General features: G+C 44.7%; 1 protein-coding gene across 8 annotated transcripts; it reads left to right on the forward strand.

The window, feature by feature from the left end:
- The first annotated feature begins 12,750 nt into the window (after window positions 1-12,750).
- Window positions 12,751-54,526, forward strand: RAD21L1 (RAD21 cohesin complex component like 1). 8 transcript variants are annotated; one of them, XM_073580790.1, is made up of 15 exons: window positions 13,203-13,416; window positions 16,217-16,354; window positions 22,831-23,008; window positions 23,668-23,797; window positions 23,905-24,004; window positions 26,773-26,876; window positions 26,987-27,154; window positions 27,301-27,396; window positions 38,615-38,728; window positions 40,291-40,520; window positions 45,376-45,475; window positions 53,183-53,313; window positions 53,545-53,601; window positions 53,903-53,980; window positions 54,215-54,526. In XM_073580790.1, exons 3-15 carry the CDS (start codon window positions 22,865-22,867, stop codon window positions 54,401-54,403), a joined length of 1,641 nt encoding a protein of 546 aa, XP_073436891.1. In that variant the 5' UTR covers window positions 13,203-13,416; window positions 16,217-16,354; window positions 22,831-22,864; the 3' UTR covers window positions 54,404-54,526. The 8 variants fall into 8 exon arrangements, 7 of the variants coding, with proteins under 7 accessions (XP_073436889.1, XP_073436890.1, XP_073436892.1 ...); XM_073580788.1 differs by lacking the exons at window positions 13,203-13,416; window positions 16,217-16,354 and adding an exon at window positions 12,751-12,878; XM_073580789.1 differs by lacking the exons at window positions 13,203-13,416; window positions 16,217-16,354 and adding an exon at window positions 12,831-12,945.
- Window positions 54,527-72,089: the final 17,563 nt, after the last annotated feature.

The raw sequence follows: 72,089 nt of genomic DNA on the forward strand, positions 1-72,089 counted from the left end.
TCTACCGCCAGCCCTGAGGAAGTTGGTAAGCCATGGAAATCCTACGACGGCAGATCAACTAGGGGATCTGGTTGAACGTTACTCCGTGGCGGAAGGACTCCGAGACGACGCTACCCCACCTCGTTCTTCATCGTCTCCACGTGGAACCGGTAATACTGTTTCAGGGAGTAGGGGAGATGGAAAAATCCCTAAGACAGTGGGGGAGGAAAACGGGACTGCCCGCACTGCGAGGCCGAGAGTAACAAACTATGGTCTAAGCAGGGGGCCCGTTAGGTGTTTCCGCTGCCAAGAGATAGGACACATTGTTGCGAACTGTCTGCTCACTACTGAACCCATGCAGTGCGACGTCACAGACTCTAAAAACCGCATGTCTATGGTTGCACAGGTAGTGAGTGTGAATGCTGGTCAAAAGGAGGTGGAAAAACACTTGTGTGATTTAACTGTTGATGGAAAAAATGTGGTGGCATTGTTAGACTCGGGAAGTGTGGTGACTCTGGTGAAGGCCAGTCTGGTGTCAGCCCCGACTGGACCAGCAGACAAATTTTCTGTAACGTGTGTGCATGGAGACACCTGTTCGTACCTCACCACGGTCATATGCATTACTACTTCCTATGGGTCTGTGCAACATAAAGTGGGATTCGTCCCGGCGTTATTGCATGATGTTATCCTGGGCCGGGATTTTCCCCACTTCTGGCAATTGTGGGAGAATCAGTTGATACCCCAGGGTAATAGTGTACATGATTCTTCTTCCAGGGCGCGTGTGGGTCCCGAACCCCTGGAAGAGGTCTCCCCGGAAGACTCGGGGAAAGAGTCTGCTGGAAATGACCTACAGTTCCCGTTTTCAGTCATGGCTGGTGATACGGAGGAGACCAGGGAAGAGGAGGAGGCCGACAGCCGTCCACCTCCCCGTTTGCCGGATTTAGAAGTTCAGAAAGATGACTTCCAAAGCGAGCAAATAAAGGATCCTACCCTTTCTCAGGCTAGGACAAATGTAAAAGTGATAAATGGGGTACCCGTAGAACCTGGCTCTAGACTGGCATATCCTTACATGGTTCTGGAGAATGATTTACTCTATCAGATAGAGAAAAAGGGGGAAGACACGGTGCAACTATTAGTCGTGCCAAAACCCTACCGGCGGAAGGTGCTGAACCTGTCCCACGGACATGTGATGGGAGGTCACCTGGGAGTCCAGAAAACCACCGAAAGGATATTACACTGTTTTGTTTGGCCAGGCATGCATCACGATATTCGTGTATATTGTGAGTCTTGTCCTGACTGCCAAGCCTCTGCGCCTAAGCCCCGGTTCTGTAGCCCTTTGGTACCCCTACCTATTATTGAGGTCCCGTTTGAGAGGATTGGGATGGATTTAGTTGGGCCCCTTCCACGGTCTGCACGTGGAAACACCAACATATCCTGGTCATCTTGGATTATGCCACTCGTTACCCGGAGGCCATCCCTTTGCGTAACACGGCCACCAAGACGATTGCCAAGGAACTGGTGCATGTGTTTAGTCGGGTCGGTATACCAAAACAGATACTCACCGACCAGGGGACCCCCTTTATGTCCAGGGTAATGAAGGAGCTCTGCCGGTTGTTACAAATCGAACTGTTACGCACATCCGTGTATCACCCTCAAACAGACGGGTTGGTCGAACGGTTCAATAAAACTCTGAAGCAGATGCTGAGAAAGGCGATAGACAAGGATGGGAAGAACTGGGACTATTTACTTCCGTATTTGCTTTTTGCCATCAGGGAAGTCCCCCAGTCTTCCACGGGGTTCTCGCCTTTCGAGTTGTTGTACGCCCGACGTCCTCGCGGACTGTTAGACGTCGCCAAAGAATCCTGGGAGGGTCAGGTCACTCCGTTTAAAGCGGTGATAGATCACGTCACACAAATGCAGGACCGTATTGCGGCTGTTATGCCTATAGTCAAAGAACACATGATGCAGGCTCAAGGAGCCCAAAAAAGAATCTATGATAGGGGCGCCAAGATCCGTACGTTTGCACCCGGAGATAGGGTGTTGATCCTGGTCCCCACGGTGGACAGTAAGTTCCTGGCAAAGTGGCAGGGCCCCTTTGAGATTAAGGAAAGAGTTGGTGAAGTAAACTACAAAGTATACCAGGCAGGTAAACGGAAACCTGAACAGATTTATCATGTAAATCTGATAAAACCCTGGAAAGATCGGTCTGCCTTGTCGGCGGAGCTGGCCCGTCCCGTCTGCTCGCACACCGTACCGGAGGTAAGGGTTGCAGAGACTCTCTCGGAGCGGCAAAAGACTGAGGTCAGGCAGTTTCTACTTCACAACCAAAAGTTTTTCTCAGAAAAACCCGGGCAGACTACGCTAATGAAACATGACATCGTAACGGAACCTGGTGTCAGTGTTCACGTGAAACCCTACAAAATTCCGGAAGCGCGCCGTGAAGCCGTTTCCCGAGAAGTGAAGGCAATGTTAGAGTTAGGTGTCATTGAGGAATCGCACAGTGCTTGGTCCAGCCCGATTGTGTTAATTCCTAAACCGAACGGCACAATCCGGTTCTGCAATGACTTCAGGAAACTGAATGCGGTCTCAAAATTTGATGCCTACCCTATGCCCCGGGTCGACGAGTTAATAGATCGGTTAGGTAAAGCCCGATATATTACGACCCTAGACCTAACAAAGGGGTATTGGCAGATCCCTCTGGCGGAGGCTGCCATAGAAAAGACGGCATTTGCTACGCCGGAAGGTCTATTTCAGTATGTGTATATGCCGTTTGGACTGCACGGAGCACCGGCGACCTTCCAGAGACTGATGGATCGAATCCTGAGGCCACATAGGCAGTACGCTTCGGCCTATTTGGATGACATTGTCATTTACAGCTTGGACTGGGAGACTTATCTCCAGAAAGTACAAGCTGTGATTGACGACCTGTGGGAGGCAGGTCTAACCGCGAACCCCAAGAAATGTCATATCGGGCTAGAAGAAGCCTAGTATCTGGGGTATGTAATTGGGAGGGGTGTTGTTAAACCCCAGGTTGATAAGATTCAGGCGGTTCAGGACTGGCCACAACCTGTCAACAAGAAGCAGGTGCAAGCCTTCCTGGGGATCGCCGGCTATTATCGCCGGTTCATACCCAATTTCGCAGCCATCGCTACCCCCCTGACGGATCTTACAAAAAGGAAAGACTCTGTCATGATAAATGGAGTTTAGCGGCTGAAGAAGCCTTCCATAGCCTAAAACGGGCACTTTGCTCTCAGCCCGTACTGGTGACTCCGGACTTCCGCAGCGAGTTTGTGGTACAAACGGATGCCTCTGATACCGGTATCGGGGCCGTACTCTCACAAGTGAGGGACGGAGTGGAACACCCAGTCCTCTATCTCAGCAGGAAGCTGAATAAACACGAGCAAAGGTATGCAGTCATAGAAAAAGAGTGCCTCACCATTAAGTGGGCTCTAGAGGCCCTCAAATATTACCTGGTGGGCCGAAAGTTCAGGCTGATCACTGACCATGCCCCTCTCAAGTGGATGCACTAGAACAAGGAACGGAATAGCCAGGTGACCCGGTGGTTCCTTGCCCTGCAGGCCTACACTTTTACGGTGGAGCACCGCCCAGGGGTACAGATGGGGAATGCAGATGCCCTGTCCCGAGTGCACTGTTTGGCGGGTGTCATTGCTCGACCGGAGTGGTCTGAGCAGAGGGGGGGATATGTGAGAATCATGTGGGAATAGTGGATGAGGGCAGGTATATCTCGCCCAGATTCCTTTCCTATGTGGCCTAGTCTGGTCAGTGTTGCACCTGCTTACTAATGAATAATGGGAGGTGGATATAAAAGGATGCCAGGTGGTTGTGTGTGTCTCAGCCTGGGAACACAGAGAGCCTGTCTGTGTGAGAGACACACGTGAGTGAAAGCAGTGCCCACCGCAACTGTGGTTTGGCTGGACGGGAGAAGCCCGCCAGTTGGTAGTTAGGTTGTATTTTGTTTAGTTAGTGCCAGACAGGCAAGGATTTGTTTTATGTTTTATTTCTTTAAGCATTGCTTTCACCATTAATAAACCTGACCCAGTGTCAGTTATACCCGAATCCCAGCTCTGCACCTGAGTTTCATGCTGAACGCATGTGACCTTTGACCCCAGCAAAGGCGATCCCGGAGTGTTTTATCACAGTATTCTATTTGTATATATCTATTCTTTATTAAACATGTCAGTGTGATTTTACTGTATCGCAACATGAATTGCCGGCTTTTGTTGAATGACACCGGTGCGTATTTCTCGCAAGTCACACGTGTAATCCGTAGTTTTCTCGCCCCTATAGACTTGCATTGGCATATTTTTGGAGGAATACGCTGACAATCGCAGCATGCTGCGATTTTCTCAGCCCGTAAAATACGGCCGAGAAAAAAATCGTCTGATGGGAGCTGCCCCATAGATTAACATTGGTCTGAGTTCACTGCGTTGTTTTTGCGCCTCTCACTTGTCCGTATTTCTCTCTAGTGTGACTCCGGCCTGTGAGGTTATACATGAATCTGTGTGGTGACTGTGAAGTAATACCTGTATCTGTTTGATCACTAAGATCTTGCCTGTCACCGGCTTCATGGCCAAGATGTTTTCCACTTCAAAAGCATCATCTAAGGCATTTGGCACGGGTTTGGTACCGGGATCCTTGAAAAGGGGCTCAGGATGACCGGCTTCAGCAGATACATGGAAAGCATTTGGAATCCGTAATGAAGAAGGCAACTTCAGTTTATAGGAGACCTCATTGATCCGCTTGAGCACCTCGAAAGGCCCGATAAAACGAGGACCCAACTTGTACACGGGAACCTTCAGCCGGACGTACCTGGACGAGAGCCACACCTTGAAACCAGGGCGGAAGCACGGAGGATCCAGACGCCTTTTATCTGCATGTCTCCTCATACAGGCGGAGGATGCTTCTAAAGTGGCTTTGGTATCCTTCCACAACTTTACAAAATCTTTGGAAAGGACATCTGCCACAGGGACATCAGAAGGAACCGTCACCGGGAGGGGAACCCCAGGTTGCCGACTGAATACAATGTAGAATGGAGTCTCTCCCGAGGCTTCACCAACGTGATTGTTGCACGAGAACTCAGCCCAGGGAAGTAGTTTCACCCAATCATTATGGTGGGCATTGACGAAGTGTCGCAGGTAGTTGTCCAGGACCTGGTTGACACGCTTCACTTGTCCATTGGACTGAGGGTGATAGGCCGAGGAAAAATCCAAGACGATATCTAGATGTTTACAGAGCGCTAGCCACAATCTGGAAGTGAACTGCAAACCTCAATCGGATACGATGTGGCGAGGAAATCTATGCAGGTGGAAAATATGCTTGATGAAGCTGTCAGCCAATTCAGGAGCAGACAGAAGAGCAAACAATGTGGTATGATGCGCCATTTTGGAGAAGCGATCCACGACTACCCAGATGAAACTGGCAAATCCGCAATGAAGTCCATTGCTATGTGCTGCCATGGACCAGATGGTACGGGTAATGGCAGGAGAGAACTGGAAGGAAGTCGTCTAGGAACTGTATTGCGGGCACAAATCGGACAGGCAGCCACATAAGCATATATCTCCCTTCTCATGGATGGCCACCAGTAGTGATGAGAGGTCAATTGTAATGTCTCCCTTTGTCCCGCGTGACCAGCTACTTTGGACAAGTGGCCCCAAGACAAAACCCGCTCCTTCTCAGATTCACCCACAAGGGTCTTTCCTAGGGGAATTTGCGACAGGCTGACTGGAGCGACAGTAGCCATCTTGGAGGGTCTGATGATAAATTGAGGGTCCTCCTCTTGGTCCCCAAACAGGACAGAGCGAGAGAGGGTATCAGTTCTGACATTCTTGTCGCCGGACTAGAAATGTAAAAGAAAGTTAAAGCAGGCAAAAAACAAAGACCACTTAGCTTGGCAAGGATTAAGTCTCTGGGCAGACTGGAGATACGCCAAGTTATTATGGTATGGGTAGATAACTACTGGATAGACTGCGCCCTCCAGCAGGTATTGCCACTCCTCCAAAGCCATCTTAATGGGCGAGCAACTCCCCCTCCCCAATGGAGTAGTTACACTCTGGAGCGGAGAAGGCCTTGGTGAAGAAACCTCAGGACACACGGTGACCCGAGGAGGACTCCTAACAAGGATGCATCCACCTCAAGGAAGAACAGTTTGTTCAGATCCAGACTATGCAGAACGGGGGCGGTGGAGAATAACCGTTTAAGAGAGTGGAAGGCTTCTTCAGCCTCGGAGGACCAGTTCTTTGGATCGACTCCCTTTTCGGTCATAGCAGAGATGGGAGCATTCATAGTGGAGAAGTGAGGAATAAATTGCCGATAATAATTAGCAAGCCAAGGAATCTTTGGGTTGCTTTGACTCCAATGGGCAGCGGGCATTTAAGGATGGAAGAGACTTTCTCAGGATCCATCCTGAGTCCGGTATCTGAGACAATGTAATCCAAGAATGGAAGAGAGGACTGTTCAAAAACTTATTTCTCATACTTGCCGTAGAGTCGATCCTCCCTAAGATGCTGAAGAACTTGCCGAACTGCTAGTCTGTGGGAGGCCAGATCCGGGGAAAATACCAGAATATCATCTAGGTACACCACAATGCAGGAATAAAGCAGGTCCCGGAAGACATCATTGACAAACTATTGGAAAACGGCTGGTGCATTACTGATACCGAAGGGCATCACAAGGTATTCATAATATCCGTGCCTGGTGTTGAAAGCCGTCTTTCATTCATCTCCCCAGTGAATGCGGATCAGATTGTAGGTGCCTCTCAAATGTAATTTAGTGAAGATCCTGGCACCTCTTAAATGTGATCTGGTTGAGGCCCCGATAGTTTATACAGGGTCGGAGTGATCCGTCCTTCTTCTTAACGAAGAAAAACCTAGCCCCAGCAGGAGAGGAGGACTTCTGAATGAAACCCCGGGCCAAATTCTCCAAAATGTAGTCCGACATGGCTTTAGTCCCAGCTGGGAACAGCATAAATTTGGCCTCTAGAGGGTGTAGATCCAGGAATTAAGTTGATAGGCAAAGTCTCTGCTCTCTTCTTGTCAAAAACAGAAGCAAAGGACCATTATGCAGACGGCAAACCGGTCAGCGATGGTGAAGAAGACAGGACCTTAGCCGGACGTTCTGGAACCAGACATCCCTCATGACAGGAATTTCCCCAGCGGAGCACCTCTCCAGTCACCCAGTCCAACACAGGTTCGTGTTGCCGTAGCTATAGCAAACCTAAGAGAAAGGAGTGATACATGTGCGGAAGAACATAGAAGACTATCTTCTCTGTGTGAAGCATCCCAATACGGACCACAAGTGGTTCAGTAACCAGACAAATCGCCTCCCGAAGAGTTCTCCCATCAACAGAAGTTATGGCCAGAGGGTTTTGAAGTGGACGAACTGGAATTTGGAAGCGATCCACTACAGCCTGGAGGACAAAGTTTCCCGCTGCCCCGGAATCCACATACGCTGTCTCAACAAGCTGGGATTCACCGGGTTTCATGTCCACAGTAAAAGTCAGGGGTTGAGGAGTCTTCCATCTAGGAAGGCCTCTCCTATTGAACCTAGACGCTGGAGTTTTCTGGCCTCACCGGTGAGGCACGAATGAAGTGACCTGTGTCACCACAATACAGGCACTGGCCTTTAGCACGGCGATCCTTCTGTCGCTGACTGGCAAGAGGAAAGCGGTCGACCTGCATGCGTTGTGGTGAGGCTTCGACAAGGGAGGGTGGAGGAACAAGTGGTCTCTGAAAGGATGGGGCCTGACGCCGTGATCTTCTTTCACGTGCCACCTCACAGGTGCGCTCCTGGAAATGAAGGTCTATACGGATAGCCAGGGAGACCAGGTCGTCAAAGGTAGTTGGTAGGTCACGACCTGTTAGGCTAGATTCACACTAGCATTTTGAGACGCAGCGGATGCTTGCTGTGATGCTCCGCCCCCTGCCGCGACTCCTCCGGTCAGCTCCGCCTATGGGCGCATGACGCTGCATGCGACCTGCGTACCCTATCTTTAGCATTGGGTACGCAGGCCGTGCGCAGGTATGCTTTTGCCGGTGCATACATCTTTTTGACGGTGCGCCGGCTGCACCAAAAGGCAACACAATGAGTTTGGCGGAGGTCGGCGCACCGTCAAAAGGACGCATGCACCGGCAAAAGCATACCTGCGCACGGCCTGTGTACCCAATGCTAAAGATAGGGTATGCAGGTCGCATACAGCGTCATGCGCCAATAGGCAGAGCTGACCAGAGGAGGTGCGGCAGGGGGCAGAGCTTCATGGCGACCGTCCGCTGCGCCTCAAAACACTAGTGTGAAACTAGCCTAAGCTTATCCTTTATGTTTCCAGAGAGCACCTCCCAGAATGTTGCCACCAACGCTTCGTTATTCCAACTGAGTTCGGAAGCCAGAGTACGGAAGAGTACCGCGTATTGGCCCACAGATGAGTTGGACTGGCGTAAGCGAAGAAGAGCGGAAGCTGACGAGGTGGCTCGCCTGGGTTCCTCAAATACTTTGCAAAAGACCTCTATGAATACGGAGAAATTGGAGATGATAGGGTCCTCTCTCTCCCATTATGGAATCAACCACGCCAGGGCCTCACCTCCAAGATGTGACATAAGGAATGCTACCTTTGTATGGTCTGACAGGAAGTGATGAGGAAGGAGTTTAAAATGTAGCCGGCACTGATTGATGAACCCACGGCAGTGCTTAGGATTGCCGTCAAAGACTGGTGGAGCTGCGAGTCGGGGACCTGAAGCTTGAACTAAGCAGACTGACTGAGGGGTCTCCGTAGAAGACCCAGCTGCAAGAACGTAAGGACACTCTGGAGAGATGTTTAAGGCCGCCATTTTGGTAGTCAGGAACTGAACTGCATAGACTTCTCTTGTACGCTTTTCTGTCAACAGAGCTCTTGGTACATGCTCTGATCGGACGGGATCTGGGATCCAGTGGGGTCCATGGCCTGAGCAAACTATTACGGACGTGGTTTGTGGAACCACTGTGCCACGGGCCACGGAGAGCCTGGAGGGGCGTGACTAAGCAATCACCTGATTGTTCACTAGAGCCTCTGATGGTGAGGTTAGACTTGGCTCCCGATGAACGCCAGGTGCCACTCCAGGACAGACCAAAGGTCAAGCAGCAACTGGACCCAGAAGGACAGACTGGATGGAGGAGCAGGCAGAGCTTGCATTAGAGTGCAGCTAAGTTCGTATCAGAGTGCAGCAGACAGGGTCTGCATCAGAGTGCAGCAGACAGGGTCTGCATCAGAGTGCAGCAGGCAGGATTTGCGTCAGAGTGCAGCAGGCAGGATTTGCGTCAGAGTGCAGCAGGCAGGATTTGCGTCAGAGTGCAGCAGGCAGGATTTGCGTCAGAGTGTAGCAGGCAGGATTTGCGTCAGAGTGTAGCAGGCAGGATTTGCATCAGAGTGCAGCAGGCAGGATTTGCACTGGTATGCGACCTTACACGACATAGATTGTAAACAGGATGGTTGCTCAGGCACCTCCCCAGTGGGGAGGAAGCAATATAAACATAATGTCCCACAGCCATTGGCTGGGGAGGAAATAGCAAGTGCACGTGCTAACCCTTTGAGAAGGCGGGAGCGCATGCGCGTGTGCCCTGAGGACATGGCTGGAAGCATGCAGAGCATGGGGAAGGGAAGAACTGTATGCAGCATGGGTGAGTGAAGAGATGCCAGAGACCCTGCCTGTCAGAGCAGGGATCCGGCGTGGTGCTATCTATGAGGTAATACCTGTATCTGTGAACCAACTGTGAGGTAATACCTATATTTGTGTGGCAAATGTGAAGTTATATCTGTATGTGTGAGGGGACTGTGAGATAATAGCTGTACCAAGAAATGACTGTGATGTAATACCTGTATCTGTGAGGTAATACGTTTATCAGTGAGGCAATATATGTATCCATGAGGTGACTGTAAGGTAATACCTGTATCTATGAGGCAATATACATATCCATGAGGTGACTGTAAGGTCATACCTTTATATCTGTGAGGTGGCCATGAGGTAATCCCTGTGTCTGTGAGATAATGCCTCTATCTGTGTAATGACTGTGAGCTAATAGCTGTATGAGGTAATGTCTGTATCTATAAGGTGATACCTGTATACATAATGTTATATCTGTGCATGTGTCAGTTAATACCTGTAGCTGTGAGGTAATACCTGTATGTAGCTGTGAGGTAATACAGTACCTGTATGTACAGTAGCTGTGAGGTAATGCCTGTATGTAGCTGTGAGGTAATACCTGTAGGTAGCTGTGAGGTAATACCTGTAGGAAGCTGTGAGGTAACACCTGTATGTAGCTATGAGGTAACGCCTGTATGTAGCTGTGAGGTAACGCCTGTATGTAGCTGTGAGGTAACGCCTGTATGTAGCTGTGAGGTAACGCCTGGATGTAGCTGTGAGGTAACGCATGTATGTAACTGTGAGGTAACGCATGTATGTAACTGTGAGGTAACGCCTGTATGTAGCTGTGAGGTAACGCCTGTATGTAGCTGTGAGGTAACGCCTGTATGTAGCTGTGAGGTAACGCCTGTATGTAGCTGTGAGGTAACGCATGTATGTAACTGTGAGGTAACGCCTGTATGTAGCTGTGAGGTAACGCCTGTATGTAGCTGTGAGGTAACGCCTGTATGTAGCTGTGAGGTAACGCCTGTATGTAGCTGTGAGGTAACGCCTGTATGTAGCTGTGAGGTAATGCCTGTATGTAACTGTGAGGTAATGCCTGCATGTAGCTGTGAGGTAATACCTGCATGTAGCTGTGAGGTAATGCCTGTATGTAGCTGTGAGGTAATGCCTGTATGTAACTGTGAGGTAATGCCTGTATGTAACTGTGAGGTAATGCCTGTATGTAACTGTGAGGTAATGCCTGTATGTAGCTGAGAGGTAATGCCTGTATGTAGCTGTGAGGTAATGCCTGTATGTAACTGTGAGGTAATGCCTGTATGTAGCTGAGAGGTAATGCCTGTATGTAACTGTGAGGTAATGCCTGTATGTAGCTGAGAGGTAATGCCTGTATGTAGCTGTGAGGTAATGCCTGTATGTAACTGTGAGGTAATGCCTGTATGTAGCTGTGAGGTAATGCCTGTAACTGTGAGGTAATGCCTGTATGTAGCTGAGAGGTAATGCCTGTATGTAACTGTGAGGTAATGCCTGTATGTAGCTGTGAGGTAATACCTGCATGTAGCTGTGAGGTAATGCCTGTATGTAACTGTGAGGTAATGCCTGTATGTAACTGTGAGGTAATGCCTGTATGTAGCTGTGAGGTAATGCCTGTATGTAACTGTGAGGTAATGCCTGTATGTAGCTGTGAGGTAATGCCTGTATGTAGCTGTGAGGTAATGCCTGTATGTAACTGTGAGGTAATGCCTGTATGTAACTGTGAGGTAATGCCTGTATGTAACTGTGAGGTAATGCCTGTATGTAGCTGAGAGGTAATGCCTGTATGTAGCTGTGAGGTAATGCCTGTATGTAACTGTGAGGTAATGCCTGTATGTAGCTGAGAGGTAATGCCTGTATGTAACTGTGAGGTAATGCCTGTATGTAGCTGAGAGGTAATGCCTGTATGTAGCTGTGAGGTAATGCCTGTATGTAACTGTGAGGTAATGCCTGTATGTAGCTGTGAGGTAATGCCTGTAACTGTGAGGTAATGCCTGTATGTAGCTGAGAGGTAATGCCTGTATGTAACTGTGAGGTAATGCCTGTATGTAGCTGTGAGGTAATGCCTGTATGTAACTGTGAGGTAATGCCTGTATGTAGCTGTGAGGTAATGCCTGTATGTAGCTGTGAGGTAATGCCTGTATGTAACTGTGAGGTAATGCCTGTATGTAACTGTGAGGTAATGCCTGTATGTAACTGTGAGGTAATGCCTGTATGTAGCTGAGAGGTAATGCCTGTATGTAGCTGTGAGGTAATGCCTGTATGTAACTGTGAGGTAATGCCTGTATGTAGCTGAGAGGTAATGCCTGTATGTAACTGTGAGGTAATGCCTGTATGTAACTGTGAGGTAATGCCTGTATGTAGCTGTGAGGTAATGCCTGTATGTAACTGTGAGGTAATGCCTGTATGTAGCTGTGAGGTAATGCCTGTAACTGTGAGGTAATGCCTGTATGTAGCTGAGAGGTAATGCCTGTATGTAACTGTGAGGTAATGCCTGTAACTGTGAGGTAATGCCTGTATGTAACTGTGAGGTAATGCCTGTATGTAGCTGTGAGGTAATGCCTGTATGTAACTGTGAGGTAATGCCTGTATGTAGCTGTGAGGTAATGCCTGTAACTGTGAGGTAATGCCTGTATGTAGCTGAGAGGTAATGCCTGTATGTAGCTGTGAGGTAATGCCTGTAACTGTGAGGTAATGCCTGTATGTAGCTGTGAGGTAATGCCTGTAACTGTGAGGTAATGCCTGTATGTAGCTGAGAGGTAATGCCTGTATGTAACTGTGAGGTAATGCCTGTATGTAGCTGTGAGGTAATGCCTGTATGTAGCGGAGAGGTAATGCCTGTATAATATATATATATATATATGTGTGTGTGATTGTGAGGCGATACCTGTATATCTGAGGTTATATCTGTGCATGTGTGAGGTAACACCTGTAGCTGTGAGGTAATACCTGTGTGTTAGCTATGAGACAGTGCGTGTGTAAATAAATATATTTATTTAGTTATATATATATATATATATATATATATATATATATATATAGTGACTGTGAGGTGATACCTGTATATGTGCGATTACTATCAAGTAACAGCTGTACACGGTTAGAACCTGTCTGCCTGAAGTGACTGTGAGGCAAGCCCTCTATGTAGTAGGAGGTGACTGTGAGCTTACACCTGTGGACATGATAAGTGTACGGGAGCGGCCATCTCTGTGAGGCGCGTGTGACCGCGACTACCCGGTAACGTGAGGCAGGATGGTAGTTAGATCACGTGACATCACAGTTTGAATCTCCCGCCCCGGCAGCAGTAGGTCTCCGTCCTTCCCTGTTGTTGGATTCATGTAGCTGCCTTTAGTATCGGCAGCCATGGAGGCCTAATGCCGGGATTGTGGTCTTGTAGTGCCGCATACATTGTTATAGTTTGTGCCTTCTGATTCCTGTGTACAATACCGGTAGTTGAGGTGAAGCCAAACAAAGCATGCTGGGAGTTGTAGTACCACACACGGCATTTAACGTTTAGAATAAATACTACTTGTCATTGTAACTTTGGGATCTTTGTTGGGCGTTGTAGAAAAAGTAACATAATTTTGCAATCAATTATTCACATATTTTCCTTTTTGTGAGGAAAAATAATCAGCAACAGAAAACAGATAAATGAGACTGTGCAGCAGTGAAGACACAGACCTGAGCTCTGCTCTCGCTTTGTTTTCTGGGCACATTTTTTGCACTTGCTTGGAAGACCTCCAGCGTTTACGGCATCCTTATCCACGGTATTCCGGTATGTGCTGGCATGTCTTTTTTTTTTTTTTACAGGCGGGTGTAACGGCCACAATTTTCTATACAGATAGGTACAGTAAATATTCCCTTACATTTAGTACGATGGACCCAATTAAAAGTCTGTGGGGGTCTGTTGGCTGCTGTTGGTATCTGTTTTGTGATGACTCTGACATTTTGGCAATGCTGTATTCACACCAGAATTCAGCAATCCGTTTTTCTCTTCCATTATTTCAACAATAAGATGGATCTGTCCTATGACAGACTTAGTTTTCCGCAGACAGACCCCATTCCGTTTGGTTTCTGATCAAGAGGTTATCATTTTAAAGGGGGGGAAAATGAAACCTGTACCTCTGCTGCCCCCACGTGTGGCCTCTACCACATCTGCGGCATGCCTCTCTGCTACTTCCACACCTGCAGCTTGCGCCTCTGCCGCCAATACATCTGCGGTATGCCTCTCTGTCGATACCACACCTGTGGCATGGCATGCGCCTCTACTGCCACTACATCTGCCCACAACCACACCTGTGGCTTGTGTCTCTACCGCCACTACATCTGCGGCATGCCTCTGCTGACACACTAAATCTGCGGCATGCCTCTCTGCTGCTACCACACCTGTAGCCTGCGCCACTACATCTGCAGCATGCCTCTCTGTCGCTACCACACCTGTGGCTTACGCCTCTACTGCCCACTACATCTGCCCACAACCACACCTGTGGCTTGTCTCTACCGCCACTACATCTGTGGCATGCCTCTCTATCGCTACCACACCTGTGGCCTGCGCCTTTGCTAACACACTAAATCTGTGGCATGCCTCTCTGCCGCTACCACACCTGTGGCCTTTGCCTCTGCCGCCACTACATCTGCGACATGTCTCTACCGCTACCACACCTGTGGCCTTCGCCTCTGCCGCCACTACATCTGCGACATGTCTCTAGCGCTACCACACCTGTGGCCTGCGCCTCTGCTGACACACTAAATCTGTGGCATGCCTCTCTGCTGCTACCACACCTGTGGCCTGTGCCTCTGCCGACACTACATCTGCGGCATGCCTCTCTGCCGCTACCACACCTGTGGCTTGTGTCTCTACCGCCACTACATCTGCTGCTACCACACCTGGGGCTTGCGCCTCTGCTGACACTACATCTACAACATGCCTCTCTGACCCTACCACATGTGCGATCTTCACCTCTGGCGCCACTACACCTGAAGCATTTGTCTGCACCTCCGCTGCTACCACACTTGCAGCATGCGCTAGAGCAAAGCGTCTGTTTTCTTCATACCACTGTAAGGGTAGCTGCTGTGCGCTGGATGGCGGTATACCAAAGTAGGGGTGTACTGTAATAAAGCATAACAGCTATGTGCTGGCTGATCATATGCTGCCATGGGGTGCTGTAATAAAATATGGCAGCTGTGCGCAGCTAACTATGCAGACAAGGGAAAGGGCACCTAAGCTGTCATAATGTATGCTAGCTGATGGCTGATTGTAAGCAGAGGTTAGGAGGGAATGACAGTAAATACTTTGCTCTGGGTCTCATTGGACTCTGTATGCCAGTACATAGACCACCACTGATTGCTGAAATTAAAGAGCAGGCACTGAGCGCTATGCTTTTTCATTTATGATCCCCTATTCTAGATCCGTAGAGTGGTTGTATGGGTTCATAGACTGTATCTAGTTTTCATCAGAAGCAAAAGAAGTATACTTAGGCTATGTGCACATCAAAAATTTTTTGAGGAGTCTTTTGAGGTAGTTCTGCTCTGAAAAACGTCTAAAATAATACTTGAAAGACAATTAATTTTTATTGTAAAACAACTTGCTGTTTCTATGTTAAAGCGAATCTGTCAGCAGGATTATGCTCAGTATACTACAGTGTCAGTGTCAGGTCGGCCATTATACTCGGGGGCAGACACTGACAGCTTGGGACCCCTGTGCATGAAATTTGCCTGGGCCCCCCTCCTTTTATGGCGACAAAGCTACATATATAGCCACACACATACATGTGTGTGTGTGTATATATATATATTACATAGTCTCCTTTATTATGTATATTGCCATCCCTTATTACACAGTGCCCACTCTTCTTATGTAGAGCACCATCCCTTACATATCGGATTATGTAGAGCCCTGTTCTTTATTACATTCCGTCCTTTCTTGTTAGATGTATAATGCAATGATGGCTGATGGAGCATGGGAAAGCTTCTTTTCTAATGGAGGAGCTGATGGACTGATCATCTGGTCACAGGCTGCTCCATCAGCAGTCGTTTTATATCTACCAAGAGATTGGACTATGTAATGAAAGAGGGCACTGTGAATAACAAGAATAAACTATCTAAGAGACAGCACTGTACACAACAGCAGAGGAAGCTATGCAATAAGGGACGGCACCATATATAACGAGAAAGGATTATATGTAATAAGGGACTGTGTTTATACATAATAAAAGAGGAAACTATGTAAGGACGTTGTTATTCAAATTAAGTGAGTACACTGTATACTAAGGGACTGTGCTAGATATAATAAGGCTACATCCTTGTATCTGCGTGCAGTGTCGGTGTGCTGCCCGCTTTTACAGGTGCATTGAGCATGTCCTATTCTGATCCTCAAAGTCAGAACAGAACATTCTCTGACCCTCATGGATCTCATTCTCAGATCTGTGATTTTCATGTATGTGTGAATGGACCTATAAAACGCTGAGTCCGTGTGCCATCCGATTAAAAAAAACCTGGAAGCACACGGACATTTCACACAAGTGTGAGAATGTAGAATAAGGTATTTTACAAAAAACTTTATCATTCCACTGCAGATACAGAATAATATCTACATCTAGGAACTTACCGCTGACGTCTAATCTGAATAGAGCCGCTTTCTACTGTTTCATCTCCATCTAGTCAGACCTTCATGTCGACATCGCCCAGCCACGACTCGTCTTGTCACAATTAGGGTATGTGCACACGCTGCGGATTGGGGTGCGGATTTGGCCTCGCTGATTTTGTAAAATCCGCAGCTAAATCCGCAGGTCAAAAGACCTGCGGATTGGCCTGCTGTTTTGCCCTGCGGACATGTCAATTCTTTCTGTGGTTTAGAAACCGCGCGGAAAAATCCGCACCATCTGCACTGCGGTTTTTTATTTCCATAGGATATTATGGTACTGTACACTGCAGCAAAACCCTTAAGCCCCCGGGTTACACATAGCGATATCACTGTAACGTCACTGGTTTTTGTGACGTTATAGCGATATTACTAGCGATATCGCTATGTCTGATACTTACCTCCGACCGCTCCCTCGCTGGTTATCGCTGATCGCGCGAGAAGGTCCTGGACCATTTCTCGTCGGGCGCTTCCTGTGGCGCCGACGAGCGACGCGTGGACGCGGGCAGGAGGAAATCAGGATCGCCGCATCTGACAGGTAAGTAACCACCCCCGACCCCTGCTGTGTCGCTGGTGAGATCTGCCTGTGTGGCAGCTCGCTAGTGACCACTTAGCGATGCACCAGCGATCCATATCGTTGTCGGGATCGCTGGTGCGTCGCTAAGTGTAACGGTACCCTTATCGTCACATCCCTGAAAATGACAAGGTCACATACATTGTGTACATACATGTGTCTCCCCCCTGAATACAGATATGTACCCCACCATTAATATACTATTAGCCACACACCGTTAAACATATAAAGTGAAAAGCAGCAATGTGTCCCCCATTAACTATAATCTCTCACTACCAATAATATAAATTCTTCAGTCTGTGACTTCCCCCAATTAACTGTTCGGCTATGTGCACATGAAAAATGTAAGGTCTTACAGCACACGCAAAGTGAAAGATCACTGAAGTCTCATGCACACGCTGCTTATTTTTTCCTTGCAGATTTGCAGCAGATTAAAATCTGCATAATGTCAATTCTTGCAGCATATTTCATCAGTACTAATGGGTAAAATACCTAACAAAGTCATGGCAAAAATATGTGAAAAAAAGTGGTTTATTCAACTTTCTTCCTGCCAATACATTAGGATATGCAGCAGAATTTTCTCCTGCAAATCCCAAATGTGTGCACATAGCCTTAGTCCCTGTCCAGTGTCCCCCCATTCATTATAAGTACTTGATAGCGTCTTCTCCCACTTCCAAATTCCTTATGATGCTATCAGGTACTGAGCATCCTCCTCAACCTCCCAATCGATTACAAGTCCCTGACAGCGTCTTCTCCCACCTTTCAGTTCATTATAAAGGGTCCTATGCACCTTGTCGCCTCCTCTCTCAATCCCCAATAAATTTTAAGTCCCCGATTGCGTCCTCCCCATCTCGCAATTCAGTATGATGCTATCAGGGTCTTAGCACCCTCCTGCATTACCCAATTTATTTTTACATCCATATCCATATATAAGGTCCTCCCCTCCCCCTGTCAGTAAGTCCCTCTTCCTCTCATCATTGCCCTCTCCGCTACCTCCATCACTGTTCTCCCCCATCATTGCCCTTTCCACCACCTCAATCCTTGCTTTCTCCTCCATCACCCCCATAATTGCCCTCTCCAGGACCTCCATCATTGCCTTCTGTCCCACCACGCCCATCATTGCCTTCTCCTCTACCACCCCCATGAATGCCCTTTCCACCACCTCCATCATTGCTTTCTCCCCCACCACCCCATCATTGCCCTCTCCACCAGCTATGCGCACACAGCACCACACACCTCATCTCATGTTCCCTGCAGCTACACACATACACACACACCCCTCTCCGCTTGTTCCCCGCAGCTTCTTCTTCGCTGGCTTTCCTCTGACACAGCCGCGTGCTGAATGTTGATGTCATCCAGCCACGCGGCTGTGTCAGACAGGAAGCAAGATGGATCCTTGGAGCTCCAATCCGCTGCCTTTTTCACCTGTAGGCAGCAGAGCTGCAGGGTATACTCCCTGCCCGCCGCACATGAGAGCAATCGGGAGCAATCTGACTAGGGGCCCTCCCAAAGCCTTGGGGCCGGATGAACAGGCCAGATTTCCCTCAGTGTTAGCCGCCATGCAGGGGCCCCCCTCCACCTCCGGACCCTGTTACAGTCGCATCGACTGCACATGCAGTATGTCCGCCCCTGGTTATACTGATTAAAATGATACCTTGGTTGTTGATGAAATCAGTCTTGTGGTTGTTTAGCCACTTTGTGACATTTGACGTACCATCCATATGTCCTGGGCCTTAATGACCATGCATAGGATAGTACGTCGGGTGCGATCAGTCCCCCGTGAGCGCAGCCGGGTGTCAGCTGATTCTCACAGCTGACTCCCGACACGCTAACCCCCGGAACACTGCAATCAAACATGATCATAGCTTTCTGGAGCTGGCAGAGCTTCTGACAGCCCCTCTGCCTTTGGATTGGAGACCCCGCGTCATGACACGGGGTCCCGATTGCTGTCATGATGACATCCTGGTCTCCAGAGTTGAGAGACTTCCTGTCATGCGCAGTGCATATTTTTAAAAATAATAAAAAAAATCAATATTTATTCCATCAATAAATAAATATTTAAAAAAAACAAAACAATAAAAGTACACATTTAGTATTGCCATGTTCGTAATCACCCGCCCTATAAAACTGTCCCAATAGTTAACCCCTTTAGTGAACACCATTAAAACAAAAAAAAAAAGCAAAAAACAATGCTTTATCATACCGCCGAACAAAAAGTGAAATAACGCAATCAAATAGATGGATATAAATAAACACGGTACCGCTGAAAACGTCATCTTGTCCCACAAAAACAAACCACCATATAGCTCCACCACCGGAAAAATATAAAAGTTTATAGCTCTCAGAATAAAGCGATGTAAAAATAATTATTTTTTCTATAAAAGTTTTTATTGTATAAAAGTGCCAAAACATAAAAAAATATAAATGAGGTATCGCTGTAATCGTACTGACCCAAAGAATAAAACTGCTTTAACAATTTTACCACACGTGGAACGGTGCAAACGCCCCCCCCCCAAAAAAAAAAAAAGAAATTAATGAATTGCTGGTTTATGTTCATTCTATATCCCGAAAATCAGAATAAAATGCGATCAAAAAATGTCATGTGCCCGAAAATGCTAACAATAAAAACGTCAACTCGTCCCGCAATAAACAAGACCTCACATGACTCTGTGGGCCAAAATACGGAAAAATTATAGCTCTCAAAATGTGGTGATGGAAAAACTATTTTTTTGCAATAAAAAGGGTCTTTTAATTTGTGACAGCTGCCAAACATGAAAACCCGCTCTAAATAGTAAATCAAACCACCCTTTATCACCCCTTTAGTAGTAAAAAAATAATAAAATAAAAACATTTTTTTATTTCCAGTTAGGGTTTGGGTTGGGATTAGGGTTAGGGGTGTGTTAGGGTTGGGATTAGGGGTGTGTTGGAGTTAGAATTTGTTTTTGTTTTTTTTACTGTTTAGGCACATCAGGGGCTCTCCAAACACGACATGGCGTCTGATCTCAATTCCAGCCAATTTTGCATTGAAAAGTCAAACGGCGCTCCTTCCCTTCCGAGCTGTGCCAGGCTCCCAAACAGTGGTTTACCTGCATATATGGGGTATCAGCGTACTCAGGACAAATTGTACAACAACCTTTGCGGTCCAATTTCTCCTGTTACACTTGGTAAAATAAAACAATTTGGATCTGAAGTAAATTTTTTTTGAAAAAAAGTTAAATGTTTATTTTTTTGAAGAGTTAATAAACTTCTTGAATGTGGTTTTGAGCACCTTGAGGGGTGCAGTTTTTAGAATGGTGTAACTTTTGGGTATTTTCTATCATATAGACCCCTCAAAGTGACTTCAAATGTAATGTGATCCCTAAGAAAAAAAATGGTTTTGTAAACTTTGTTGTAAAAATGAGAAATCGCTAGTCAACTTTTAACCCTTATAATTTCCTAACAAAAAAAAATTTGGGTTCCAAAATTGTGCTCATGTAAAGTAAACATGTGAGAAATGTTATTTATTAATTTTTTTTGTGTGCCATAACTCTGTAATTTAAGGGCATGAAAATTCAAAGTTGGAAAATTGCAAAATTTTCGCCAAAATTCTGTTTTTTCTTTTTTCACAAATAAACGCAAGTCATATCAAAAAAATTTAACCACTGTCATGAAGTACAATATGTCACGAGAAAACTTTGTCAGAATCACCGGGATCCATAGAAGCATTCCAGAGTTATATCTCATAAAGGAACAGTGGTCAGAATTGTAAAAATTGGCCGGGTCATTAACATGCAAACCACCCTCGGGGGTAAAGAGGTTAACATACCTTATATGATGCCTAATATGCATATATGCTTTAGTCTTATAGTAATGAAGGGGAAACAAAATATCTTCAAAATGGTGCCTGCACATTAACATCTATCACGGTTTGATAGATGCTACTGCGCAAGTGCCGCAATTTTCCTGGAGAAAAAAATTTGGCTCCAGACAATATGATTTACAGTATGTAAAATGGGGGTAGGTCAGTAAAGGATCAGTGACCTGTCGTAAGCCATACAGATGAATATGTAAGCTGAGCACCACATTCACTACGTTTTGATGGAACTATGCACTTTAAATATATTTCTTATTGATACTGTGTGCAGTGAATGGGGATCTGCTAGCTTACCTTTTTTCTTGTTCTAGTCTGCCTATTACCTTTTCTGTGTGATATATTTTTTTTTTTTTTTTTTTTTGTAAATTCCTTTTGTATTTTTTGATTGGTAATAAAATGTGATATATATTTTACATATTTTTTTTTTAACTTTGACTCTGGGTATTTTGTGTAGAATTAATGATTTTTGGAATGTCCGTATGAATTGATTCTGGTCCGTTTATTAAGGCATATGGCCTTTTCAGCTATTTAGTATGTATCAGTGGATTCTGTTATTAACTTTCCTATATTAGTAGCGAGCGCGTGAGGTTTACACAGACAGGCTGACGCTCTCTATATAATACAATCACTCTTACCCTAACATACGCCTCCTGAGGATTTTGTCAGGAAACATGTCCGCAAGATAAATAGACATGCTGCAGTCTGGAAAGACGCACCGCATGTTCGGTTATGCAGGAAAGCCGGAGGCGTCCCTGCACACATAGTGGAGATGGGATTTCATGAAATCCCCTCCACTATGCTGTAACATCTGGTCGCTGCGGGTTGGACGCTGCGGCTGTACGCAGCTTCCAACCCTTAACATTACTGACCGTGGAAACATACCCTTACTGTCCACGTACTGCATAGACTGCAATGGTCTCCTAACTCAACAACCTCCTTGGCATAAATGGGGCTGATAGTTGATGGTCAAGAGACACAAGGCTGCTTCGGACACCGTAGTCCATGCTTCTACAGTGACTGTCAGATGTGTGACTCGGTGACACTGTGAGCAAACTATTGATTGCAAATATTTTAACCCTATCTCTTGTTTCTAAGCTTTGTTACATGTAGTGTGAGGTGCAATCTCAGAAATGTGGACAGTGTGAATCAAAAATCTAAACTTATTTGGGGCATTACAGGGTTTATTTAAAGGGGTTCCTCAGGAATCCTCTCCCATATTATCTCACATTGGCCTGTACAGCTAAAGGCTATAATATAATGCACATGACCTATTCTAGTTAATCAAACTAGTGAATGATACTCACTTGAGTCAGACAGTTTCCTAAGCAACTATACCTCCCAGTATGCACTAGTGCGTCTCTCTACATGGGAAAGTTTGCCAGGACAATCCCATTTATAATGCCAAAGGTATGGACATTAAATTCCTCCCCAGAGTAAGTGATCTTGCACAGTAATGCTTCCCAGAGCAATAAATGCTTTCTGTTCCAAGTTATAACACATCTTACTCTATCACATGGGAAAACTCTGCTTCATGTCACTTACAGTCCATCTCCTGTAAAGTAGTCAATCTGGGCTCCCATGACAGTTCATAACAACAGAAAGCATTGAATGGGATCCATTTGGGCAGATCTGGTCCATGGGGAGGACATCTCAGTGAAAGAATTGTTAGATAGCGTCTTCAAAATGTAGCTGAAGACTCACCGTGATGACGTTTCTATTAGATTCCTCAATGGGTAATATCATAGTTCATTCAGAAATCATGTAAACTTTTCATTTTTAAGCTTTATGCACGATGTACATTATATAGATGTACCCGGCCGCAGCAGTGGTCCGACATTATGTAGTACTAACATCTTGCATGGACAAGGTATAAAAATGTTTCTCTTCTACATTTAGATTGCAACCACGTGGGAATGATACACTGTGGATTTTCCATCCAGATTTTCCAGGTGTAAAATCCACAGTGTATTATAGAAGCAGCAATTTGTTGGGTAAGGTTTTTACCAAACGGATAGGTTTATAGAGTCTGTACTTACGCCAGTGTTGCTTCAGTTTACTGATCCATTATTTTATTGCTATGCTTAGCCACTTCATTAATAATGATCACTCTGTTTTCTTTCAGCTGTATTTATCGGCACATTTATTTCAGTGTAACTATGTTTTACACTTATCTGCTTCTGGGCAAACGAGGCATCCTGTCCAAGATTTGGATTGCTGCACACTGGGAGAAGAAACTGACCAAGGCTCACATATTCGAGTGCAACCTCGAAACAGCCATTCAAAGCATCATGGCGCCAAAGGTACGTGCCCTTTTTACAGTATCATTAACTGGACAAGCTGCATTGGTTAAAAAAAAAAAAAAGCTTCTAAAGTTGACTGGCACTATAAAATAAGTGCTCATACAAAAAGTATAATTTCACAATAGCTTCTGCCAAGATCACAGTCCTCACTGAGGTTAGCTAGGGCCTCATTCAGACGTCACTTTTCTCGTACAAGGAGGAAAAGAAAAGTTTCGCCACTTTCTCTTTTGTGACTGTCCATGAAAATCACACCCTACTCAAATGTCATTAGAATGTAGTCCGATTTTTTTTTTTTTTTTTGCGGACCCATAGACTTGCGTTGCCAATTTTGATCCGGCTCTCAGATCAAAATCAGACATGTCTCTTCAATTTTCCATGGACCGAGAGGTCCACAAAATAATCACAAACATGTAAATGGCCAAAGATAGCACTCATACGTGAGAATTGGACATCTAAATGAAGCCGAAGGGCGGTAGCGATACTATGGGTTTGATCCAAGCCAGCCCCTCCCTATTCCCCCAGACAGAATTAGTATTTACTTAGTTACATTATAGTCATAGATTCAAGTAACTAAACCCAACGTTCTTTGTTCCCCGATAAACAGTTACAATAGTATTTTTTAATATGAATAGTAAAATCCCCTTTTTTTGACATGACAGGTCATAATCGCCCTCAGAACGTCAGGTCATTTACTTCTTGGAGTTGTCAGGATATACCACCGAAAAGCAAAATATCTTTTAGCCGACTGTAACGAAGCTTTTCTCAATATGAAGATCACATTTCGTCCAGGTGACTTGAACTCTTAGATCTTAGAAAGTGACAATTGTTTTGTTACATTATGGTCAGCAGCATTTTTTTTATAATTTTTTTTATTTTAAAATATATTATTTATACAGGAGCTCTGGATCTTACGGAAAATAACCAGGAAGCAAGTTATAATGCAATCACTCTCCCTGAAGAGTTTCCAGACTTTGACATGCAGTTACCTGATTTAAAGTATTGCATTTAATTTGTTGTTTAATTTGTTTTTTTTTCTCTTGGGAAATTTTAAATTTACAGGTATCTGCCCCATAGCCTGATTATTATCACCTATAGTAATTATAACAACGGCTTCTCCCTTCATAGAGGTCAACATCAAGTTCTCGGGATGATATGGATGCAATTTGAATTTGATACACTGCTCAAAAAAAAAGGAAAACTAAAATACGACATTCTAGATAGCACTAAATTAAATATTTCATTTGCAAATCTTTATTCATTACATAGTGGAATGCTTTGAGAGTAATAAAACATAAAAATGTAAATCAAAATTAATATGCCATGGAGGTCTGGATTTGGAATGATGCTCAAAATCAAAGTGGAAAATCAAATTAAAGGCTTATCCACCTTCAGTGTAAATGCATCAAGACAAGGAAATGATGCTCAGTAGTGCATGTGGCCTCCACGTGCCTGTATGACCTTCCTACAACGCCTGGGCATACTTCTGATGAGGCGGCAGATATTCTCCTGAGGGATCTTCTCCCAGACCTGGATTATAGCATTATTCAAATCCTGGGCTGTCTATGGTACAACGTGACATTCGTGGAAGGAATGAGACATGATGTCCCAGATGTGCTCGATTGGATTCTGGTCTGGGGAACAGGCATGCCAGTCCAAAGCATCAATGTGTTCACCATGCAGGAACTGCTGACACACTAAAGCCGCATGAGGTCTAGCATTGTCATGCATCAAAAGGAACCCAGGGCCCACTGCACTTGCATATGCTCTAAGAATGAGGATCTCCTCCTGGTACCTAATGGCAGTCAGGGTATCTCTGGCTAGCACATGGAGGGCTGTACGGGCCTCCAAAGAAATGCCACCCCACACCATTACTGACCCACTGTCAAATCGTTCATGCTGTAGGATGTTGCAGGCAGCAGAATGTTCTCTGTTAGGAACGGCGGGACGCACTAAATAAATAAATAATAAAGTGCGTTCACCGCTCGGGTTCCACCGTGCAGAAGGTGTTATCACTGCTGCTGAGTAATGGCAGACGTGCTATATGGTGGTATAACACGCACGGGTTAAACGCCACCCGATGTGCGCTGAGCTCACAGAGGTGCTGTAACATAAACGCCAAGCCTGTTAGACTCACAGGTCTCAGCTAAATTGCACGCGCGGTATACGGTCACAGGACTCTGGCCCAAGGCTGAGGTCTGTGTCCGTCTAGACCTACCACGGACGCCGGTAAGTGTTGCTGACTGCAGCGCAGCGGCAAACACAGCCACTATACGATAGTCCTGTGAGGCGTGGCACGATCGGACGCTAGTGTAGAGGTGCGGTGTGCACAGTGGCCTAAGGCTTGCCATTGACTGGCGCTGACTCTTTCTCTATTTCGCTATCCACATGCATAATATCAGAGGGAGGGGAATCTTAATAAGTCAGTCACCAGAAACCTACATCCATCACCATTCACACATCTAGCAAGTAAAGTCTATACTAGCGCATGGCCGCTCGGCCATGCGGGCCTTTTATAGCCGTGCGCTGCCGGAACCATCCAGATCTCTGAGATGGACCAATCGGATCTGGAGAAGGACCTGAGCACGTGACTCCCGACCTCCAATTGGAGATCGTCTCGTGAGCATGCTCAGTGGAGCGGCAGAGGAACTTGGCATCAGGAATGGCTTGCTGCAGAGCAGCATGTGAGGCTCTGGATTCGCCTGACAGTTCTCCATGTTGTCTCCAGAAACTGTCACGTCTGTCACATGTGCTTAGTGTGAACCTGCTGTCATCTGTGAAGAGCACAGGTGCCAAAATTGAATCTGCCAATATTGCTGTTCTCTTGCAAATGCCAATCACCATGCATGGTGTTGGGCTGTAAGCGCAACACCCACTTGTGGATGTCGGGTCCTCATACCACAGTCATGCATTCGGTTTCTGACAGTTTGAGCAGACACATGGATGTTAGTGGCCTGCTGGAGCTCAATTTGCAGGATTCTGGCACTCCTCCTCCTTGCACAAAGGAGGAGGTAACAGTCCTGCTGCTGGGTTATTGCCCTTGTACAGCCCCGTCCATATCTCCGGATGTACTGGCCTGTCTCCTGGTATCTGCTCGATACTCTAGGCACTGTGATAAAAGACACAGCTACCCATCTTGCCACAGCTCGCATTGATTTGCCATCCTGGATGAGCTGCATTTACCTGAGCAATTTCGGTGTCGACACCGCCTCATGCTTCTGTACCTCTAGGGATGAGAGCAATGACAAAATGCAAAAGTGACCAAAACAGCCAAAAAGGATGAGAACAGAAATATAGTCTGTGGTCACCACTTGCAGAATTACTCCTTTATAGGGGTTGTCTTGCTAATTGCCTATCATTTCTACCTGTTGTTTTGTTTCATTTGCACAACAGCAGAAGAAATTGATTCACAATCAGTGTTGCTTCCTAACTGGACAGGTCGATTTCAAACAAGTGTGATTGACTTGGAATTACATTATGTTGTTTAAGTGTTCCCTTTATTTTTTCTTAAGCAGTGTATTTTGTTACCTCCTTTAGAGGGCATCCTAGGCTTGAAAAGAGCGGCCTCTAACCTGCAGCTCCTTAATTTGTCTGCAACTCCCAGCTTGTTGAAAGTTGTAGTTTCATCACAGCTGTAGAAGTACAGATAGCACAGCACTTATATTACCAAAACCAAATGTGTGGTGTTCTCTCCCCTCTTTTTTTTTTTTTTGTTATCTCTATTGGTGACAAATTGGCATTTACCCCTGTACGATATGTTTTTACAGTGTAATTGATGTAGTTGATCATTTCACACTAAACCAAAGCCGAGTGGAGGACATCACAATTCGAGAGGATATTGACAAACCGCTTACTCTTCACAGTGGCTTTGGTGAGCACATAGATCAAAACTCCTTCATGATTTATATGTACTGGGCCTATATTTATGGCTTGTGGCTGTTGATGGTCTCACATCTAGAATGTCATGATTGTTTCCTGCAGGAGACGACCTAGACATATTCAGGCATGGCTCTTCAAGTGATGTCTCCTTTGGAGTTAGCACCAATAGTATTGTACCCGAGCAGAGCTCTACCTTCCTACCTGGTGATACAAAAGATATCTTTGGCGATGACTTATTTGGAGATGAAGGGGCAATCTCAGATTTTTTTGGTAAGAAGAATATTTAGCTAGCCAAACACAGGTTAGTTTGGCAATCTACTCTGAGCTTCTAATTCTTTCTATTACTTAGATAATGGTTGTTAATTGTTTACATCAACAATAAAATGATTATTTTTTATTTTTGTTTTTTAATTTAGATAACAACCAGCTTTTCAATGAATCCTATGAACTGAGCGTAAACAAAGATATAGAACAAGATGTAACGCTTCCACCAGAGACTCAGCCGCCAGAGGGTAAGCGCTCTGCTTTGGATTAGAAAATGGGAACAATTGATGAATCATTCTGGCTACTTTATTGGTATTTTGCATTTGCCTATTAGAATTAATAATTCAGTAACTTGAAGTTATATAACAGCCATTGTGTAATTGCTGAGTTTTCACTTTGCAAAGAGTTCCAACATTACTGTTAGAGTAACGCAAATAGAAAATAATGCAAAGAGGTGGCTCTCATGTATAAGTACAAATGTATATGTGTTAAATTGCTTGCCAGACTGCACTCTCCTACAGTGTTTCTTGCTTTTATGCAATAAAATACTTAGGGTATGTACACACCATTTTTTTTCAAGCTGGACCCCACAGAATTCTCCCAGTAAAATTCAAATTTAGTCCATGTCTTCACCTGAGGCTTAGCAGCAACCTGTCTCTCTGGCCAATCATGCTTGCCCACAGGCTTTCTTCTTGCGCTTCAGCCTGTCCTTCCTCTCTCCCTAGATGTTGCCATTTTTGCTGTGCAGTACGAGCAGCTCCAGTGTTCTTGCGATGGTGGCACAGATAGAGCCTTAGCAATCTCAGCGTGGTGCCATAGGACACAAAGTCTCTAGACTGACACCCTAGGTCACAAAAACCCTCCAGACTGGTGCCCTAGGACACACAGCCATGCCCCCTGAGGAAGGAAGATCATTTCCGAAACGTACGTCGGGGTCAGCTGAGCTTGGGATCCAGTGTCTCTCCCCTCTCCCCTCCTGGTATGTTTACCTTACTTTTGTGTCTTTGTAATTTCACCCCTGATTATATGGCTGTCCAGCTGGGGATTTTACCCCTTATTGCTTTTCACTGGTCTGCCTGTTATATATCGGGTGTATATACTTGAATCTTTACCACCAGGTGTTTACTTATGATAAGGGTCAGAGTGAGGTTTTTGACACTGTATACCCCTTTGCTCTGCTTCTGCTTGTGTCACCCTTTATTTGTCATTGTTTGTGCTTTTCTCCCTGTGTTATCTAATAAAGATTTGTGATTTTATCATACTTTGGACATCTATGCACTGATTTCCTCTTGTTGTATCTTATTGATTACAGTGTGTCCTACACTGATTTTCCATGGGCTGATTGTGTTGGTTTCATCTGCACCCACATGCAATATATGATGTTATACTGTTTCAGCCTTGTGGTCTGTCATTTTTATTTAACTTTGGTATGTCTGCAGTGCTCCCATCTAATAGCATTGGTGTTTCTCCTATTCTTCCTTTCTCTCTGTCCTCTGTCATGTTCGCTCTAAAAGAAGACCGTGCACACTGACCAGCCCAGCTTCCACTAGTCACCCATATTGCCTGTGCATCATGTAATTGCAAATTCCCCTTGGACCAACCTGTCGCAACTTGCGCCGCCTGCTCACACTTGGCTTCCTTGCCTTCTAGACAACATTCATCTTTCTTACCTTAGGTTCAGTCCATACAGACATCAGACCATAATTCCGTTGAGGCTTTCCTTAAAAATGGGAGGCAGTTGCTCTTACCGCCATTAACATCTGAGATAAATGTTTACGCTTGTTGTGCTCCAAGTGGGAATCTTTATTCTGCAGCTCTGCAAGGCTGCCACCTGGCCCTCCATCTACACTTTCTACAAGTTGTACAAAGTTCACATTTCCTCTCAGCGGATGCAATCCTCGTCAGAAATGTACTACAAGCGGTGCTCACTCAAGTCACAGCTTTTTGACATCCCATAGTTTTCTATGTTCCCCAATGAAACGACTGAGAGAAAAAGATTTTTGGTACTAGCTATAAAATCTTTTTTTTTTTTTTTTTGTAACCTCCATTGGGGGACACATTCACCCTTCTAGTTGTGTGCATTTGGATGTGTTTTGTTTTTCTGTTCCCTATGTTGCCTCTTCTATTGCTTTCTCATTAACCAAGGAGTTTTGTGCCAGTAGGCTGCTTAGGAGGAGCCGAGATTTTTTTTTTTTGTGTTTTTCTTAGTGTCAGCCAGTATATGCTAATGGTTTCCAGTGTCTCGCAATGAAGGCTGTAAGAAAGGGATTTTATGGGCATACCAAAAATTCTCTTTTTGTTCTTATGTTGAGTCTTTTTAGCGTCTTTTTAACTAATTTGTGTTTTCACAAACGTCATAAGGTTGAAAGAAGTGAGCTGACAATTCTGGTGTTTTCCACTCTGTATTTTACAATAAAAAAAGATGTCACAAACACTGGTTAAAAAAAAAAAATGCAGACGAACATAAGCTTGACAAACCCCCCCAAAAAAATATTAAAAAAGACAATGGTTGGTTCACTATAAAAGTTCAAGGAGAGCCTGGATAATTTTCTTAAAAAATATATTACAGCTTATGAGCACTAGATTCTGTGATGGGACAATGATCAAGGGACTTAGTCTGATTGCCATATGTTCAAAACCACACGTTTTTCAATCAGGAAACATTCCATTTTGAGAGATGTTTTTGGAGTCCTGAAGCGTTTCCTCAAGTTGTTTTGAAGACTTTTTTGTTTGTTTTTTGCAGCAGGCATTTTTCAAAACCTCTTCAGGGAAACAAAATCGTCATGTGAACAGCAAAATGATTTTCCCATAAAAGTGAATTTGAAGAGTTCTAAGTGTTTTTGGGGTATTTTTGATTCAAAAAATTCTGTATGAACATAATGTATATTCACTTTGAATTTTAAGCAGTTGTTTTTGGCTCAGATTCTAAATAACTCATAAAATTCCCTTCATAACTGTTATCAACAAGCTTTCCATTTATATACCGTAAATGTGAAAAGGCGCCTGTGGTGTACATATTGTGTCGTTTTTCCACTCGCTTATTAACATGCATTAGAAAAAGCATCATGTCAATTCATTAGTGTGTATAAATTACCGCAAAATAAGGTTTTTTTTCTGTAGTTTTTATGGAGGTTTATGGCTTGATTTTTGAAATGAAAATACATAAAATACTCACAATACAGTTAAAGACCTATCAAAAACTACTCAGAAAAAAACAAGCTTTGTTGCAAAAGTGTGTCAAAAACCATGTACCATTTTAGAAGTGCTTTTTATATGTGGATTTTTCTAGCTGAAAAAAAAAACCATTGTGTGAACTTAGCCTAATGGATACCTGTGTTAACTAAGTTCTCACGTTTGTGTTTTTGCTTTGTTTTTTTTCTGCAGGCAAAACCTGTTCTCTTGGCAGTAAAGTAGCTGCTTACAAAAATCAGGTTTTGCTATGTTTTTGCTGCATATTTGCTACGTTGTTTTTTTTCTGCGTTTGTCTTTTGTGCATGCTAATAGCTTAGTGCCCCCCCCCCCAAAAACAAACAAAAAACATGAACCTGATTAAAATTTGCATTTAAAAAAAATGCAGCAAAAACGCAACGTGTTAACATAGCCTTCCTTGGATTTTTACCAGTGTAGCCAAAATGGAGAAGATTTCTATCACCAATAAAAAAAAAAAAAATCAGGAGCAATATGGAAACAATTTCGTTTAGGAATTAATCCAGTAAATGGATATGTCCTTAGCGCAGTACTCTGTGTATCCATCTGGTGAAGGCTCCAGAGTGGAGACGAAACGGTTTTTCATTTTATACAATTAAAGCAATTGTTTCAAAGTATACAGTCATCAGTATACTTGGATAATTCCTAAATGACAGCGCTCCCTTCTGGTTGTGATTATTATTATTTATATAGCACCATTGATTTCATGGTGCTGTACATGAGATTTCCTTCATATTCACAGACCGATAACTACCACAGGTCTGTTGTTGCTCTGTAGAAAAAAAAAATTGTTTCTCCTTCGCCTTATTGGGGGACACAGACGATTGGTGTTATGCTGTGGCCACTAGGAGGCTGACACTAAGTTGAGACAAAAAGAGTTAGCTCCTCCTCCGCAGCATACACCTTCCTGCTGGCCCCAAGTGAACCAGTTCTTGCTTAGTGTCTGTAGGAGGCACACTGGTCTGGTCTTCAGACCATTTGTTATTTTTAATTTTTGAATTTTACTTTTTTCATTTTTTAATCCGGATGAAGGAGCAACGGAGCCTTTCAAGGTTCCGATTTCCCCAAACCAACAACAGGCAAGCACGTGCGAGTGTCACCTCCACGTATCCTCTCCTGCAACGTGGGATGCCATGCCTGAGCTGATTCAAGGGTGACGGGTCTCTTAAAGGGCACCAATCTCTCCGCACCGACTTACGGACGAGCACATGGAGTGTCGCCTTCATGTATCCTCTTCCGCAGCCAGGCCTATGCCGGACAACCTGCCCTGCCCATCCTTTGGGATTCAACCCATAGGATGCTCAGAGGCCTCTACATGGCGTCCGTGCAGCCCTCACTGCTTCACCACTTTTTAAAAGCAGATGATGCAAGGAGGTGGACGGTCCCTCTCCACTTCCCTTCTAAGGGAGGCTGGATTGAGGTATTCACTTACCCCGTACCATCCTGAAGATTACTCATGGCCCCTAAAGCGACCGGATAAGTGACCGAACAGTCCGAGGGTTGCCTGGGAAACATGCGCCTCTGCGCTGAAGTCCCATCGCGGCGGCTCCATGCCGGGACGCGCACCGCGGTGAGTGCCAGGCCATCGGCCATTCTAGGCTGAGCATGACTGCTCTCGTGAAGCCACGCAGCACAAGTTCTGCCACAGCCGGACATAACCCTGTGAAATCCTAGTGGAGCGAACCCTTCGGATACACAGAGACCCCCCACGGCATCCGTGCTGCTCCCTCTGCACCACCACTGATGGAACGGTGGTGCTGCACGGATCTGGACGGTCCCTCTCCACCTCCCCCCTCAGAGGGAATGGTGGATTTAGGGTTCCTGCACCATCCCTGTCACAGCACTGGCCTGTAGGCAAAGGCTCTGCTCTCACTCCCCCTGGCATGACGGTAAGGGGGCTTCGGGGTGCGTCGCGGGCCCGGTCATTCTTCGGCCCTTACTAGGCTGCAGGCAGTTTCTCCGCCCACCAGCCGCGTGTCAAGTCGGAGGTCCCGCCCACCTGCCTGACGTTACTTGCATGTACACTGGGCATGGCAGAGCGAGAGTGTCAGCGCCTCCACCGGCGTGCGCCGGGAAGCGCTTGGTCCATGGAGTCTTTCTCTGGAGCCGCACCAGTCAATAATCTAGGCTTCGGCCTACTTCGGAGGAGCCACCCTCTCCCGGAGTGACGCGGTGGTGGTTCTCACGGGAACGCCCGCCTCCACGCTGAAGTCCCATCGCGGCTCCATGCCGGGACGCGCAGACACCCCACCCCCCGGCCGCCGGTGAGGAGGGGGATCTCATCCCGGCAATCATATTCCTTGCTGGGCTGCTTTAGAACAGTGACGTGTTGGCTGTGGGACCATGCCCCTCGAGGAGTTATGGTCCGTCAGCAGAGGACTGTCGCTCTCATCCTCCACCAGAGTGTGCCGCCGGTCGCTCCGTCCTTCAGGTGGCAGCTGCTAAGCAGCGTGAGGCTGGGCAAGTACCACCGTCCTGCAGACCAAGGTACGGGCACCCTTATATGGCTTAAAGTGACTTAAAGGGTCATACAACACTGAGGTCAAGGATAGATAGCGCCCATTCAGCGCTGACAAGGGTGCTGTTTTCCTGGGGAAGACCACAGTCTACAGGGTGAGACCTTGAAGATACTGTGTGTGTGTATGTAATATATATATATATATATATATATATATATATATATATATATATATATATATATATATATGTATGTATGAGATAGCGATGCAGTTGTGGCCAAAAGTATTGACACCCCTGCAATTCTGTCAGATAATACTGTTTCTTTCTGAAAATGATTGCAAACACAAATTCTTTGGTATTATTATCTTCATTTAATTTGTCTTAAATGAAAAAACACAAAAGAGAATGAAGCAAAACATTGATCATTTCACACAAAACTCCAGAAATGGGCCAGACAAAAGTATTGGCACCCTCAGCCTAACCTTTAGCCAAAATAACTGCGACCAACCGCTTCCGGTAACCATCAATGTGTTTCTTACAATGCTCTGCTGGAATTTTAGACCATTCTTCTTTGGAAAACTGCTCCAGGTCCCTGATATTTGAAAGGTGCCTTCTCCAAACTGCCATTTTTAGATCTCTCCACAGGTGTTCTATGGGATTCAGGTCTGGACTCATTGCTGGCCACCTTAGAAGTCTCCAGTGCTTTCTCTCAAACCATTTTCTAGTGCTTTTTGAAGTGTGTTTTGGGTCATTGTCCTGCTGGAAGACACATGACCTCTGAGGGAGACCCAGCTTTCTCACACAGGGCCCTGCATTATGCTGCAAAATTTGTTGGTAGTCTTCAGACTTCATAATGCCATGCACAAGGTCAAGCAGTCCAGTGCCAGAGGCAGCAAAGCAACCCCAAAACATCAGGGAACTCTGCCATGTTTGACTGTAGGGACCGTGTTCTTTTCTTTGAATACTTCTTTTTTTTCTCCTGTAAACTCTATGTTGATGCCTTTGCCCAAAAAGCTCTACTTTTGTCTCATCTGACCAGAGAACATTCTTCCAAAACGTTTTAGGCTTTTTCAGGTAAGTTTTGGCAAACTCCAGCCTGGCTTTTTTATGTCTCGGGGTAAGAAGTGGGGTCTTCCTGGGTCTCCTACCATACAGTCCCTTTTCATTCAGACGCCGAAGGATAGTACGGGTTGACACTGTTGTACCCTCGGACTGCAGGGCAGCTTGAACTTGTTTGGATGTTAGTTGAGGTTCTTTATCCTACATCCGCACAATCTTGCGTTTAAATCTCTTGTCAATTTTTCTTTTCCATCCACATCTAGGGAGGTTAGCCACAGTGCCATGGGCTTTAAACTTCTTGATGACACTGCGCACGGTAGACACAGGAACATTCTGGTCTTTGGAGATGGACTTGTAGCCTTGAGATTGCTCATGCTTCCTCACAATTTGGTTTCTCAAGTCCCCAGACAGTTCTTTGGTCTTCTTTCTTTTCTCCATGCTCAATGTGGTACACACAAGGACACAGGACAGAGGTTGAGTCAACTTTAATCCATGTCAACTGGCTGCAAGTGTGATTTAGTTATTGCCAACACCTGTTAGGTGCCACAGGTAAGTTACAGGTGCTGTTAATTACACAAATTAGAGAAGCATCACATGATTTTTCGAACAGTGCCAATACTTTTGTCCACCCTCTTTTTTATGTTTGGTGTGGAATTATATCCAATTTGGCTTTAGGGCAATTCTTTGTGTTTTTTCATTTAAGACAAATTAAATGAAGATAATAATCCCAAAGAATTTGTGTTTGCAATCATTTTCAGGAAGAAACTGAGTATTATCTGACAGAATTTCAGGGGTGTCAATACTTTTGGCCACAACTGTAGATAGATGTGTCTGTTCTTTGACCCTCTATATCCCCGGCCAGCCTGCATTCCAGAGGATTAGAATGCTCGTTTTCGGGCCACCGGCCCTTCTAGGCTGAGCGTTACTGCTCTCGTCCGATGTCACCCACTAAGCAGCTTGAGGCTGGGCTGGGACCAGAATGGGAGACCAGCTGGAAATCGCAGGTCACCGGCAGTATTTATTCTGGATTTATACTTTATAAATTTATTCTGGATCCATAGGCCATCTCACCACACCAGTTTTAGACTCCATCAACACTGGGCCTGACTTATGAACTCCCCCTTCGGGCGGGCTTCTCCTCTGGCACAGGTTATCCTCGATCCCTCTGTGCATCAGAACGTTCACAGGATCACAGCAGCTGTCGATTAGCAGCCGCAGGCATTCTACAAATGCATAAAAAAAGGAGCGTTCCAACTAATAAAATTGCTTGCTTTATTGAAGAATTAAAATATATTACAGCGGCTTTCTCCTCATAAGTAAATGGATGTGCAGTGAGGCACTGAGTAACCAGCTACACGTTTCGATCCTACATGCTTAAATGTCCGTATGCTCTGTTTCTCGCTTCCCCTTCACCACAGGTTTACAGAGTACAGGACTCTGTGTATCAGCTTAATGTTTTGCCTTGATTTCGGATTCACTAAGGATAAAAAAAGGAAAGAACTGGAAGATTTGTCTTTTTCATGGCACTCACACAGTTTTCTGAAAGTCAATGCCTGGTCTGTCCCGAATCGTAACGTTTTTCCGGTGAACTATACCCCATAATACAGCATTTACCACACTCCTGGTGGCTTGCTGCATAGTTGACCGGCAAAGGGAGCGATGGGATAACCAAATCAGAAGCCTCCGGAAGGGACGAATCCCCCTTGCTTTCAGCTGGTTAGCGGAAACATTGGGTTGAATCCCTGGGCCATCCAGGCCAGGTGGATAATCAATTAAAGGTCCCACAGACCGACAGAGGAGTCTGATTTGTTCCATTCTGTTAGCCTTGAAACCAGCTCTCTTCTCTTTTTAGCTGGACGCCCTTTTCACATGCGGCCGGCTGCACCACAGCGGCAAATGCCATCACACTCAATAAGGCGTTATGGCTCACGGAATGGAGGGAGTGCTGTACCCACAGAAGGAATTCTGACATCCCTTTCTTACCAGAGTTGGTTTACTTGGGCAGTAGTGGGTTCAGCTTATCTGTAAGGCCATAGAAGGAAGGACAAATGTCTTCCCCAGCAGGGCCGAGAGCATCTTCAGCAACAAATCTGATATTGGTCCTCTCGCGGCATAAGCCGTCGACACACAGCATTACGGATGGCCGCCTATTCCTGGTTCGTGAGGTCTCCTTTTTTGTATGCTGTTCGTATCGAACGAGCCCAAAGCCTGGGTCTTCTAGATACAAGGATTCCTTTTTTTTTTTCTTATCGTCCCTCTACAAGATGTTTTTTCCTTCACGTCTTCCAAAGAACTTAGGCGGTGTAACAAGGGCTTCTTTTTCCGAGCCCTAGATGTAAGGCATCTGGACGGAACCATTATTCGATGCTACAGAATTTAGCGATCGCCTACTCCTATCCAATCTGTCCATGCTTGCTGGATCTTGGCTGAGGTACACCATCCACGGATGGAGTCCCTCCATTCGGTTCTTACCTTGATCGTGAACAGCATCTTTAGTTCAGACACTTTGGCACTCATCTCCTTGTCCTTCCGGATTGCTGTGAGGTACGGGGTGGGGAGAGATTGCAGTAGCAATTGAAGTGATCCTCTTCAATTAATTGTATTATCTTCTGTCAGTCAGCGCCAGAAGACTGCTCTCCTCGGCGGCGGTGCCGCTCCCCCTCCACATGTCAGCCTCACAGGCGGTGGACATTGAGGTTCTCCCTCTATACCAAGGAGAAAAATTTATTTTCTGATCTAATCAGCAGTAGTGGCTATCGATACCAGCCTCCTTGGTTGGAGAGCAGCCTTTTTGTATATCCTTGTAATCCAAGTGATCCAGGTTACCCGGCACCAGCTCCAGTATCTACTCGTGTATCACTCCATTCGAATCAATAATATTTCTCCACGGTTGTGGCATGCACCATGGAGGACGTTTTTAACAGGACTGCCTTTGTTAGGAGAAGCCGAATTGGGATCTTATGGCTTCAAGACTGAAGGCCAAGGTACTCAGCAGTCTGAGCCCGGTCTCGGGATCCAAAACGCCATAGGGGGCATGACTGGTTACTCCGTAGCACCAGTTTCGTCTTCTTTTCCTGGCAACGGTCATCACGTAAACAGAGGTAGTGGCCGTTTCCAGTCTCCCGAGGCATCCAGGATTGGTCTCGCCTGACGTGATATTCAGAGTTACTACAGATCATACACGCCGTCCACAGGTGACTGTTACATCACCCAGACATTCTCTCCTAACGTCCAATGGATCACCAGATCACACGATCTGTTGTTTAACGATCTGGCTTTCAAAGCCTGGGCTCTAATCGATTCTCCTCAGGGGTCTCCACTATGGTTGGTGCCCAGAGGCCGATATTAGGTTGCATCTTTCACCTCTCCTGAACACCTTCTGTCGCATGGTGTTAGGACCATGGTCATTCTCTTCGCGTCTTCACCGCTCCAGTTCTTTTGAGAGTTTTCTCCAGACTGACTTAGGACTCAGGTTCCTGACCCTCGCCTCCCTCAAGGGCCAGATCTTGGCTCTACCTGTCTCTGTTTCCAAGACGTAATTCATGACTTTCATTCTCAGGACTTCTCGGGAGGGTACCCCCCTACAAAAGTCCGTTAGAAGCCTGGATCGTTAATTCAGTCCTGGGTGCGCTTTAAGAGACGCCTTTCAAACCGTTCCAGGATGTCTCGCGGGCAGTTCTGTCTTGGGAAATCGCCCTTCTTGTCGCAGTGTCACTTATTATGCGAAGCTTAGAGCTGACCGCCATGTCCTGTTTAGCTCATTTTTGGTTTTTTTCTCTCTGCTTTCCAACCTGGATACGATTGTCCTCAGATCGTTTCCGCCCTTTTTTCCAGCGTTGGTTGACCCTTCTATTTTAAACAATGAGTTTGTCTTGCCCTCTTTTGGACCCGACACTGGTACTTCGGATGGCTGTAGTTGCGCACGCCCTGCATGCAATGACGGCTCTCAGGACACTCTCTTGTAAGCCACTTCAGGGTCACAATAGCCTGAGAAATTAATTTGCCTATTCAGGAGTTATACTACTTTAGAAGCGGCTCATCCCGGGAGGGATTAGGGCGTATTCTACTGGGTCGATGTCCGCCTTCTGGGCCATTCGGTTTCGCATGCCGACCGAACAAGTCTGCAGGTCTGCAAGGCTACGTTTTGGCTCAGCATTTACACATTCTTGAAGCACTACTCATGCTCAGACTTCCGCAGTACGGTCCTCAGCAGACTATTCTACAACAGGCAGTAGGGCACCTTTACTCAGCCACTGCATGGGGTTTTATCTGTTATATTGTTGCCCACGCATGGACTGCTTTGGGACGTCCCATGGTCTGTGTCCCCCAATGAGGTGAAGGAGAAACCGGGATTTTTGTGATAACTCACCTTAAAATCCTTTTCTCCGAGACGCTCATTGGGGGACATAGCACCCACCCTATTAGCCTGACGGCTTCTGCTTCTTGTCTCCCATTCAGTGGGTTATACTCCGATATGAGGTTGACGATTGTACTCTAATATGATATTAATGATCTCCTACTGCTTTTGCACCGAACTGGTTCACTTGGGGCCAGCAGGAAAGTGTATGCTGCAGAGGAGGAGCTAACTCTTTTTTTCGTCTCAACTTAGTGTCAGCCTCCTATTGGCCACAGCATAACACCCATGGTCTGTGTCCCCCCAATGAGCGTCTCGGAGAAAAGGTTTTTACGGTGAGTTATCACAAAAATCCCTATTTCATTAACATTATCGCCTTCATGCAGATTATTTGGACGAACCCCTTGAGTCGCCTTTAGAAGATGCTGCAGCTGCAAACACCACAACCCTGATCTCTAATGAAGAAATTGGCTTTGTTCTGGAGCCTGTCGATGATTCAGGTACAGATTAGTGTGACTAAAAAAAAGCATAAGCTGTCATGTTACGTGATCTGTCTACCATCGTTTACTATCCATTAAGAAGTACATTCTGAAATCGACAGTGAACAATAAATACATGAGTATACATTTATTCCGTTTTCTGGGGGTTCTTTATAAATTTTCAATCGCTCTCACCAATTTTCTAAAAGTGGGTAAGGGGCAAACCACGGCCTGACAGATATACAATAATTTACGATAAAAATTAATGTAAATCATGGTGTAAAGCCCGCCATAACAGTCATTTCGGACTGATTCCATTCACATTAGTGCTTGTCTGGCTGATCGCTCTCTATGAGAAAGCCATCACCAACTCATTTCTGGGATACACTACGATAGGCAGTCCAAAATCAGACCTGCCAGATTGATATTTCTCCCAACAATAAATTGGATATTGATGAGTTCATCAGACATTAGTCTAATGTGTATAGGGGGCTTTAATTTCAGACATACTATTGGTGCAACATGTGCAGCCGCACAGGAGTTCAAGAGGTAACGGAGCCACTTCTAGCTTCCAACCATGCAAAAACTTCTGCATTATTGAACTCCCAATGGCCCATATACTGTTTTAGCACAGAGACCCTCCTCTGTCTGTGTTAGATCCTGGAAGCACAGCTGGTGGCCCAAGATATGGCTTATTTATAAAGAATTGACTGCCTCTTAATAAATTTGATGCACTTACTTCAGTGGGCTTCACATAAAATACTAGTCTCCGTAAATTCCCCCATAGATGGGAATTTACTCTTCAATATATGCCAGATCTGTGGTGTGTGTGTAAAATAAAAAAAAAAAAAACACATTTTGGTGCAAATCAACATTTACACAAGAAAAATGTAACTTTTTTTGTTTTCTTAGTGGTGGGTACAAATTGTTGCGGCTAAGCTAGTGAAGGCAAATCTCTTGTGTCAACAGATTTACCCTAATTTATTCAACATGTTTGGCATAAATTGTGGTACATCTATTTATTACAGGCATAGATTTGTTATTCTACAGCCAGAGTTGCTCCAAAATTCTTAAAATGTGAGTGTCTTCTAATAACTTTGGCACTATGTAGTCAACCACACTTAGAGCTGGCATATGAAGCCCCATTATTGCTTCATTCCTACTATAATTTCTGTACTACACATTATAAGGCCACGTTCACAAGTTCAGTATTTGGTGAGTTTTTTTACTTCAGTATTTGTAAGCCAAAACCAGGAGTGGAACAATCTGAGGAAAAATATAATAACACATCACCACTTCTGTATTTATCACCCACTACTGGTTTTGGCTTACAAATACTCAGGGAAAATACTGACCAAATACTGAGCGTGTGAACGTGGCCTTAGGGTAATAAGGCTATGGAATGTAAACAATCATGTTTGCATAGTTGTGACTGGAAAAATATAATTTAAATGACCACACATTTTACTTGAAATCCTACTATTCATGGGATCAATGCTCATCTGACCAATTTTCAGTAATGCAGTAAAGTAAGAAACTAAATTAGACCAAATGCTTTCTAAAGAGGCTACTTCATGTTTAAGTATTAGAAAAGAAAAAGCGGAGGAAAAGGAAGCGTAAGTTAATGGTGGATGACTTAAAGGAGATCCCAAGCATTCGCATGCAGGAGCAGTTGAAGGATACATCTGACACCATCACAACTTTGGAAATTGCTCCCCCAACTCAGCAGCTCATGGATTGGAAGCAGATGGGAGGCGTGCAGTGGCTGCTGTCTCACCCCAGTCAGCCCATAATCAACGCTGACCTGTTACTGGTAAGCAACTTGCGCTCCCATCTTTTTAGTTTTTTTATTTATTATTGCTCCTACTATTGCCCTCTGTTCAAATCTGGTCAAAATCAGTGGAGCATCTGCATGAAGAATGCCTGTTCTCTTGTTTTTGTGCCAAATTCTCACAGGTTCCCACAGTTCTCCCACAGTTCTCCCAAAAACAAGCAGATATGGGAATTGACCTCTACATGGTTCACGTGCATTGTCAATCAATCAAAATAGTCTATGATTCCGTCCCAGCACATCATCTTCCTGAGCACACTGTTCTATACGTCAAAGCTAAAGTTTTCCTTCCAAAGAACAAAATGTTGACTTTGCACACCAGCATCCACTCCCTGAGCCGCTCTCCTCCTCTTCATCTCCGCTTCTATATGAGACCATCCTAGGCAAGATGGGGGTGGCTATCAAGGCAATCCCACTTGCTCAGTTCCACACCAGGTCTCTGCAGTTGGCCCTGCTTTCCCATTGGGACAAGTCTGTTATTCCCAAGATTGCCAGATTGTTATGCACATGCCCTTGTCTCTTTGATTTTCTTGTTCTATACATCGGACTTTGCAGGTAGCCCGGTGTGCTGCCATTTAACAAAATTCCTAGTTCAATTTAAGGCCTCCCACGACTCACACTTGGGTCTTAGTATTGCTCTAAGACTTGCTAGTAGCTTTTTTTTTTTTTAGTTGTCTTTTCACAGTTCCAGTCCACAGTCATTAGGACGTCTCCTGCTTGTTTGTGATTTCCAGTCCCTGAGTTCCTTGTCCACAGATAACAGAAAGATCTCTGGAGTAACTAGGAAGTCTGAGTACTGTACTTTGGAAGCTGCAGACAGCCAGGAAGATGTCCTGGAAACTACAAACAAGTAGGTAGCAATACTGGAAACTGCATACAAGTAGGTAACTGCAGACAGGTAGGTGGAGTCCTGAAGACTACTGGAAAGTAGCAGGGCTCCTGGAATCCACAGATAAGCAGGTGAAGTCCTCCACTGACAGGTAGCAAGGTTACTGGAAACAAGCAGGGGATGTCCTGATTACTGTGGACTGGAACTGTGTAAAGACAACTAAGAAAGCTACTATTAAATCTTGGAGCAATACCAAGACCCAGGTGTGACTCTTGACAAGCCTTAAATAGACTTAGGAAGTTAATTGCATGGCAGCATGCTGGGCTACTTGCATAGCCTGACATGGAGCACAAGAAAATTAAACAGATAGGGGCATGTGCGTAATACCATTGCTTCTTATCGCCTCAGTCAGACTGTCTCTAGTCTGCTGGCTGGACTCTCCCCTTATTTTTTTTGGCTTTCTTTCTTCCCCATTTATTGGCAGATTGTGACAACGGACGCCAGCCTTTTCTGTTGAGGCGCAATCTTCCCAATCTTCCGAATGTTGACAGTGCACGGTCTGTGAAGTGGAAGAGTCACAAAGTCCTTCCTCCCATAAATGTTTTAGAACTCAGAGCAATTTGTCTCACACTTCTACAGTACTTTGGCAGTCTCCAAATCTGGTCTGGCATCGCCAACGCCGTGGCTTACATCAGCCATCAAGGAGGGACCTGGACTTGTCAAGCAATGTGAGATGTCTCACAGATTCTCTACTGGGTGGAACAGAAAATCCCAGCAATCTCTGTGATCCACATTCTGGGAATAGACAACGTGGCTATGGACTTGAAATTTTAACTGCGGGAAAGTGGTCTCACACCCAACATCTTCAATTAAATCTGCAGTGGGGTAATCCAGACATAATCACAAAGTCCCCTGGTTTATGTCCAGAGCTCGTCACCATCTAGCTATTGCATCCATTGCTCTGGCGATTGCTTGGTCTTAAGATTCCTTCCCTTATCTTTTCCCGATTCTACCTCAGGAATCTTAGGGTGCTTTCACACTGCGTTCTGGATCCATTTGTTGGTCTCGTCAGGGCTTACGTCCAAACCCCCACAAACAGGACTGTGTGGTTCTGATAGAATGAATGTGGGCTCTGTTGTACATAATTTTCGGGCGTGTACACCTATTGGAGGCGGACACCAAAACGTCTACTATGTCTGGGTGTCTGCCTCCAGTAGGCATACACGCCGGAAAATGATTTACAATCGAGCGCATGTTCACTCTGCCAGTACCATCATCGTCTAAGGCCCCATCGGCACATATGCCCAAAACCCATTTTGCAGGGGCGTTCGGACGTAAGCCCCAACGGGACAAATGAACAGATGCCAGAACGGGATCAAGGCTCATTCCTCTAAGGCAGTGGGGGCTTCTAAGCTGTCCATCAGGCATCAACCTTTTGTAAGGCTGCTACTTGGTTCTCCGTTCACACCTCAAAAATCTACACCGTTCTCACTTTCACCTCAGCGGATGCAAATCTGGGCAGAAAGGTGCTTCTAGCGGCATTCACTCGGGTTTCCTCAGCGATTTGCCCTACACATTTTTATATAATTCCCGCCCTAGAGACTGCTTTGGGACATCCCATTGTTTCCTGTGTCCATCAATGAGTACCTGAGAAAAGAGGATTTTTGGATCTGCCCCACCCTTTTTTACTGTTGCCCCTTTGGGCGTGCATTTATAATTTTGTTCTGCTTGTCCTACTCCTTTTTTCACTAACTTAATAGCTTGATTTGCCAGTATGTGGCAATCAAGCTATTAAGTTAAGCCGATGAAGAGACTTTTTTTTTTTCTTAAGGTTGTAATTCTTAGTGTCAGCCTCCTGGTGCCACCAGTGTACACCCATGGTTTCCTGTGTCCCCAATGATGGATATGAGAAAGTGAATTTGCAGTAAGCCCAAAAATTCTTATTTCCTACATTTTAAAATTATGAATTTGTAGGGGTCCAATAAATGGGACCCTTGACCGATCCTAAGAACGGAACTGCCAGAGAGAGCCAAGTACAGAGCTCATCTTATCAGGTGGTATTTTTGCATTCTCATATTTTGGACTTTTTGCAGCATGACAGAAGTAGCTCTATAGTTGGATTATGCATAAAACATGTATATGATTTTCATATACATTTAGACCACTGCACATCCAAGTATATAAAAAAAAATTGCTTCCTCTACTCTGGATGGCAAGAATAGTATGGTTTTGTGTGTTCCTGTATTTATCTGCCCATTACTTACGGCCGTATCTCAAGGGCTTTGCATTTACACTTTATTCCCAGCTGTAATGTGTTTGATTTAATGTTCTATAATGGAAATGTGTTTTTTTGTTTTTTTTTCCAGCTGCTAAACTAAAACACTTTGTTTGCTCGATCTCATTGTTGTCACAATATCTACATGATTTTTGCGTGACTCACTTTTGCTTGCAACACATTTCAGTAAGGGGCTTTTCCTTATGATCATTTGCCCCCCCCTCATTATAATTTGCAGGCCGCACATTCCCTAATGTTAACAGGATATACTGCCATTAAAAATTAAAATCTTTCTACCAGCATAAAAGAAAAAACAGTTTGAAATGAATATGTATTCAGGTTATATTGGGGCATTGCCTTAAATAAACACTATATGGAGCTCACTTGTATAGAAATGTCAGTAGGGGGGTATTGGTACAAAAGTGGTCAGTTTTTGCTCTAATTTTAATCCTGATGTTCCAGATTATTCCATTTTTTTTTCTCTTTAAATCCACTGTAATTTTCCATGGATATGAGCTTTTTTTTTAATTTAGTACTAATATTTGTGATCTTTGCCAAGGGGTAGTAGCACTCAGAATTCCCTGGGTTTCATGTCTTTTAAACTGCTCTCCATTATGGTACGGTCAGCAGTGCCCCCATAGTAATACCGTAAATATTAGCATCTTGTGCACACTAAATTAAATTACTCTAATCTGTGCAACCACGCCTCCACCACTGATTGGCTGCTTTCTGCCTATGCACAGTGTACACGGGAGGCTTCCCATTAGGTGTGTGGGTGGGGTTATGCACAGCTCAGCATTCTTGAGTACTGCTGCATCTACAGGTGAGAAAACAGGGATTCTATCAAATCTGCATCAATCAGCCCAGTAAGTGACACATCACTGAAATCATTGTCTATGTCCCTACATTATGTTGCTCTCAGATTATATAGCAAAAGCCTGTTGAAAAATTCCTTTTAAATGGTTGAAGGAGGCCACAACAGGAATGAAACTGTTGGTAATTAAAGCAGACACTTTGTGGATGACGGGGAGCAGAGTATCATGAGCAGAGTATCATGAGCAGGCAGCCTGTGTGCAAAGGTTAGAGAGACCAATCGCCAACGAGACAGAGGAGTATTCCAAAGTAACATCTGTATATCCTATATGGGAAACATCTTTGATACGTATAGTTTATATCAATACAGATGTAAATAAATTGCCTTAATATACATAGTATCTTCTGTAGGGTGAAAAATGCAGTGTGCGCTCCAAATAATGCCATGTTCATGTGTACAGGAGGCTGCACAATCAATTACTGCGCAGAAGGCAGCACACTTGCTGTGTGGTTCGCAGTTTTACTTGTTGGTTCCTGTGTCCATATCCCACCAACAACAGCATCTGCATGTCATTTTTCTATGTTCTTCCCGTGTCTGCGTGGGTTTCCTCCAGATTCTCCGCTTTTCTCGCAGACTCCAACACATACTAGTAGGGAATGTAGATCGTGAGCCCCAATGGGGACAGTAATGAAAAATGTTTGTAAAGCGCTGTGGAATATTTTAACGCTATATAAGTGAGCATGATAATTCTATGCGTATAAAGCCTAATTGATATGTCGGTTTATGTGCATTTTGTAACACTAATGTAAATATTCTGTACTTATTTCTCCTTGTTCTTTTACAAGTAGCAGTTGTTTGAAATGAATGAACACCTGCTCTGTATGGTGACACTGACAATTGTATATACAACTCCATATAGCTTTTTTCACAAATCCAGAAGGCGGATATCTCTAGAGCATTGCACAAAGAGCCGGCAGAGCCTGCAACTGAAACACCCCTCCGTGAGCAAGAAGAGATGGGTATGTCTGCAGATAAACCGCCGCTGCATTTAGAATAGCAGCATATCCCAGTAGTCAAGTATAAAGTGCAAGTGCATAGAAACTCTGTCCCGATCCACGGACAAACAATCCAAATAGAAAAAACCTGATTGTAGCACCCAAAAAATAGTAGTGTCCAAACATGTGGCATGTTTATTTAACTCCTTAGGGACCACAGGGGTATTTCTGTTTTCACATTTCCATTTTTTTGTTCCCCTCTTTTTCCCAGAGCCATAACTTAGTTACTTTTTTATCAATATGGCCATGTGAGGACTTGTTTTTTTGGGATGAGTTTTACTTTTGAATGACGCCATTGCTTTTACCATATCGTGTACTGCAAAACTGGAAAAAAAATTCTAAGTGTGGTGAAATAGCAAAAAAAAGTGCAATTCCACTGTTGTTTTGGGGATTTTATTTACAATGTTCACTAATACTAAAACTGACCTGCCAGTATGATTTTCCAGGTCATTATAAGTTTGTAGATACCAAACATGTATAGGTTCTTTTTTATTTAAGCGGTGAAAAAAAATCCAAAGTTTGTCAGAAAAAGAAAATGACGCTATTTTCCGAGACTTGTAGTGTCTCCATTTTTCGGGCTCTGGATGAGGGCTTATTTTTTGTGTGCCGAGCTGACGTTTTTATTGAAACCATTTTGGGATAGATACAATGTTTTGATCACCTTTTATTACATTTTATTGCAATGTTTTAGCAACCAAAAAAACGTAATTCTGGCATTTTGATTCTTGTTAATCCGTTTACCCATCGGATTAATTATTTTTATATTTTGATAGATCAGGCAATTCTGAACACGGTGATACCAAATATGTGTATATTCTATTTTATTTTGAATGTGGCAAAAGAGGGGTGATATGAACTTTCATATTTTTTAATAATTTTAAAACCTTTTTTTTTTTTTTTTCACTTGGTTCAATAACCTCCATGGGAGACAAGAAGCTGCAGTCATCTGATCCAGGGCTGGCTCCAGGTTTTCATGGGCCCTGGGCGAAAGAGTATCAGTGAGCCCCTTTTAACACATACCACAATTCATGATGCACAGATACGACAGAGAAATATAGGTGTAGTACAATGCCAAAGATTTCATTTGCTTCTTACATGAGCAATATTGTAAATTCTACAATGGCTCAGAAACCGAACAGTATAGTCCTCCATTCAGTATTATGTGCACCACATAGTGTTACATACAGAATGAGCCCCATATATTGCTCCATTCAGTATAATGGGCCCCATATATTGCTCCTTACAGAATGAGCCCCAGATATTGCTTTATACAGTATAATGAGCCCCATATAATGCTCGTTACATAATAGGCCCCATATAATGCTCCATGCAGTATAATGAGTCCCATATAATGCTCCATATATAATGCTCCATACAGTATATGATGGAACCCATGTAATGCTTCATATATAGTGGGCCCCATATAATTCTCCATACATGAGTCCCATATTTTGCTCCAGACATTATATAATAAGCCCCACATAATGTTCCATAAATGAGCCCCGTATATTGCTCCATACAGTATATGATGGGCTCCATATAATTCTCCATACATAATGGGCCCCATATACAGTTGTGGCCAAAAGTATTGACACCCCTGCAATTTTGTCAGATAATACTCAGTTTCTTCCTGAAAATTATTGCAATCACAAATTCTTTGGTATTATTATCTTCATTTAATTTATCTTAAATGAAAAAACACAAAAGAGAATGAAGCAAAAAGCAAAACATTGATCATTTCACCCAAAACTCCAAAAATGTGCCAGACAAAAGTATTGGCACCCTCAGCCTAATACTTGGTTGCACAACCTTTAGCCAAAATAACTGCGACCAACCGCTTCCGGTAACCATCAATGAGTTTCTTACAATGCTCTGCTGGAATTTTAGACCATTCTTCTTTGGCAAACTGTTCCAGGTCCCTGATATTTGAAGGGTGCCTTCTCCAAACTGCCATTTTTAGATGTCTCGACAGGTGTTCTATGGGATTCAGGTCTGGACTCATTGCTGGCCACCTTAGAAGTCTCCAGTGCTTTCTCTCAAACCATTTTCTAGTGCTTTTTGAAGTGTGTTTTGGGTCATTGTCCTGCTGGAAGACCCATGACCTCTGAGGGAGACCCAGCTTTCTCACACTGGGCCCTACATTATGCTGCAAAATTTGTTGGTAGTCTTCTGATTTCATAATGCCATGCACACGGTCAAGCAGTCCAGTGCCAGAGGCAGCAAAGCAACCCCAAAACATCAGGGAACCTCTGCCATGTTTGACTGTAAGGGACCGTGTTCTTTTCTTTGAATGCCTCTTTTTTTCTCCTGTAAACTCTATGTTGATGCCTTTGCCCAAAAAGCTCTACTTTTGTCTCATCTGACCAGAGAACATTCTTCCAAAACGTTTTAGGCTTTTTCAGGTAAGTTTTGGCAAACTCCAGCCTGGCTTTTTTATGTCTCGGGGTAAGAAGTGGGGTCTTCCTGGGTCTCCTACCATACAGTCCCTTTTCATTCAGACGCCGACTGATAGTGCGGGTTGACACTTGTACCCTCGGACTGCAGGGCAGCTTGAACTTGTTTGGATGTTAGTCGAGGTTCTTTATCCAACATCCGCACAATCTTGCGTTGAAATCTCTTGTCAATTTTTCTTTTCCGTCCACATCTAGGGAGGTTAGCCACAGTGCCATGGGCTTTAAACTTCTTGATGACACTGCGCACGGTAGACACAGGAACATTCAGGTCTTTGGAGATGGACTTGTAGCCTTGAAATTGCTCATACTTCCTCACAATTTGGTTTCTCAAGTTCTCAGACAGTTCTTTGGTCTTCTTTCTTTTCTCCATGCTCAATGTGGTACACACAAGGACACAGGACAGAGGTTGAGTCAACTTTAATCCATGTCAACTGGCTGCAAGTGTGATTTAGTTATTGCCAACACCTGTTAGGTGCCACAGGTAAGTTACAGGTGCTGTTAATTACACAAATTAGAGAAGCATCACATGATTTTTCGAACAGTGCCAGTACTTTTGTCCACCCTCTTTTTTTATGTTTGGTGTTTGAAATTATATCCAATTTGGCTTTAGGACAATTCTTTTTGTGTTTTTTCATTTAAGACAAATTAAATGAAGATAATAACAAAGAATTTGTGTTTGCAGTCATTTTCAGGAAGAAACTGAGTATTATCTGACAAAATTGCAGGGGTGTCAATACTTTTGGCCACAACTGTAATGCTCATGCAAGATGGGCCCCATATAATGCTGCATGCATAATGAGCCCCATATAATGCACCAAACAAAAAAAAATGAAATACCACTCCGGACATCTCAGCTTCGCCGTTTTCCGGATCTCTGCACTGTAACTGTTCAGACTAGAGAGCGTGCTATAATGACGTCATCGCGCCCTCTGACCTGAAACCTCAGAGTCAGAAGACGCGGAAGACGCTGCAGTGGAGGAATGGGGAGAGATCATTATTGCAAGTATCGGGGTTCTGAGCAAGTGGGGGGCGGGCCCACTTGCAGCACTGGCATCGGGCCCCAATAGCGTACTGGTGCCCCACCCCTCCCACCGTCTGCTCAGGGCCCCGACAATTGTCCGGGTGCTGACCCTGGCTCAGATCTTCTCACTTGTGTTACACATAGCAGGTACCATAGAAGAGAAAAAGCAGGACAAAGGCACAGCTGTATTACCTCGAGTTTTTTTAAAAGTCTGTCTTTTGCAATTTTTTTTGCTTTCCACTTGTTCATAATTAATGAGATGCTGTCACCTGATGTTTTGTGGGTGAGACCAGGGCAATGGTTGCTTTTAAATATGTTGTGAGCTTTGTCCTACATATGACCTGTTGAAGCGCAAAGTAAGCGCGAAACGATCGTCGTCTGTATTTGCTCCATGGTTTTATCTGCCTGCTGTTGGTTACTTGATGCCACAATAAAGGATTATTTTGCACGGGACGGAATGTGCCTATCCACTTTCTACTCTATGGTTACACATAGCAGGGCCTGCTATGTGTAACAAAAATGCTTACTTGCTATGAGCGCCGACCACCGGGCGGCGCTCATAGCAGTTCGGCAGTGACAACCACAGGGGTCTTTTGCAGACCCCGGGTTGTTATGCCAACCCGCGGTCATGTGACACGGGTGCCGATGAGTGGAGCTAAGACTCCTACGGTTTGCACAAATTATATGACACTCAGGGATTGACAGTAGCATTTAACTAGTTAACAGCCGCAGGTGGATTGCGTTTCCACTCGCGGCTGTTAGGGGCGCATGGCTGCTGATCACATCAACTGTTACGTGCCAGAAAAGGTGCGTGCTCATTGCTGGACCCCGCAGCAAAGAGGGGGAGGTGACTTATAATGGACATAGCACGTCATAGGTCATTAAGGGGTTAATCAAAAAGCACGGTTTTGTTGTTACGGGCAGGTTTAACACCTTAATGGTCACTATTACGTCTTATTAGTAACCTGAGATATAAGAGAATAGCATCGCCAGACAGGTGACAATCCAGCAGCTGTCAGCTGTACACTAAAGCTTTAACTTGCTGCGTCAGCCACAATCAGTGTTGGCACCTACCATAGCTGTTTAACCGCTTAGATGCTGCTGTCAATAGTGACTAGAGTATCTAAGTGGTTAACGGAGTGTAGGAGAGTCCACAAAAATAATCTCAATCACTATGGATATGTACAAACACTCCAGAGTTTCTACCACAAAGTGACACACGTCAGATTTTAAAAATTGGTCTCGTCACTATGGGGTTAATATGTAAAGGGAGCTTTTTATAAAACTATAGCACCCAAATGCACTTTATATGTCACTGATCGTTTGGCCTGAAGATTTCTCGCCCAACTCTCCCATACACAGTCACTCTGCTGAATGCTGTGCTCTCTGTTGCAGAGGTGCTGTGTGACATCTATGGCAGGGGATTATCACTAGAGAACCAAAGGATTGGCAGTCCGATATCAGATCTTTACCGACAGAGATCTGTCAGGGCCACCTATGCTCATTACACTATTGGCCAAACACAGGTTAGACTTAGACTATGTTAGTTTAATGCTTGTGGGGGCCTATTAAGGGTTTTCCCATGAACAAAGTACATATCCCCTTCACCTCGAAGCCTGTTTTCACCTTCCTGACCAGGCCAAATTTTACAATTCTGACCACTGTCCCTTTATATGGTAATAACTCTGGAACGCTTCAACGGATCCCACAGATTATGGGGCTGTTTTCTTGTGACATATTGTATTTCATGATATTGGCATAATTTGTTCAATATGACTTGCTTTTATTTGTGAAAATATTGGAAATTTGGTGAAAATTTTGCAATTTTCATACTTTAATATTTATGCCCTTAAACCAGAGATTTATGTCACACAAAATAGTTATTAAATAACATTTCCCACATGTCTACTTTACATCAGCACAACTTTTGAATAATATTTTTTTTCTATTAGGAAGTTATGAGCGATTTCTCATTTTTCCAACAAAATTTACAAAACCATTTTTTGGGGACCACATCACATTTGAAGTGACTTTGAGGGGCCTGTATAACAGAAAATACCAAAAAGTGACACCGTTCTAAAACGTCACCCCTCAAGGTGTTCAAAAACACATTCAATAAGTTTATTTACCTTTTCAGGTGCTTGACAGGACTTAATGGAATGTGGAAGGAAAAAATTAACTTACAATATATACTCGCGTATAAGCCGAGATTTTCAGCCCATTTTTTAGGGGCTGAAAGTCCCCCTTTCGGCTTATACGCGAGTCATATACGCCAGGGGGTCGGCGGGGGAGCAGGGGTGTCAGATCATACCCCCCCGGGTGCGGTCTCTGCAGCCCCCCTGCTTGTCCCATGGTCTGAGGCTCCTTCCTTCAGCGGTCACGTGGTACCGCTCATTAAAGACATGAATATATGCATATTCATGTCTTTAATGAGCAGTACCATGTGACCGCTGAAGGAAGGAAGGGAGACCGTGGGAGAAGCGGGGCTGCAGAAACTGCACAAGGAGGAGGTAAGTACGGTATATGCGATATTCACCTGTCCCCGGTCCAACTCTGCTCGCCGCTATCTGCTGCGTCCACTGTCAGTGACATTCAGGCAGCAGAGGGCGCGGTGACGTGTTCAGTGCGCGTCGTGCCCTCTGCTGCCTGAACGTCTCTGACAGAGGACGCAGCAGACAGCGGCGAGCAGCGATGGAACGGAGACAGGTGAATATCTCAGGTGTCGGGTCCTGAGCCACCTGCTCCCCATAGCGCGCCAGTGTCACTGTCTGTTCAGGACCCGACACCTGGCCCCCCAGGGACAAGAGGTGAGTATGTCATATTTTTTTTTTATTTGCAGCTGCAGCAGCGGCAGCATATGGGGCATAATATATGGAGCATCTTATGGGGGCAGCATATGGAGGCATATTCTATAGAGCATCTTATGGGAGCAACATATGGGGGCATAATCTATAGAGCATCTTATGGGAGCAATATATGGGGGCATAATCTATGGAGCATTTTATGGGAGCATCATATGGGGGCATAATCTATGGAGCATCATATGGGGGCATAATCTATGGAGCATCTTATGGGAGCAGCATATGTGGGCATAACTATTGAGCATCTCATGGGGCAGCATATGGGGGCATAATCTATAGAGCATCTCATGAGGCAGCATATGGGGGCATAATCTATGGAGCATCTTATGGGGCAGCATATGGGGGCATAATCTATGGAGCATCTCATGAGGCAGCATATGGGGGCATAACTATTGAGCATCTCATGGGGCAGCATATGGGGGCATAATCTATAGAGCATCTCATGAGGCAGCATATGGGGGCATAATCTATGGAGCATCTTATGGGGCAGCATATGGGGGCATAATCTATGGAGCATCTCATGAGGCAGCATATGGGGTCTCATTGCATTGAACCGATGGGAACAGAGAGGGATCTCACTTTCTCTGTGATGCCCCGCGATGTCGCTGTCACTGTTGATAGGGGCATCAGAGATGTTAAATGCCCGCGATAGATGCTAGCACCGATCTTGGGCGTTGCTGCAGAGTGTCAGTTCTCATGTAGAGCTGACGCCCCCATTTGATCATGGCAGTGCTCAGCGTGAGCCCGCACTATCATGCTGTAGTATATATATGGCGATTTGCAGAAACACGGTGCTGTGTATATATACGGTGCTTGTTGGGAAGGGGTTAATCAATAGATTTTAGAATAATAATAAGTACCACAATTGGATGTGTAATAAAATATTATTCTGTGCTGAGATAATCTTATAAATGTGTGCCTGCTGTGTACCGTGTATTGGCAGTGTCTGACCATGCAGAGCTGGTCTAGTTTATGGTTTACACATACCACATTACATGACTCGGGGGGGGGGGGGGGGGGGGGAAGCGGGAGTTGCATAAGTCGATTATGATAAACGGGCATACAGACAAAATAGCAGGGGCTTGAAGCTGCTGTTTTCTGAGTTAACACATTTTCCTGCCTGAGGTAACACACAGCTAATAGACAGTACATAGCAGGGGAACATTTATAACATTATCCCAGCACAGAATAATTTTTATAACACATCCAATAGTGGAAATTATTATTATTCCAAGATGTATTAATTCAAATGTACTTTGTTCTCAGGACAACTCCTTTTAAGATTGTGCACTTGTAAAATCAGAATTTACATCTTTATGCTTTTCTGTGTCCATAGACTTACCGCAGCTGGAGATGTCCAAGGTATCAGATGTCAGCTCCTCCATTGCTGAAGAGCCTTTATATACAGCACTAGACTCAAAAGATCATAATCAAGCACCAGGTGATACGGACAACTCTGTGCACGAGGTAAAAAAAAGACTTGGTTCTGTGCATCATCATCAACTGGAGAATGCTAGTATAAATCTCTCTAGGCATGGTGCTGGTGGTCAGAGATAAAACACTATTCAAGTCTTGCATTGGCTACACATGGTGGTGAAGGCTTCTACCATAGATAGTGAGCACTGGGATCATTAGCTACCGAACTAGCCCCAACTTCTGATTACTAACCGTGTTACTAACATGTCTGCATTGTTATAGGAGTATGTTGATGATTTGTTGGGTAATTCTCCAGGATGTCTGGATGAAGAACTTAATGTAAGTATTGGGGACCAAAAAGTAATCTAAGATATTATTCTGGAAACTCAACAGTGTGGAGACACAAGTATTAAGGTAGCTTTATACTCAGCCGCCTTTGGGGGAAAAAAAGCCACTGCCAAAGCCAGAAGGGGTTTCAATGATTGGAAAATCTTTAGGAAGGACGTACACTTCTTCCTGCTAGAACCTCTTCTGGCATTTGGCCTAGATACTGAATAAAAAGCCACAGTGTGAAATCACCTTAAACTAGTATTTATTATTGCATTATCAATGGATATTTTCCTTGTTGTTATTTTCTCAGGGACCGACAGAGCAAGTCCAAAACACTGATGAGCAGCATTGGAACAAACGGACACAAAGCCTCCTCCATGGCCTACGAGTAAGAATCATGTGCAATGAGACAAGTAGGAGACTGTAAAGCCTTTATGTTCTAGTGAAAGTCAAACCTCAAATGTGATTGGTGGCTGTAATTCATCTTGTCCCTATAGGGGAAACGTAGGTTTTTCCATGAACAGATTATATAGCAATAATACAGAACATTCTGCTAACTAGTTCGATGTTGAATTAGTGTATTGTCCAGTATAACAATAATTCCATTTCCTTTGTTGCGCAGAAGCTGAACCATTCCGGTGAAGGCTCCTTTAGTTTTCACAATCTGTGTAGGAACGACAAGCGGAAACGGGTGTCAACCAAATTCTACAGTTTCTTGGTGCTAAAGAAACAGTCTGCCATCAAGATGACACAGAGTGCTCCGTACGGAGATATCACGGTCATTCCAGGACCTCTATTCCACACTCTGTGATTGCAGGCTAAGGGCAGATGTTATTTATTTCTACACTTCTGTTCGTCTCTTTTACTTAGAAACTTATTTTAATTATAAATGTGTTTTAAGTCTAAAGAAATGTACCCCATTACCGCAAAATTACACACACCACACTTTCCCATTGCAATAATATCAAGCCACTACCAAGGTTATATACATATTACACTTTCATAATGGGTAATATCAGACCTCAATCTAACGTACAAGCATTTTTATCACACGAATCCTCCAACACATGCCAAATAACTGATGCACAATTGTCGCACACGGAGGGACTACAGGTCTGTAGTAGAGGTCTGCCTTGTCATGAGCTTTAAAGTGCACCTGTCACCTGTTTTGGCCCCTATAAGATGCAGCCACTGCCTTTCAGGGCTTATCTACAGCATTCTATAATGCTGTAGATAAGCCCCCGGTCTGACCTGCAAGATAAGAAAAATAAATTTTATTATACTCACCCGGGGGTCGGTCTGGTCCGATGGGTGTCGCGAGTCCTGCTCCGGCGCCTCCCATCTTCTTGCGATGCGGTCCTCCTGCTTGCTTCCTCGCTCCCGGCATCGCACTTCTGCGCAGGCGTACTTATCTTCCCTGTTGAGGGCAGAGCAAAGTATTGCAGTGCGCAGGCGCTGGGCCTCTCTGACCTTTCCCGGCGCCTGCACACTGCAGTACTTTGCTCTGCCCTCAACAGGGAAGATAAGTACACCTGTGCAGATGTGCGATGCCGGGATCGAGGAAGCAAGCAGGAGGGCGGCATCACAAGAAGACGGGGGGCGACGGACCCGGACCTGTGACACCCATCGGACCGGACAGCTCCCCCCGGATGAGTATAATAAAACTTGTTTTTCTTATCTTTCAGGTCGGACCGGGGGATTATCTACAGCTTTATAGAATGCTGTAGATAAGCCCTGAAAGTCAGTGGCCACATCTTATAGCGGCCAAAACAGCTGACAGGGTTCCCTTTAATCTTAACTGAGGCCACTATAGTTTATTATAATATTAGCATTTGATCCTGAAGCGCTGATATCTGGGGAGGGAGCATCTCATTCATATGGACAATTCCAGATTGGTCGCCCGTATGAAATTACTTTAATTAATTTTTAGGACACTGTGTCATGTGTTAGCAGACATCAGTTTACAGAAGGGGATAAGCATGACTATCGGTTATAGGATTTGGTCATAACATGGCGATATTATCTGCTTATAAAGTGACCGCTATTCTGTGAATCATCTAGCTACAGGAGCACACATGGATAAGCGTTATTACATCATAGTGCAATCATTGACTGTGCTAATATCATCTCAGCTCCTCATATAATAGTTGCTGCCTGTAGGGTACATTTACTTTACCAGAACATATTCTACGTACCCGAAGAACATCCTAGTCTTACTGCATTCGTTATATTGTGTTGTCAAATATTTATTTACCTATGATCAATAAATTATTACACCACTGTCCTGAAGTTTATAGACGCCATATTTTTTTTCTTAGCAACATCCGTGATGGCATCTTAGTAAGTTATACAGTCACTGGGTCTAGTCCATTGTGCTGACGGCCATCACTACAGTCCCTTGGTTCTGTCCATTAACAAAATAAAGTCACTGGAATTTTTCACTTTGACGGTGCATTTCTTTCACTTCCTAAATAATTAATTTGGGTTATGGTTGTATATCCGGGATTTGATTATCATTGAACTCTTTTGTGGCAATGAAAGTGTTTTTCATGTTTCAGCTTCATTTATAGTTTGTATGTTGCAAACCTATTGTTTCATGGCCGCCTTACCAGCTACAATATAATGAGCTTTGAACCAACTATTACAGGCAGGAGTGACCTTCCATAGTGTGCACATACTACTTGAATTTGGTTGGGGCAATCATGTGCATCTCTGGGCTAATGTGGATTTAATATATCGTCTGTGGTGCAACAATACGTAGACTATGGGCTCCATATACCTAGACTATGCGCCAGCACACTGCAAGTTATGAATACATAAGCTCCTCTATTGCTATACACATTAAAAACGTAAAGTACCAAGACAACATTTTTATTTTCTAATAAAAAAGTGCAAAAGACATCCAACCACATCAATGTGTACCTTTTATGTGGATGGTCCCTATTACCTGTGTTTCATCTTTCTTTGTGTCAAGCCAGACCTCATCTGAAATGGGGAAGAGAAAGGAAAACTGGGTAAAGCTTGTAATTGAAACCTTGCTAGGAATAATGGGTGGATAAGGGTGCTGTAAAGCTACATGGTCACCAGCCAGTATTTGTCTATGTACAGATGTTAAGTGCTTCTAAGTGCATGGAAAGTGTGGAAAAAGAAAAATGAAGAGAGAGAATTCAGAGGGAAAATGAGAGAAGGGAAAAACTGAGCACACATTAGTGAAGCGACAGGATAGAACTACTTACTGTAAAAGATGAATTTTTAGGTCATGTATAAAACTGTGGACACTAGGAACCTGATTGTCTCAGGTAGTACATTCCAGAGAACTGGAAAATCTTGTAGATGGGAGAGGGACGTTTGGACTATGGAGGATGTTCTAGGTCATTAGCAGAACAGAGCACGGGATAGGATGGTAAACAGAAATGAGGAAGAGAAGTAAGGCAGTTACTAAAGTATAATTATCAGCATTTCATAAGTTTTGAAACTTGTATTGACAAATACAACAAGTTCATGGAAAGATGAAAGAGTTGGTTCAACTCTGAAACGTGTAGTTTTAATAAAGCCTTCCCTGGACCCCATATATCCATTGGCAGGGCCCAGACAATCCACAGGTTTTTATCTTCAATCACAAGACTCATGGTAGCTGTGAGCAACTGGCCTTGTTCTAAGACTATTGAACTACTGGACGTAGAGTGAAATCTGAGGCCCTAAGAGATGCAAACTTTTTCCAGCACGGAGCACCAGTTGAATCAATCTTGCGTCAAGAGATTTGCTTGCTTGTCAGTTCAGCTTCAGCAATCAATGTTTCCATTCAGTGACAGTAAGCAGAGGAAGACATACAGGCTGGAGCTTATGAATACATAAGACTAGACCTAAAATTAGTAATCAAGGAACGCAATAATTCCATTGTTCTCCCAGGCCACTAGTCCCATTGTATGGATGGGGATATTAGACCCAATGGACCTGTCACCACAGGGGGTGTCACATGCAGTCCCAGGTGATGTGCTTCTGAAACATCCTTTGAGCTAAAAGTGTTTAAGGGGAGGGTGTGAACACTTCTGCCTATCCAGGGGGCTGGAGCCTGGAAACAAAATCCCATAAAATAAGCCCCCCCTCTAAGTAAATAGCATGAAAGCACAGACAGAGGTGATAAAGACCGCTCTCCAATAATCCTCTCTAAAATATGTTATAATGTCCTATGTTTTTCTGTTGAGAGATAAGCAAACATATATCATATTTTGACCACTGAAAAGAAAAACATTTGAAATGCCAGAATTGATTTTTTGGAGTTGCCAAGCTCCCCCCCCCCCCCCCCCCCAAAAAAAAAAAAAAATGGTGCAAAACAAGATAACAATAATGTACACCAAAATGATTTGATTAAAAACTAAAGATCATTGTGCAAAAAACAGGCTTTCACACGTCCATTGGCGGAAAAATAAAATTGAGTTTTTGACACTGGCAATACAAATAATTCTCTTTTTAATCAGTTTCTGAAAATCTTTTAATCCTAAAATATTTATAATGTCTGTAAAGTGCTGTGGAATTAATGGTGCTATGTAAAAGTAAAATAAATAAATAAGAAACTGCTATGTCACTTCCTATTAGGTTTTTAACTGTAATGAATCCTACTTTTCTAGGTAATATTGCTAATCCAAGCAATTTAACCCACATAACAATTAAAGGGGTTGTCCAGGCTTTTCACAAAGCTCTGCAGTCACTATACGTAACTGCAGACTTGTGAGTCCTCACATCGCACACAGTGCATGATGTGAAAGATTTTCTGGTGCAGGCAGCAAGGACAAGCGGTCATGAGACCAGAGGCTTTCTGGCACCCGGGGCAAGAATTCGGTTCGGCGCCCCCCCCGCCCAAGTACATATGCGGCTTGCACACTTAGCCATGTACCCACGAGCCGCTCTCCCTAATGCTCTCAATGTTCAATAAAAAACTGAGAGAAGCAGGAAGAGAAGCTCGTTGTCACAGGACCATAAGTATGAAAATCGCATATGAGTGAAGTGTCCATGTGATGAGTACTGGAACCTGCAGAGCTGAATCCTGACATTGCAGCTCCTGAATTCTCACAACGAATGCACTGCACACTTTTAGGATTCTCCCTTGCCGATGTACAATCATGTCAGCACAAGTATGTGATTTGTATGCTTCTGGCCACACTCCGACTAGACGTGCCCGGCCTCGCTCTGTTCATTTTCATTGAGTGAGGCCACACATGTCTAGTCAGCATGTGACCGTATGTATGTAAATTACCGGCACAAGAGAATCCTAACAGCGTTCAGTGAGCACTGTGAGAATTCAGAAGTCTGCAGTCACATAGAATGACAGCAGACTCAGCACAAGCCTGGACAACCCCTTTAATGTTCCTAACATAAATAAAAACTTGAGCATTAGTCAGTGTCACAAATAACATTTACATCCAGGTACCTTATAAATGACGTTGTCTCTGGAGTCGTTCTTCTTTTCTTCTTCTTGTCCAGACCCCATGATGAGTTTTCTCATCCACAGCGGCCTCTGCAGACTTCCATCTTCTCCGGTCTTCTGCAGAAAATCTCCACACGATCCCCTTAAAGATAGAAGTATCATTATAATGCTCCTAAATAAAAATATCTGCAATATACTGTGGCCTCACACTGTTCCCCTCCCTCCTCATACTGTCTCCTCTAACATCCCACCTGTTCACCATACTGTCTCCTCATATATTTACCCCCTCACTCTCTATACTGTCTGCTCACACATACCCCTGACTCCCCATACTGTGCCTGCACACAACCCATCACCCTCACTCCCCATACTGTGTCCACTTACATTAACCCGTTCGCTCCCCATACTGTCTGCACCCATCCCCCATACTGTTTCTTCATACATACTCTTCATTTTGTGTCCTCAAATCTCCCCACACATTAAATCCCCCCATCCCCACTCCAAATCCCCACACACACATTAAATAACCCCCCATCCACACTCCAAATCCCCCATCCCCACTCCAAATCCCCCCACACATTAACCCAATCCCCACTCATTAACCCCCATCCCCTCTACAAATCCCCCCATCTCCACTCATTAACTCCCCCTCATCTCCCATCTTCGGTGGTTCTTCAGCTCCACAGTGGAGCACACTTACCAACAGGGTTCTCTCTGGGCGCCGGGGAGTGACGTCAGCAGCGTGATCACATGACCTGATCACGCTGCTGACGTCGCTCTGACCCGGCGGTCAGAGCTTCAATTGTACTGGCGTCTGTATTCTCCTTCTCTGCGCCGGCTGTCAGCTTGACAGCTGACACAGAGAACCGCCAACTCCCAGGCCGGGGGGGTGGGCGGCAGAACGCAGCCGCCACGGAGGACACTGCGGACCGCTGCATTAGGCGGCCCGACTGCGCCCCCCTGCTGGCTGCGCCCGGGGCAAATGCCCCGACTGCCCCCCCTAGATACGCCGCTGCATGAGACTGCAAGTAAGCAATGTGCATACCCCTGATCACATTCCGACTAGATGTGAAGCAGCTTCACTCCGTACAAGTGAACTGAGTGAGACTGCACACATCTGGTCAGAATGTGGCCAGCATATCATGACCGCACGGTCATGCTTTAGCTAAATCTTCAGATTAGAACTTTCACTTGGGGAGTTGAGAACCCATACCAAGCATCCATGGGGTCCCTGGCTGTCTTTCAAATCCAGGTGTAGTGACCTATTTTAAAGTATATTCATAGCCCATGAATCCGAACTGGTTTTTCACTATAAAATAAGACATCAGCAATTTTCCATTATAATTACAAACCACACAGCTTGGGTTGGTTCGGAGAGCAGCTCTTACACTATATACTACTTATTTACTCTTTAAGCTCAACAGAGACTCTTCCTCCCCCCACACCTATCCTTTTCTCCTTACAGCCCTCTCTCATCCTTCCACCTTTTCCCCAGCTTTCCCTCTTTCAAGTTATTGTTGTTAAAGGTGTGGGCCAAAGCTAACATTAATTTTATTCCTAAATGCCTAAAGTTATTACTAAAGTTATTAATCTAATTGCTTTTATGATACATTGTACTTAAAAAGTTCCTACTGTTTCCTCTGTATTCTATCTCTTCTTTGTTTTATTTTGTTTACTTTTGGTTTGATAGCGTTTCATGTCAGAATCCCCAATGCATGCTGGGATACTCAACTGGGGCGTTATCATGAGGCAGAGGCTGTGGACACTGCTGCACCTGCTGTCCCTACCCTGAAACCAATCATTACCTGTGATGTCTTTTTTGTGGGCTGGGCTGTTCTCTAGTCTCCCTTCTCAATGCTTCCTCTCCTTTTCAATATGCACTTACAGTGCGCTCTCTTACCTACTCTTTACTGCTCATTAGAGCCGGTGATGGAGCGCACTGCCACTGTGCATTGAAAAGGAATAGTGCAGGAAGTTCGTACTGAGCAGACATCAAAATTGAGAACCAGCGCATGCTCAGTTGAGCAGAGACTAGCCCAGCCCTCGAAACGGACATCACTTGTAATGCTTTGTTTCAGGGTAGCAACAACAGTTGCAGTAGTTACCGCAGCCCCAGTCTCCTGGTGACGTCCCTTTTAAGTATCTCAGCATGTACTGGGAATTTCAAAGGAAATGTCATCAAACTGGTGGAAGTAGGAAAAAGAAATACAGCAGTTAGAGAGAAAATGATAGGGACTTTTTTAATTAAGGAATATTATAAAAGCTATTAGATTAAATAGACATTTAGGAATAAAATTGTTAGCTGTGGACCACCCCTTTAAGTTGAGGGTCAGTTATGAGCCTAGAAATAACTAACACTTTATTTGATATTTCTCCATTTATTTTCAATGTTCTTTGTATAGTACCTACATATGCATGCTCTTTATTTGCCAGTTAAGAAAAACATCTAATAAAAGGAATAGCCATCGGAAAGGAGGAAAAGAAAGATGGTGTCAAGGGGCTCGAATGGTGAACACTGCAAGGAAGTCAGGACCAAATTAAAATCCCAAAGGACTGTGGCCTGAGGCCATGGGATTGCATCTTGAGCCATGCTGTTAAACAAAGAGTAGTAGGTCTTCTTTAAACGGCTGCATCCACCAGTAGAGAGACCAGGTCAATATATAAATAGGGCCACTCTGGAAAGATGAGGCTCGGAGGGGTATAGCACCCTCTGCTATCATTCACAGAGGTGTCGAAGGAAGGAGCAAAGAAGAGGGAAAATTAATGGAAATGTAAATTCATACCACAGAATGACCATTTGGTCAACAGTCACAGACTGGACATTTTAGGCTCGGGATAAGAAAGAGGCAGCGTGTGATTTGTCTGAACACTTTAAGATACACGTCCGAGAGACCCTACCTGGTGCCTAGTTCTCTGAAAAATTTTGTATGAAGGACTCATTCTCCTGGGTGGATCCATTCTTGAGTGAGGCAATAAGGGAACCAATTGCCAACTTCTGGTTTGAGACTACCAGGAGAGCTACAATGTATGTTTCCTCCCATCTCCGATTCCAGATCAGTTCTGACGTGTTACTTCCTGATGGTTTAGGTAGGTGACTGCTATTAGTTTTCCTGATAGTGTGACCTGCAAGAAGGTGGATCTTGGGTAGATGTGACAGAAATATGGCCCAAAGCTCAAGAACATTGATCTACATCTATCGGATTCTGGAAGACTCCTCCCCAACTGATGAGGTTGACATCTGTCTTTAAGGCCTCTTTCACACATCAGTTTTTTGCCATCAATCACAATCTGACGTTTTGTGTAAAGACTACTGCACTCTCTCCCCCAACCTGACCTTCAGCAACTCCTCCCCAGTGGGCTTAGGCCTCTTTCACATATCAGTTTTTTGCCATCAGTCACATTCTGTCGTTTTGTGAAAAAAACGGATCCAGCGACTGATGCCGCTGGATCCGTTTTTTTTGTGATGGATGGCCACACGTTTCATCCGTCATCTGATCCGTCGTAAATACACACATTTGCACAGGTACTGATCCTTGAAGATCCTTAAACTTCTCTTTCATGGAGGCAATTACTGACGTCAGATATTTCATCCCGAAGTGTCGGACTTCTCTTGAACCTGTTAAGACACTGTATGCACAGAAAATGCTGGAATAAAATTTTTTGAAGTCTTTCTGTACAATTATTCACTGAGAGAAGGGAATGGAAACTACAGAGAGACAAGCAAAATAAAAAAAATGGGAATGCTAAAACATTTTTTATATTGTAGCCTGTGATTGTGTTTAACCATGCATTGGGGACGTGAGAAAACCAAACATCCAGAGAGAGAAGTCGCTGCCTGCTCAGGCCGCCTTTGGTTAACCTGGTGGTGGTCTTACTGGTAGTGGCTTTGAGAGCTATGGGGGGGGCAGAAGGGCTACGGTTTTGAAGGAAGGCTGTTAAGATGTTAAAGGCACAAAACAACTGCGTTCTTTCCTTACTAATGATGTCAACCTTGTCGGAGGGTTCAGAATTCAATGCAGCCTCCTCCAATTCAAGTAAATGGGTCTGAACGGTAATAGGCACAGCTACTGTAAAAAGTACAGAGAAGTGCCTGGAAAACAATCCTTGATATAACTGGATGGGGAGATAAGAGTGAGATCCCCATTGGTCTTATATGGGTGGTCTTTGCCAATGATGGGTAACCTTTGTTGCAGATGCCAAATCTGGCACACTGGTAGTGTGAGCATAAAGTTGTGCAGGCATTGGTGCCAACAATGTGGGCAGGGTTTGAGCAATGGCTTATCATAGGAAAAATTAAAAAACTCATACCACAGTGGAGGCCTGCTGCATGTGCATTTGTTCATCAGACAAGGTTTTGGGAAGGCCATATCTTGTGGTATGAGGGTTTCAGCAACCTCAACAACAATAGTCCAGATGTGGCTGTGGTCAAAATCCCGTCGGACCTCAGTTTTGACAATGGCCACAGAATATAATTGAGTTTACAGTCCGTAGCACACTACACGACAGAGGTCTAGTAAGGACACACACTGCTGGCCAGGGCTCTTCTTCGATGAAAGATTAATTATTAGGAGCGCAGATTAACCAAGCTATCCCCCTCCTCATTGCCGCTGGAGCTGTTTGTGTCCTCAACCTACCAGCTGCTGTCCTCATTCTCCGGGTAATCCACTCCCATGTCATAGTTATTACATTCCTTCTTCTCCCATGAATGGACCAGCATTTCCAACCCATGGAACCCGACGTTGGCACCAAAGACCTCTTCTTAGTGTCCATGTTGAGAAAGATTGGACCTTTTCCTTTTTTCAACCTCTGTAAGACTATGTTCACAATTGAACGTCTGCAGACTGCAACCCAAACACATGCTATCGCGTGTCATACGTCTGTCTGAATTTCGACGTATAAGTTATACGTATCCATCTAAGTTTATATATGTTGAAAATAAATTTTGTTTTTTTTTTGTTTCTGGTTTTCACTGGTACAACAAGGAAAAATAACATGCTTTAGATGTACTGAGCTGTGCTGCTATATGCTTCAAGATGTTGCCCACTGAAAATAACGGAGAAAAAATATATCATACATTGTTTGGAGATGTGGAGAACAATAAACATGGTCAATTAAAGTGGTTTCTTTATGCCCCCCCAGAAAAAAAAAATCCAAGATGACGTAAACCAGTATGGACTGACCGCGGGTCTCCTGACCTGGACCCACCAGCTGCATAGGCATATATATGGTTGACTTCGTATCAGGAGACCTGCCTCTGGTCCGTGATGGACAGATGTGTGAATCGAACGCAAGGTGCCACAGTGATATATTCTAAGCATATTCCAATTGCTTGAACTAAGCTTACGCCGATCAGTAGACAGCTTTAGGCTTCATTCACACGTCCGTGTTTTAACATGTACAAGTGCTTCTCGCTAAATAAGAATATCATCAAAATATCATCAAGCTGGTGTTATAAAGTATTCTAATTTACTGAGATAATGACTTTTGGGTTTTCATTGGCTGTAAGCCATAATCATCAACATTAACAGAAATAAACACGTGAAATAGATCACTCTGTCTGTAATGACTCTATATAATATATGAGTTTCACTTTTTTTATTGAAGAACTGAAATTAATTTACTTTTTGATGTTTTTCTAATTTTGTGAGAAGCTCTTGTACTTGAAAAACTGGTACCAGTGTCATCAGTGTGTTCATTTTTACCATCAGTGTTTTTCACAGATGGATAATGAATAAATCACAAAGCTTCTCCTACACTTTGCAATGTGAAAGCTCCACTCCAGCATTTTTTTATTACTGCGCTGGAGTGGTGCCACAAATACAAGTTCACTGTACTTAGTCTCATACTCACTAGGCGCCGTATTCATCTGTTATCGGCGCCGCTCCGGTCGTCTTATACATGTGACCTGCTGGATCTTTAGTATTTGCTGGACGATCTGGAAGTCACTACTTAATGTAAGTCTATGAGAGCCAGAACAGGACTAGAACGAGGATCTCATGGACTCACATGGAGAGCTTTGTGTCTGTTATATCTGATTTCTTCTCAATCGGAAGTTATGGGCACAAGGTGGCGGTTCGGTTCTGGAGCCGGGCTGATAGGTGAGGCTGTGGCGCCCCTGAGGGTTCAGTCGCCACAGAGGTACTGCAACTCCTCCTGAGGTGTGGTGCCCCACTATCCAGGTAAGGTGGAGACACCTGACCACGCTCCAACACCTGCACCCCACACAACAAAGTAGTGTAGCAAAGCACCTTCGGCGGCTCCCTGCTTGGAGTGTAGCATAGCATCCCTTGGTGGCTCCCTGCTTGGAACACGAAACCTGCTGGGAGGTGGGTGGAGCTGAGTTTGCACTAAAAGAGCGGGAAGAGGATAGGATTTAGTCAGTTAGTTAGTCACAGGGGTCTGTGAAAGGATATCCCTTGAGTGGGATGGAGGAAGGAAGTGCTGCAGCCGACCTCAGTGATCTGGGTCTGCTGGCACAAGAAAGGAACATTGAAGGAAAGCCTGACTCTCCATAAGAAGGAAAGGATTAGTACGGAACGTGAGGAGAATAAGAGAACAAGGACCAGGGTTAGAGGAGGACCCTTCCCAAGTTCTAAGCGCAAGGCCGGGGTCCGGTCCCCGAGGTTGTATGGATACTAATGGTCCTGCAGCAGACACCGGAGGAATAGAAGTAGTGACCACTTTATTCCCACACAAGACTTGGGGGCACAACAGCAATGATAGCGAGCCGGGACTAGGTAGAAGGAGTCCCCGAAGTAGGCTACAGCTGTCTGCCGTACAAGTAGGATTCTTAGGAACATCTGACAGGAGGAACTCCAGTGTAACTCAGTACTGTGAGTACTTCACTCAAAGGTGCTAAGAGGGAGACGTTCCAAAAAGGCACATATGTTGGCGGAGTGTTGGAAAGGAGTACTTCATCTTGCCTGGAAGTTGGCTGAGCTCCTGACCCAGAGGACACGGCACGGATGCGGGCACCTGTACCACAACAGACTGTGAGTAAAGCTTTGGAACTACATGCCCTGGTGTCCTCCATTTATTCCTGCGCCAGCCTGTCCGACACTGCTACATCTGTCATGTCCCACGACTTGGGAAATCATTTAATATTTGCATTGATTGTGTTGCATCATCTGTTGCTAAGGCAGAAGTTTGCCTTTTCCTGTATTTTGTCCCAACTCTCTCCCTGTAGTCCTGTGATGTATGTTTGCCCCTCCTTCATTCTCCATTTTGTGATCGTCCCTCCATCTGTATGCATCCTGTTACATGTCCTCTGAAGAATATTCCTTTTTACCTGCTGCTTTCATCATAATACAAGAATTTCAGTTAAAGCATCCCTCTTTTCCTGGAGTCTTCTTACATGAGATCGTGACTGAGTTAAGCTGTCTGATTAATCGGTATGAACGTGAGTACAGGTCGATACGGAAGGGGCCCAGAAAGAGAGGTCTATCCAGGCACCATACGTTCTACATATCCATGAGTCAGAATAGTAAAAAGGAATAACCTGCCTTCAGAGACAGTAACTCAAGGTCTGTGCTAAATCTCAGTGGAAAAGGACAGTTCCAGCCAGACCCCAGCGTGCATAGAAGCCACACACTGCAGCTGAACAGAGAGGAATATAACTCCCATCATTACATAAGACCCTGCAGCGGCTCCAGCATTAGATACAAAGTATCAACTCTGTGCAGAGTCTCTGTGTATTTCCTGTTGCTGAACAGTGGGAAGTATAACCCCCATCATCAACTCTTCCTGCCTGCAATCTAATCATGTCTGAAGCAAGGAATACAATGTCCCTACCAGACTTACAAGCACAGGAAAGAGACCCAGACCCCCATCCACCATCTAGCGAAAGGGGAAAACGTACAGTCAAACCCACATGGAAAGTCATGGAGAATTTAGAGACTGCAAAATGTGAATTATATAGTGATGTGTCTTCAGTATGGAAGAAAGTGCTGAGTCATATAGACACTGCATCAAGGCCTGCTTCTCATGAGTTACCACCAGAGGGAGTTCTAGAACAATTATGCACAGCATACCAAATGTACATGGAGAAGAGTGACCAATACATTATTCTCCTGAAGAAACTGAATCTCCCAGAGACGTTAAATGAATTGCAAGGTTTCCAGCAGCTTAATTCTGAAAGAGACTGCACTGTACGTGACATTAAAGCCAGGATAGAGGCTAGAATCGCACGAACACCAGATGCATCAACTCGCTCATCCAAATCGTGTAAGCACTCAAAACGTTCATCTAGGTCAAGTTCATCAAAATATTCTACTCTTACTGAGCAGCTTATAAGAGCACGTGCTAAGTCTGAAACTACTAAGGTACAAGCTGCCTTTGCACAAAAGAGAGCAGAAATGGATGCAGCTGTTGCACAAAAGAGAGCAGAAATGGACGCAGCTGTTGCACAAAAGAGAGCAGAAATGGACGCAGCTGTTGCACAAAAGAGAGCAGAAATGGATGCAGCTGCTGCAGAAATGGATGCAGAAGCGGCACGCGTGAAAGCGGAAAAGGAAGCTCTAGAGAAGGAATGTGAGCATGCAACAGCCATGGCAGAATTAAAGGTACTCGAGCAGGCTGTCAGTGGGAGTCAAAGAGACAGCGTCAGTTTGTGTGAAATGGAGGCAGAAGACCCTATTGAACGCACAAGAGACTACGTGCTAAGCCAAGATGGCGAACCGCAGATCATCACTAACACTCTTGATGGTGTTGACGCTTCTCTAGAGCACCAGGATGCCGATCCACTTACAGAATCCTGCATTCAAGTTCATTATACCCTCGACAACCACACAGTGCCACCTCCACATGTAGCAGAAACTATACCCACCAAACCAGTTGCTGGACTAAATGCATATGCCACTCCATACTTCCCCATGTTTCAAGGCCAAGACGTCTCCACCTCTATGTACAACACCGCTCAGCCTACAATTGTGCATCCTAAGTCAGAAAGAACAGACATGTCCGACTTCGCAAGGTACATGATTCGCCGTGAACTTACTAAAACCGGTCTCACAAGGTTCGACGACCAACCTGAAAATTACAGAGGTTGGAAAAGTGCCTTTAGAACCGTAACTGGTGACCTCGGCATCACTGCTGCGGAAGAGCTGGACCTCCTGATCAGATGGTTAGGACCACAATCCACAGAGCGTGTCAAGAGACTCAGGTCTGTACATATCAGTAATCCAACGGCTGGTCTCATGGCTGCATGGGAAAGACTAGAGAGAAACTTTGGCAGTCCAGAAGCCATAGAGGATGCACTGTTCAAGCGACTACAGAGTTTTCCAAAGATATCCAGCAAGGACAGTTCAAAGTTCCTAGAGCTCAGTGACCTGCTGTTAGAGCTCCAGCTGGCCAAGGCAGACACCCACCTACCTGGCCTTAGCTACCTGGACACTGCTCGTGGAGTAAACCCCATTATCTCCAAGCTACCATACAATGTACAAGAGAAGTGGACTACAATAGGGTCAAAATACAAGAAAGACCATCAAGTGTCATTTCCTCCGTTCTCCTACTTCTGTGAGTTTATAAAAGACATTGCAGAGCGTAAGAACGACCCAAGCTTTTGCTACGGAGAATCCAGTGGCCCAGCTTCACCTCCCTCTAAATACGTGAGCACACGCTCGAATGACAGAAACCGCAGGAGTCCAGTTTCAGTGAAGAAGACGGATATTCTTCCCTTACCAACATCAGCCCCAGGCAAGAGCAACAAGGGTGAAAAGATAGAGAACCCAAATCGTGAGTGTCCCATCCACAAGAAGCCACATCCCTTAAAAAAGTGCATCGGCTTCAGGAAGAAACCGCTCCAAGAACGCAAGGAACTTCTAAAGAAGTTCGGGGTATGCTACAGATGTTGTGCTTCTACTGAACACCTTGCTAAAGACTGTAAAACTACAATTAAGTGTATGGAGTGTGACAGTGAGGATCACGAACAAGCACTCCACCCATACCGTCCTGACTCTACACGTACTCCTTCCCCCACCACGAGCCATGGCGGGGAGGACGCAGCTCAAACTGCAAGTCATACCACAATATCTTCTTCATGCACAGAAGTCTGCGGAGAAGGTCTCTGGGACAAGTCCTGTGCGAAGATTTGCCTGGTGAACGTATATCCCAACGGTCACCCAGAGAAAGCCGCGAAGGTGTACGTCCTCTTGGATGATCAGAGCAACCGATCACTTGCAAGGTCAGAACTCTTTGATATGTTTAACTTAAAGGGAAATGCTTACCCTTACACCTTAGGTACCTGCAGCGGTGTTACAGAGGTCTCTGGGAGAAGGGCCAGTGGTCTTATAGCGACATCTCTCGACAACACCGTTGAGATACCCTTACCCACACTTGTCGAGTGCAACCAGATTCCATCCAATCGAGAAGAGATCCCAACGCCAGAGGCTGCTCTTCATCACCCACATCTCAAGGGGATAGCAAACAAGATACCAGCCCTCAACAACAGCGCAGATATCCTGATTCTGCTTGGCAGAGACATTCTCCGGCTGCACAAGGTACGTCAGCAAATTAACGGACCACACAACGCACCATTTGCCCAATGCTTTGATCTAGGCTGGGTAATTATAGGCGATGTTTGCATACACAAGATGAAGAGACCTAATAACATCTCCTCTTACAGAACACACATCTTGCCAAATGGTCGCAGCACTCATTTTCAGCCATGCCCACATCATTACTGGGTGAAAGAGAAAGTGAGCAACACCAAGAGGCAACAGGAATCCTTCAACAACATGAACATGCTCCAGCCCTGGGACGAAAACCTCGGGTCAACAGTGTTCGATTCCACAAGTGAAGACAACAAGTTAGCACCCACAAGGGAAGATAAAGAATTCATAAAGGTTATGGACAAAGAATTTGTTCAAGATGACTCCAACAGTTGGGTAGCTCCTTTACCCTTTCGTTTCCCAAGAGCGAGGTTGCCAAACAACCTGCAGCAAGCAACTGCAAGGTTCTCATCCTTAAAACGTACCCTAAAGAGGAAACCAAAGATGGAGAAGCATTTCATTGACTTTATGCAGAACATCTTTGACAAAGATCATGCTGAACCTGCGCCACCACTGAAGGAAGGAGAAGAATGTTGGTACCTTCCATCCTTTGGTGTCTATCACCCTCGCAAGCCTAACCAGATCAGAGTGGTGTTTGACTCCAGTGCTCAGTATGAAGGCCTCTCTCTCAACAACCTGCTACTAACTGGACCCAACCTGAACAACAGTCTCCTTGGATTATTGATCCGCTTCAGACAAGAACCTGTTGCTATAATGGCCGACATCCAGCAGATGTTTCATTGCTTCATCATGAAGGAAGACAGCAGAAACTATCTTAGGTTCCTATGGCACAAAGACAACAATGTCAACAATCAAGTCATAGACTACCGGATGAAGGTCCATGTCTTCGGCAACAGTCCTTCACCTGCTGTGGCGATCTACGGACTGAGACGGACAGCCCAGGAAGGTGAGAGAGAGTACGGATCCGATGCTCGTCAATTCGTAGAGAAGAACTTCTACGTAGACGACGGGCTCAAGTCCTTGCCCACAAGTGAAGAGGCAATTGACCTACTCTCCAGGACACAGGAAATGCTATCCACATCAAACCTCAGACTCCACAAGATCATTTCTAACAGTCAAGAAGTAAAGAGCGCGTTTCCATCTGAGGACCATGCCACGAACCTAAAGGACCTCAACCTAGGTTCTGATGTTCCTCCCACACAGCGCAGCCTTGGTCTACTGTGGGATATCAAACAGGACACCTTCACCTTCCAAGTGTCGCCCTGTGACAAACCCTTTACCAAACGAGGCGTCCTATCTGTCATAAACAGCATCTACGATCCTCTCGGGTTTGTAGCATCCATCACTATTCAAGGCAAGATACTGTTAAGACAGCTCACTGCCGAGAACACTGATTGGGACACCCCGCTTCCGACTCAGAAACAGCAAAGGTGGGAGACATGGAAGAAGTCCTTGAAGTTCTTAGAGCAACTCCAAGTCCCACGTTGTTATTCTCCAATGATTCTTACCCCAGCTACACTTCTTACACAGAAGATTGGAGCTGCTACAGTTCCTCTCGGGAATTTCGATAACAAGGACATTTACAAACGTCAGTGGAAGCAAGTACAACACATAGCCAACGTGTTTTGGCACCGTTGGAAGACCGAATACTTGCACCTGCTTCAAAACCGTCACAAATGGCAGACACCCAGTCCCAATCTCCAAGAAGGAGACCTTGTTCTCTTAAAAGACAAAGAGGCTCATCGTAACGACTGGCCAATGGGTCTTATCACCAAGGTCATGCCCAGCGAGGACGGAAAGACTCGTAAGACAGAAGTTAAGGTGACAAAAGGGGGCTCTACCCGAACCTTCCTCCGTCCGGTCACTGATCTCGTGCTGCTACTGCCAAAGGAGGACGTCACATGAACTGAACATTGCTCCTGGACATTGCTCACGGCGGGGAGCATTCCTCCTCATTCCCCAGTTTTTTATTGAACATTGACATTTTCCATTGGATTGCTGGGTTGGTGGAAGAGTTGGCATGTTTCCGGCTTCCCCAATCCGAAGATGGGTTTATAGTCTTGGACTTATCTTCCGGTGTGATCTATGGGTCAACAACAACGAGTTGGACTTTAAAAATGTTTGAAGTTTATTATTGCATACATGTTTTTCTCTTTTCTCTTGTTTTTCAGGTTCGAACGACTTCGAAGAATTACGGACATCGTGAAATCCAAGGATTTCAGACGGGGAGTGTCATGTCCCACGACTTGGGAAATCATTTAATATTTGCATTGATTGTGTTGCATCATCTGTTGCTAAGCCGGAAGTTTGCCTTTTCCTGTATTTTGTCCCAACTCTCTCCCTGTAGTCCTGTGATGTATGTTTGCCCCTCCTTCATTCTCCATTTTGTGATCGTCCCTCCATCTGTATGCATCCTGTTACATGTCCTCTGAAGAATATTCCTTTTTACCTGCTGCTTTCATCATAATACAAGAATTTCAGTTAAAGCATCCCTCTTTTCCTGGAGTCTTCTTTCATGAGATCGTGGCTGAGTTAAGCTGTCTGATTAATCGGTATGAACGTGA

This window comes from Dendrobates tinctorius, unplaced genomic scaffold (assembly GCF_039654945.1).
Source record: "Dendrobates tinctorius isolate UK_male_01 unplaced genomic scaffold, ASM3965494v1 ptg000065l, whole genome shotgun sequence".
Lineage (NCBI taxonomy): Eukaryota > Metazoa > Chordata > Amphibia > Anura > Dendrobatidae > Dendrobates > Dendrobates tinctorius.

Coding starts and splice junctions, on each gene's coding strand:
- RAD21L1 (XM_073580786.1), top strand. CDS start 13,293: ATGAGACTGTGCAGCAGTGAAGACACAGACCTGAGCTCTGCTCTCGCT. Junction 27,397..38,614: donor AGAGACTCAGCCGCCAGAGG/GTAAGCGCTCTG, acceptor GCCTTCATGCAG/ATTATTTGGACGAACCCCTT. Junction 53,602..53,902: donor GTCTGGATGAAGAACTTAAT/GTAAGTATTGGG, acceptor TTATTTTCTCAG/GGACCGACAGAGCAAGTCCA.